A 72,089-nucleotide genomic window follows, 5' to 3' on the forward strand; every position below is an offset into this window, starting at 1 on the left:
ATATATTTTAGAAAGATATTTTAAAAATAAAAAATAAAAAATATTATGTCTAAATATATGTTATTTTTTTAATTTTTTTTTGAAAATACAAAAATCACTACCACAATCTTTACATTTACCGACAGATTTTTCTATCGGTATTTGAACTATCATTCTGTTAGTAATTAATTTACTAACGAGATCACCGACGAAAATGTTCCGTCTGTAAATCTTTCATTGGTAATTTTTTGTTTGTCTGTAAGTCTGTTGGTAATAAAAAAAATTTACCAATAAAAATATTCTCTCAATATTTTTATTTATATCTATCAATTTTATAGTAGTGAATTTATTATAAAATTATATAAGAAAACAAATTTATTTTTACTTGTCAACTAAATATATTTTTGGTTTTTTTGTTATTGTTTTTATTATCACGTGATAATAATTAAATAATATATAATAAAACGCTGATATACCATCTTTTTAAGAAACAACGAGGGAGGCTGCATGGAATATGAAATCTTTATATACAATAAGTCTCTTTGATGGTTTTGTGGATTCAAAGAATTATTGTCGGATACTTCCTCTCCAATTCCCAATGATATTTATTATTATTTTTTTGACCTACCAATCTTTCCATTGACTTAAGAATGATGGAGGAGTGATTGTATTTTAAATATTTTTTATTTATAAATGTATTAAAATAATATTTTTTTTTATTTTTTAGAAAAATAATTTTGATATTAGCATATTAAAATGATTTAAATATACTAAAAACATATTAATTTAAAAAAAAATTCAATTTTTTTAATAAGATATAAGAAAAAAAATGGAAAGGCACAAGTGGTCTAGGACAGACAATGGTATTCTTGAAGTGTGGGCTTATATATATATATACAAGGTAAGAAAGACCCCACATCATCCTGAAAGGTCAAATATAAAGATGCATAAAGCTCTCTCCAGGCAGCCTACTTATGCTTATGTTACTAATGTTTTGCATGGGAGCAATTAACTTGGAGGCCCAAGTTGGGAGCCTTGCTCCTGATGAAGGTAATATATATATTTTTAATTTGGTTCAGATGAGCAGATTCTTTAATGTTTAGAGGAAGACATACACTTGTAATGCCTTCTTCTAGCAGGAGTTTTTTTATCTGCAAAATCCTCACTGCGTCATACTCTTCGATAATGCAGTCATCAAATTTGATTGTATTGCCGGATTCTGTAACTAGTAATGGCATCATGCATTGATTTTTTTACAGAATTCTGTGTTTTTTGCAAACATTTCTTGGCAAGGCATTGTAGAAGCCACCTGCAACTAATCATCCCAGAATTAGAAGTTGAGATTTAATTTTGATTTATGCAGTGGAAGCTCTACTTGAAGTAGCAACACAACTGGGCAAAAAAGGCTGGAATCGCAATATGAAACTGTGCAATGATACAATTTTACCTCCAAAGCCAGATGCTGACAATAAAGTTGTTTGCAACTGCTCATTTCCTGGGGGTGTGTGCCGCGTTAGTGCCATGTATATCTCTTCACTTACCACTCCATGCTTTTATTTTCAATTTTAATTTGAGGTCTGAAGGATTCTGATGGGGCCAGTTCAGGGAATGGAGGACTAGTTGTGGTGTATAAAGTCTCTTCAGAAACCCCATTTCGATAGTTGAATTTTATATCAAGAAATTCGGATAAATTCATTAGCAGTAAAATTATCTAAAAACAAGTATGATAAGGATCTCAAGGAAAACTTAATCATGCTGAAAATGTCGTGAATAGCAAAGAAAGGATCTCCAGCAAAGAAAATTTAGCAATTGTCAGAAGTTTAGGCTTAAGAGTTTGAAGAAAAGCTGAGTTTGTCAGAAAATAATATAAATTTTATTTTGAAATTTTATTTAATAACTTAAATTTTTGAACTAAAATGATTATTTGATATAACAACATAGTTTTATTGACCAAGTAATGATGAGTTTGAGTCTTATCACTCTTATTATTTTATTCGATAAAAATTAAGTATAAAATTGTATGGATGTCAAATCTTGAGGATTTCACTTTAGATGTGTGTCAGAGAATAATATAAATTTTTTAGCACAAGTAAAAAATTTGGTTTTCTATTTCATTAAGTAATGATGAGTTATGTCTTGTATTTTCTTGACATATGATTGTTGATTTGCAATGGTTGAAAGTTTTGACTTCTTACCTTGTATTGAGGAATTGATGGGTCCATGTGTTCTTGCAATGCAGATATCTCAAAAGGCAAGATCTTGACGGTACTCTCCCAAAGGCTATCGAGAAACTTCCACACCTTAAACATCTGTAAGCAGTGCTTCAAATTACTACATTTCTACAGATTGAGCACCGTGAATTTGCATCGTATGATTCGATTTTATTAGAACTCTATCTGCTCTGCAGAGATCTCTGGGCCAACTACCTGAGTGGCAATATATATACCATCTGATGGGCTAATACCAAGCTGGAAATATTGTAAGAAAATACTGCTTTCATGTTTTCTAGCCAAGGAATTGCTTACTCATAATTAATAGATTGTATAAACAACAAGTCTATCGGCGTGAATAACTTGACAGGAAAAATTCCTAGCTCTCTGGGAAGGATTACCACACTTAGATCCTTGTATGCATTTTTCTACTAGTCAATTTCTTGTCTTTTTTATTTTATTTAAATCTGTTCAATTGTCTAGTCAGGAGTAATCCTGAGAGATGGCATTTATGCAGGAACGTTCAGAACAATATGTTTTCTGGAACTGTCCCCCCTGAGCTTGGAGGCTTGGTTAACCTGGAGAATCTGTCAGTTCATTCAAGCTTTTGTATTAGAAATTAAGTCCTAACTGATTATTGAATGCTAAGTGTTTTTCTCCTTTTGTGATTGCAGAACTCTCAGTGCCAATTATCTCACTGGAGAGTTACCCCAGGCTCTCACTAATCTTACCGGATTGAAGGAACTGTAGGTTCTCATTTCACATGGTTATTGTGTATCATACTCATTAGTTGCAGCATTTGATATTACAGATGCATCTCTTTACTCTTAAAGTTTCTTGATTCTGTGTTTTCCGTTCGGCGAAAGCAGAAGGCTTAGCAGCAATAACTTCACTGGAGGAATACCTGATTTTATTCAGAGCTGGAAACAACTTGATATATTGTACGTGCTAGTTTCTACCACAAGCTCCGAATCTCATCACTGAAGCAGAACCCTAATCCCCCTTTAATTTTGTATTAACAGAGAGATCCAAGCTGGTGGTTTCACTGGACCCATTCCTTCAAGCGTATCTCTCTTGACTAATCTAACTGATCTGTAAGATATTTGTTTTAAATTTATGGTCTCCGTTACAACTTTAATCCTGAACATCTCACATTTATATGTCGGCTAATATTGAGCAGAAAAATAAGTAACTTACTTGGAGATGGTTCAGAGTTTCCCAACCTAGAATCTATAGCAGGCATTAAGTATCTGTGAGTTATTCTTGCAGCTGATACTCTCAAATCAGGATCAATTTAATTTACAACACAGTATATATTTAGCTCATATGAAATTAATGTATATTGCAGGATGTTGAGCAACTGCAACTTGTCAGGAAATTTTCCTATATATTTGACCAGAATGACACAGCTGAAAATTTTGTAATTTACTCTGTCCCTTGTATATCATCCATTCTGTCATTCATCTACATGAAGATTGAAGTGTGAATCTCATGGATACTTAGAGCTGCTGTCTTTAGATTGCAGCTACATTATTATTTGTAAATAACTTTCAAAATGCATTATGAACCATGGTCTTTACCCTTTTTTTTCCTCTTCTTTTCGAAAACAGGGATCTCAGTTTCAACAGATTAAATGGTTCACTTCCAACAAATTATGATGGCCTAAAAAGCTTGGAGAAAATGTAAGTATACTATATTATATTACCTTCTGTAATTAATGTTTGCCATATGAAAGCATAATTATTAAACCTAAACCAGTCAGACAACTAGTCCAAGAAAATCCAGGACTCGGAGCATGACCAGGGCCAAGATTCTAGTTGAACCATACAAGACATTGAACTGTCAAACCTATTCAACCTGGCCAAACCCAGTCCAAACCTGATCGGGTCAATATCTTGTGGAAAGAATGGAACAAAATTAATTTTTTTTAATAAAAATGTTTACCAGAGCTGATCCGATAGCTCAATCTTTTTCAAGTTATTCTCATGGTAGAGTACAGCAATTATGATGATAAACTTGTCCTCTAGACAGTCTTTTACAATGATAGCCTTGGACAAATGTTCAACCAAATGACAATTTTTACTTTCTGCATAGGTATCTTACAAGGAACATGCTTACAGGGCCCATCCCAGATTGGATCGAGAAAAGAGATACTCGCTAGTATGTTAGTTTTTTCTTAATTTCTGTATATAAATTATGATTTTTGAGATTTTTGTTTGTAATATATTTTCTTTTTACTCAATTAGAATTATTGAATATTTTATCCATTAACTCTCCCCTGAAAGACAGAAATGATCAACTTCAGTTCGCCTTTATCGGAACAATTTCAACCCAAAAACTTAATCATCAACTTCAGGTTTCCCTTATCCTATAACAGATGCGTGTCTGTAGGTTTAATAATATGTCCTAGTCTTTGAAGAGCTATACTGATGAGAAGTTTCCAGATAGTTTTCAGTACAGCGTGCATGAATGATCAAACTATCTCTAAGGTTTCATTTAGTTATTGTCCTAGAAAAGAAAGGACAAATACAGTAGGGACAAAAATGTGTTTTGTTACAGTAACGAAGATGAAGATATAAAAATAAATTTGTATAGTTTTGGATTGAATTTTTATCTGTTAAAATCAGAAAAGACGTGAGGTGAGGACATGTTCTTTATATCCCAACTGTCTTCATCTCTTCTGTCTATTCATCTCTTCTGCATTGAGATAGAAACCAAAAGCTAACATGTGCATGCAATTTTCTAAAAAAATCAGAAATACTGGCTGAATGTTTAAGGAAGCTATCTTTGTGTGCAGCGAAATCGATCTTTCTTACAACAATTGTACTTCGGAAGCAAAATGTAGAGAAACACTGTAAGATTGATTTCATTTTCCTTGCCTTGCCTTTGATTTTGAAAGTCTGCTTCTTTTTACATCACCGTTCACTTCATAACCTACAAAACTTAACTCTTCCTGTCTTGCCAGAAATCTGTTCAAAAGTACTTGGGGAGGGAACTATTCGTAAGCTTCTACTTTGATAAATATCTAAAACATAGATCATTTTATTTTCTTCTTCTCTGTCATTTCTTTTAAATAAGCTGATGATTCTATCTGGCCAATCTTTCCAGGAAACCTGTTGAGTGCCTGAGTGCTTGTTCTGAAGGTACTCTTAAATTTGTAAAGCTATCCGCTTTTACGTTTCACCTGGAAGTAGACAGAAAAATGATGCAGGAACAACCTGTCAGCCTAGACTATATATTTATTTCTATATTCGTTGGATCATAGCATCTCAGTCATAAACTCAATGGTCCTTTTGCGTGTGGCTACCCCATCATGCATCCGACCACTAGATAATAAATATAAAGGTCCTATTATGTGGGCATTTACATCGTGGGTCCCACCACGATTTCCACTCTAGGAGGAAAAGGATGCTCCTGCATCACAAAATCTTAATAGTTTCTGTTCTGTTTGCTCCGATTTAGCGTACGGTCTGATCCTAACATTTCTTGTGTTATAATTTGTTTAATCATATCGGTGGCCATGACCATTTTTATTTCTATGAATAGAGCGATATTCAGTGCACATAAATTGTGGGGGACCAGAAGCCACCATTGGAAACACCATCTACGAAGCAGATAATGAGCCAGGAGGTGCAGCAAAATATGCGTCCAAAAGAGAGGATTGGCAAACAAGTACCACAGGACATATCTGGGATGTTCCTGCTTCCTTGGATAACTACATAGCACAAAACAAGTCCATGCTCAGAATGGACAACTCTGTATTGTACACAAATGCACGCCTCACTCCTTTGTCTCTCACATACCACGTTCCCTGTCTGGTAAATGGGAATTACAAAATCAAGCTGCACTTTGCAGAGATAGTAATCAGGGATAACAGATCCTACTACAGTCTAGGAAGACGGATATTTGATGTTTATATTCAGGTATCTATTAATTAAAAGATGATAGATTCATTCCTTATGCAATAGGTGACAGCTTAATTGAAGAATTGTTCTCGCAGGACATTGTTGTGCTGAAGGATTTTGATATAGTGAAGGAAGCGGGAGGGGTGGATAAGGTATACATTCATAATTATACAGCACCTGTAACCAATGGAGCTTTAGAGATCCGCCTTCATTGGGCTGGGAAAGGAACCACAACGTCTCCCAAAAAAGGAATATATGGTCCTCTAATATCAGCCATTGATGTGGAATCTGGTAGGTTGACATATAATAGAATGACATGGTAATGAAGGAATAATTAGTACTGTGATCTGACAATACTTGTTCTTGCTGCAATTCTATTTCTGCCTAGACTTCAAGCCACCTGATAAAGGCAGGAGGAAGAGATTCATTGTCGCTGGAGTTGTGGTTTTGCCATTATTCCTCATTCTCATATTTCTATCCACTCTTTGGTGGAAAGGTCATTTGGGAGGAAGGAAATCGAGGGATCGAGGTACAGCTGATACATTTATTTGATTTTGCAAATTCTAGTGAGGAATCCAGTCACTAAAATAACATGGCAATAAGCAATTTTCTGCATCTTATTTGCTGTATGTCGATCCATGAATGCGTACATTTGTCAAAGAATTATCTCAATTCAAAGGTTGAAGCTGCTTGGCGAAGCGAAAGGAATGGTTTTATATTACTCTCTAACAATGGTTTTTTCAATGGGAATTGGCAATCTCAATTGTGTTTACTTATTGGACTGCAAAAACTATCTGTGTTCTTCCTTTGAAGAATCATTCATGCAGAAGAACTAATATATAAATATCCTCTTTTTTCCTTGGGCAGAACTTGTTGGGTTAGATCTGCTAACTGGTATCTTCACCTTCAGACAAATCAAAGCGGCAACGAATGACTTTGATCCAGCAAACAAACTTGGAGAAGGTGGTTTTGGCTGCGTGTACAAGGTATAGTACAGATTTTTGTTTTCATCTAGCTACTTGTCTACTATATTATTTCTTTTTTCTTATCGAAGCATCAAGGAATGGCCTAAGTGAACTTATTTCTGTCTAAAATTATTCTCCTTACAGGGAGTACTATCAGATGGCACTCGGATTGCGGTTAAGCAGCTTTCAGCGAAATCAAAACAGGGGAATCGTGAGTTTGTGAACGAAATAGGCATGATTTCTGCTTTGCAACACCCAAATCTTGTTAGATTGTATGGATGTTGCATTGAGGGGAAGCAATTGTTGCTGGTATATGAATACATGGAAAACAATAGCCTTGCGCATGTTTTGTTCGGTAGGCCTCTGATCACTTCCCCATAGTATCTTATGTAAAGTAATGAGAAAGAAAACAAGTTCTTTGAATGGCATATAGATAGAATTAGTGAAGAAGAAACTGATGGGTTGGGTTATGCATGATGATTACAGGGACAAAGGAAATCAAGGCAACGAAGCTAGACTGGCGTACAAGGCAGAGGATATGTGTAAGTATAGCGAAAGGTCTGGTTTTCCTGCATGAGGAGTCGACACTCAAAATTGTTCATAGAGACATAAAAGGTACCAATATCCTTCTTGACAAGGACATGAACGCCAAGATATCTGATTTTGGAATGGCCAAGCTTGATGACGAGGACAACACCCACATCGACACCAGAGTTGCTGGAACAATGTGAGTTTCTGATATTAACACGGGGTTTATTGAACACATGAAAAATCCTGAAAAGAAGACAATAAGGAAAACACACAAGTACTTGTTGAAAAGTAAGCTGATTACTTGTTTTGATGGCAGAGAAGAAGACACAGCAGGCTGTAGCGAGAAGAATGAAGGAATGGAAGAAATTCAGTTAAAACAGTTATGGTAGTTATAGTCAGTTTTTTCTGTTAAATTCTGTTACAACCGTTTCTTACATATGTAAGAATCATAGCCCTCCATTAATGGATGGATGAGATGATTTTGATTCCTAAAATACTAGAATTAGTTACATGTAACGTGTATAAAAACAGAGTTGCTGTATTAATGAAATATATGAAATTCTTCTCAATCTTCTCTGCAAAACAAGAATACAATTCTCTTCTAAATACTGTCAAGAAAACAAACATGGTATCAGAGCTCACAAACTGATTCCTAAGAGGGGCGTAAGCTGTGAAAAACAGATTGATTAAACTGTTAATTACTCAAAAATGGTAGGATCAAGCTCTAATGGAGGAGATTTAAGAACTCCACAGTTCAATGGCACAAACTATGATTTTTGGGCTGTAAAGATGGAGATAATCCTCATAGCATTCGATCTATGGGACGTAATAGAAGCTGGAATACAATCTCATCAATCACCTGAGGTTGCAATTGGATCAGGCGATGAAGAGAGTGAAGCTGAGCAAACTACATTGCTAACATCCACTACATCCAGAGAAGATAAAATCAAGAATGCAAAGGCATTAAGACTAATACAAGGAGCATTAACAGATGACCTTTTCCCACGCATAAGAAATGAGAAGACTGCAAAGGGAGCTTGGGACATCTTGAGCAGAGAATTCAGAGGAGACAAAAAGGTTAGAGCTGTAAAACTTCAAGCTGTGAGAGCTGACTTTGAATACTTGAGAATGTCAGAAAATGAAAGCCTAGATGGATATCTAGCTAAATTCTTTGCAACGGTGAATAACCTGAAATCATTAGGAGAAGATGTACCAGAAAACAGAATTGTGCAGAAACTGCTAACGAGTCTAAGCAGAAGATATAAGTCTATTGTGTCAATCATTGAGGAGACACGAGATCTTGATGTTCTGAGAGCAGAAGAAGTCATTGCTTCTGTTAAAGTCTATGATAAGAGGGAGGACCTACATGATGATAGGGATAAGCTAACAGGAACAGAGAAAGCCTTTAGCAGCTTAAAGGTTGGAAACAATCAAGCCTACAACCCACACAAGGGTTTTCATGGTAGACCTTCTCAAAGATGGCAATCACAAGACAGGAAGGGATCAAATTCATTTCCAAACAGAAACTTAAACACCTACAACAATTCTAACTGGAACAACACTGCTTGGGGAAGTAGTCAAGCGAGTGTAAAGACACTGTGTCAACTCTGCCAAAAGCAACATTTTGGCTTGTGCAGACACAAAGGAAAACCAAGATGTGGAAGATGCAATCGGTTTGGTCACATTGCAAAAGACTGTGAAAGTCACAGTCACAAACAACTAGCAAATTATGCAAAAGAAGAGAGAGTATCCACTGGAACAATGTTCTATGCTTGCCACTCTGCAAGTCTGCAAGAGAGAAAGGTATGGTTTGTGGATAGTGCTTGCAGCAACTACATGACCTCTAAAGAATCTAAACTAATCAACATTGATAGATCAGTGACCTGCAAAGTAAAGATGGGCTCAAGAGATCTTGTGCAAGCAACTGGAAAAGGCACATTGGTTGTGGAAACTCAGCATGGAAAAAGATATATAAAAGAGGTACTGCTTGTTCCCGGATTGGATGAAAATCTATAGAGTGTAGGCCAGATGATGGAGCATGGTTATTATATCCTCTTTGGAGGTAACAAAGCAGTGATATTTGATAATTAAAGCCTCAACAATGTTATTGCAATAGTGACCATGGAAGGAAATCGATGCTTTCCACTTTCACTTGAATCCATCACACCTGCAGCTATATATCTACTTTTTAATGAGGAATTGATGGGTCCAATTGTTCTTGTGAAGCAGATTTCTCAAAGGGCAGGATCTTGCTGGCAGTCTCCCAAAATCTATTGTGAAACTACCTTACCTTACGAATCTGTAAGTAGTGTTTTTAAATTTTAGCAATTATGAATTTTGAACATATGATTCAATTCAATTAGAGATTCTATATACGTTGCAGCGATCTGTGGGCGAACTACCTGAGTGGTAACATACCACCGGAATGGGCTAATACAAAGCTGGAAATATTGTAAGAAAACACTTCATTTTCTTAATTTTCTAGCCAATGAATTGCTTACTCTTGCTGTATTAATTAATAGGTTGCATACGCTGCAGGTCTATTGCTGTTAACCGCTTAACTGGACCAATTCCTAGCTATCTGGGAAAGATAATCACACTTAGATACTTGTATGCGTTTCGTATTTGTCATTCTATCGTTCTTTTTTATCCTAGAGCTGTTCAAATGTTTAGACAATTCCAATACTGACGGTTCACATTCATGCAGGAACATTCAAAATAATATGTTTTCTGGAATAGTTCCCCCTGAGCTTGGAAACTTGGTTAACCTGGAGAATATGTCAGTTTGTTCAGTCTTTTATCTTGGAGATACATATCTGGTTATTGAATGCTAAATTTCATGTGGCGAATACCATTAAAGAAAGCTGACATTAAATTTTTCTCTCATTTGTTATTGCAGCAATCTTAGTGCCAACAATTTCACTGGAGAGCTACCCCTGGCTCTCTCTAATTTGATGAAATTAAAGGATCTGTAGGTTCTTATAACTTGTATAGTTATGTTATGTTATTGGATATAGAATTTGATACCAGAGAAGCATCTCTTGAGTCTCTAAATTCTTGACTGTCTTTGTGTTGGGTAAGTGCAGTAGGCTTAGCAGTAATAACTTCATTGGAAGAATACCGGATTTTATTCAAAGCTGGAAACAGCTTGATATATTGTATGTGCTTCTTTTCCACCACAAATATTCAATCTTATCACTGCAGCTCTAGAAGCAGAACCTTAATCGACGTTTTTATCTTACATTAACAGAGAGATCCAGGCCGGTGGTTTCTCAGGGCCTATTCCTTTAAGCATTTCTCTCTTGAACAGTCTAACTCAGTTGTAAGTTGTGTTCCTGGGTCATAGTTAATGAAAAATCATCAACTATAAAAACATGAAAGTCTCACATTTATTTGCGGTTGATGTTTTCCAGAAGAATCAGTAACTTACTTGGAGATGGTTCAGAGTTTCCAAACCTAGAATCTATGCAAAACATGACCTATTTGTGAGTTATTCTCTCTGTTGATGCTCTCATATCAGGATATTTAAAATGCAGTATTAGCTTACATGAATGAAATGTATGCTGCAGGATGTTAAGCAACTGCAACTTGTCAGGATCTTTTCCCAGATACTTGACTGAAATGAAACAACTGAAAGTTTTGTAATCTTCATTATCTCTTATGCTTAATTTTTCATTCATCTACATCAAGATTGAAATGTGAATTTCACGCATACTTAGAGCTGCCGACCTTAGATTGCTAATTTAGTTATTATTTGTACTTTTTTGTGAACTTCCATAACGTAGAATTAAGAACAATATGCACCTTTTGTTTTGGTTGCAGGGATCTCAGTTTCAACAGATTGAAAGGAGATCTTCCGACAGATTATGATGACCTAATAAGCTTGGAGAAAATGTAAGTATTCTAGATTCATGAGGATGGCTAGCTACTGTGTCTTATGGTGCATGAACAGCCTCCACTGTGCTGTAAACAGCATATAAGTAGTCATATGATAAGCTTATTGTCCCAAGCCATCATCTAAGCTTCAAAATTTTGTCTAGTGTCGGGACAGGATTTGGCTATAGTAATCATGGTTAGATGCTCAACCGAATGATAATTTTTTATTATTGCATAGTTATGTTACAAGGAACATGCTTTCTGGGCCCATCCCGCCCTGGATCCAGAGCAGAAATACTCGCTAGTAAGTTATTTTTCTTAATTTCTATATGAATTACGTTAGAAATTTCATAATGTATTTACCTTTATCAACATAATTTTAATGCATACATATTATATTGAGAATTATGCTTAGTCCATCTTCTCTCCCTTGTCATACGAATGACTGAAATGATCAACTTTTACTGGTACTTCCAGTTTTCCCTTGTCTGTGAGAGCATTAAAAAAAAGAGATTTAGGCCATTATTTATATAATTTTGTAGGATTAATCTGTCTGTTGCCATAAAAGTAATCCTAGCTTTTGAAGAACTATACTGATGGGCAACTGATAAACAGACAATCATTCCCATAATTTATTGATTTCAGTACAGATATGTATGGATAATCAAACTATTTCCAATTGCAATATCTTTCAAGTTACTATCAATAACTTTGTAATAAAATTTCTAAAAATCTGTGCAAAGTTGTCTCAATGTTGAAAGAAGCTATCTTTGCATGCAGTGAATTTGATCTTTCTTACAACAATTTCACTGAAATCCCTACGCCAACTAATTGTAAAGAAACACTGTAAGATTGACTTCCTTTTGCTTGTCTTTCCTTTAATTGAGTTTGTTGTTTATATGCTTTCACTTCATGACTTATAAATAACTTCTGAGCTGGTTCGCCAGAAATTTGTTCAAAAGTTCTTGGGGAGGGAACTACTTGTAAGCTTCTACTTCATTAAACTCTTAAGACAGATATCTTTCATTTTCTTCTCCTTTTCACTTCATTTTTAAGATAAGCTGATGGTTCTCTCTCACCAATCTGTCCAGGAAGCCTGTCGAGTGCCTCAGTGATTATTGTTCAAAAGGTACTCATGCTTCTGCATCAAATTTATGATACATGTGCTCCTCTTGTTTTGTATTTATGTTCACAGGAATTAGAGTTTGCAAGAGTTCTGATATTGTTAAAACTCTCCAATATTAAGACCAATAATTTTTGTATATCGTTAGTTGATTATTTTTCTTCATAATTAGATTAAGATACAAGTCTTAGATTGGATGTGCCAAATTAAGTTAAATTTGTTTCTTGTTTTCTAAATGCTCATATTGATGACAGTATAAACATTTTGACAATTCTATATAGATCAATACTGGGTGCACATAAATTGTGGCGGATCAGAAACCACCGTCGGAAATACCAAGTATGAAGCAGATGATGAGCCAGGAGGTGCAACAAAATATGTACCCAAAAGAGAGGTTTGGCAAATAAGTACCACAGGACATGTCTGGGATGTTAAACCTTCCGAAGACGACTACATAGCACAAAATATGTCCATACTAAGAATGAACAACTCTCAACTGTACACAAAAGCTCGCCTCACTCCTTTGTCTCTCACATACCACGTGCGTTGTCTTGTTAATGGGAATTACAATGTGAAGCTTCACTTTGCTGAAATAGTAATGAGGGACAACAGATCCTTCTATAGTCTTGGAAGACGGATATTTGATGTTTATATTCAGGTATTAAAGATCACATATTAATTCCTTATTTAACTGGAAATGAATTGACTGAAGAATTGTTCTTGCAGGACAGAATTGTGTTGAAGGATTTTGATATTGAAAAGGCAGCACAAGGGGTAGATAAGGTATACATTCATAATTCTACAGAGAAAGTTACAGATAGAGCTTTAGAGATCCGCCTTCGATTGGGCTGGGAAAGGGACAACAACGTCACCGAAAATTGGAATATACGGTCCACTAATATCGGCCATTGATATAGAACCTGGTAAGTCATACCTCTTATATTGTAAATTTTAATATAATATTCAATACTACATGGAGCATGTTGGCATATAATGAAGTGGCATGGTAGTGAATAACTCTACAATCTAACATTAATTGCTTTTACTGTTCCTATTTCTACATAGAATTCAAGCCTCCTACGAAAGGCAAGAGGAAGAAGCCCATTGTGGCTGGGTCTGTGGCTTCGCTGTTGTTCCTTATTTTCATACTTCTATCCGTGCTTTGGTGGAAAGGTTATCTGGGAGGAAGGAATTCAAGGGATCAAGGTACTGTTATGAACATTAGTTTGATTTGTGAATTCTAGTGTGCCTAATACCACATACTTTCAACAATGAGAATTCCCAACCTCAAGATTGTGTGTACTCAATGATTGTTAAAAAGCACATGTTTTCTTCCCTTCCACCGTGATGATTATGTGAAATTGTTTGTTCATGATATAATGGTTTTTTGTCACATGCTTGTCCTTTTCAACTTGGAATATGGCTCATGTTAAGCTGTTAGGGATGAGAAGTTGGCACATCTAAGATCTGAACTGTATCATTTTAGTCTCTCATCGTCATACAAATGACATGTTTTTTACAAGTTAGTTTTTTTCGTATGAATCGTTTGTGTGGCACAACTTATCCTCCTCGTTCCTTGGGCAGAACTTGTTGGGCTAGATCTGCTAACTGGTATCTTTACCTTCAAACAAATCAAAGCTGCAACAAATGACTTTGATCCAGCAAACAAACTTGGAGAAGGTGGTTTTGGCGTTGTCTACAAAGTAATGACAGCCTTGTCTTTCATGTAGCTACTTATTGATTACTTTCTTTTTCCTTCCATTCCATACCATGGAAGATTGAACTAAATGAATCGATTTCCTCATTTCTCTAAAATGATTCTCATTCCAGGGAGTACTATCAGATGGTACTATAATTGCAGTTAAGCAGCTATCAGCAAAATCAAAGCAAGGAAATCGTGAATTTGTGAACGAAATAGGCAATGATTTCTGCTTTGCAACACCCAAATCTTGTTAGATTGTATGGATGTTGCATCAATGGGAAGCAACTACTACTGGTTTATGAATACATGGAAAACAATAGCCTTGCGCATGTTTTGTACGGTAGGCTATGCTCATTTGCTTGAAGTAGTAGCTTTTATAAATTGATTTAAGAAACAAAAGGACATTGAATGGCATATAGAAAGAATTAAGGTAAAAAATTTGATTGGTTGGGCTGTGCATACTGATTACAGGCAAAAAGGAGGGCCAATTAAATCTAGACTGGCCTACAAGGCAGAAGATTTGTGTTGATATAGCAAAAGGTCTAGCTTTCCTGCATGAGGAGTCCACACTCAAAATTGTTCATAGAGACATAAAAACTACCAATGTTCTCCTTGACGGGAACATGAATGCCAAAATATCTGATTTTGGCATGGCAAAGCTTGACGAGGAGGACAACACCCATATCTCCACCAGAGTTGCTGGAACAATGTGAGTTTCTGGTATCTCATTTCCTATCCAGCTAGCGTTTTCACATAGTCTTAGAAGTGCTGCAGCTATTCTTTTTCAAGTCATTCGGTTAAACAAAACTGATATGTGACTGCTCCTGTGGACCAATTATTGTCACGACCCGAGTCCCGGATCCATGACCGGCACATAGGCAAGGTTCCCCTCCAAGGTTCCATACCTATGCGAACCCAAACTTACACACAAACTTATCCTAACTCAATCAGAGTTCAACGCAGCATTAATAACAAAATCAACTTTATAATATAATTGAATTGTCTTAATACAAAAGTTTATAAAAGTTCAGAGTTTTGGAGCACTAACTAGACATAAAGGAAGGTACAAATTACTACCAAAAGAGCAGGTTCTGAAGGTCCAACAAAATGACCTGCTATCAAGCTATAAGCCTGAAAATGATAAATAATGAGATGGTGAGTTCAACAACTCAGTGAGTAGATAACGTTCAATATACACACACGAGGTAATACAGCAATGAGAAATATATATACAAGTATGGATTTAGGTTCTTATGGAAGTGTTCTCAAATTGGCCATAACAAGATCATATGGTAAAACTCGTCAGAAAATCAAAATGCAATGAGCATGAGGCTCCGTACTGTGGGATGATCAGTCCACACAGGTTGGTGACTCCCCCGACCAACTAGGGTTCAGATACGATGTGCACAAAGACTAACACTACCCTGTTAGCATGGGTATTCTGACTGACATACCATAGGTTCATAATCATAATCAAACAGACATATTCATATCTCAAGGCTCAACTCATGACATCAATCAAATGATGAGCTATCAATTCAGAATTCAATTCAAAATATATACTGGTTCATATCAAGAATTCAGATTCAACAATTGATCATGCTTTATCAAAACAAGGATAATAATTAACATATATATTATCAAGAAGCATGATCCAATTCATATTAGCAAATCAAATATTTATAATATTTCTCATGCATATGGAAAATTATCCACTCACCTGACTCAAAAGCAACAAAACTCAAAGCTGATATCGAAGAAAATCCTACTGACGTCCCGCCGGTAGAATATCAGGATTATCTGAATATAAAGGAGACATATTTAAGAATGACTCAAAAGAATATATATAACCTATTTAATACACTTATCTAAGGGTGTATTCCATAACCCTATATATTTTTGAACTAACTAGTTATCTTTCCTAAAAACCCAACGTTTAACGGTTTTCCCGAAATCTAATCCATAATAAAACAATTAATAAAATTGGTAATAATTCACTAAATAACCCTCAATTATTCATCAAAATAATCTGAAAAAAGTAATATTACAGCTAGGGACTAATCTGTAATTTATCATATTCTTAAGGGTTAAATTGCAACTTTTGTCAAATTGGAGGACCAAACTAAAATTTATCATAAATCCATGAATATACTGAAATTATGTCCATAATTCATCCTCATTTCTGTCCAGATCATCTCATTATACTCCAGGGACCATTCTGGAATTTTACCAAATTTTTAGGATCAAATTGTAATTTTTGTCAAATTGGAGGACCAAATTGAAAGTGTTAAATTCTCTTATCTATACAGTAATTCTGTCCATAATTCATATGTTATTCTGTTCAGAATCTCGGAATAGGCTCCAGGGACCATTCTGCAAATTTTCCAAAGTTTGGGGACTAAACTGTAATTTTCCAAAATTGAGGGACCAAATTGAATTTTCGTCATCTTCAACCTCCAACTCAGAATTCTCACAGGTTACCCACTGTTCTTGCCAAATTTCTAACTCAACATTCACCATTTACACAATTCATAACTCAATCATCATTTTCATCTACAATCTCTCAAAATCATCCAAATAATCAAATACCCATAACAATTAACTCTATAACATTCAAATTAATTCATCAATTAACCCAAAACACAAATTTTCAAAACCCTAACATTTATCAAAACCAAAATTAAAAGCTCAATAATACAAATTTATACATTTAACAACTTAAATCTTACCTTTAAACTTATTTCCTCCAACTCCTTTTCTTTTTTTTTTCCCTTATTTTCCCCTCTTTTCTCTTCTTCTTCTTCTTCCTCTTTCTCCCTTCTCTCTCCCGTCAGTTTTTACTCTAAATTTTCTGATCTCTTGTTTTTTTTTTTTCTATTTATATATATTATGTATTTATACAATTACTACAATACCCTTCATTTAATTATACCCACTTCTAAACCACCAAGGGCTCTATAGCCTTTTCCTATCTCTTTATATTCAAAACATTACAATCTCCCCACCTTATAAAAGTTTCGTCCTCGAAACTTAATAAAAAAAGATTGAATACTTACCGAGATTATCGAAAAGATGAGGATACTCCTCACGCATCTTATCCTCGAGCTCTCAGGTCGCTTCCTCACGTGAATGACCTTTCCATTTCACTTTCACGGAAGCTATATCCTTCGACCTAAGCTTCCTCACTTGTCGGTCGACTATAGCTTCTGGTTGCTCCTCATAAACCATATCATCCCTCAATTCAATGGGATGAACCTCTAACACATGTGATGGATCTGACATATACTTCCTTAGCATTGAAACATGAAATACCGGATGAATAGCAGACAAGTTTGGTGGTAATGCTAACCTATAAGCAACCGCCCCAACTCTCTCCAGAATCTCATACGGTCCAATGAATCGAGGACTCAACTTGCCTTTCTTCCCAAACCTGAATACTCCTTTTGTCGGTGATACTTTTAAGAACACACAATCACCCACTGAAAACTCTAAGTCACGCCTTCTTCTATCCGCGTAACTTTTCTGTCTACTCTGAGCTGTTTGAAGCTTCTTTCTAATTACCTCTATCTTCTCTGAGGTAATCTGAATCAACTCCGGTCCCATTAGCCTCTTCTCACCAACCTCAAACCAACAAACCGGTGATCTACACTTTCGACCATACAAAGCCTCATAAGGTGCCATCTCTATGCTAGCCTGATAACTATTGTTGTAAGCAAATTCCACTAATGGTAGGAACTTACTCCAACCAACTCCAAAATCCATGACACAAGCCCTTAACATATCCTCCAAGATCTGAATAGTCCTCTCAGACTGACCATCGGTCTGAGGGTGAAAAGCTGTACTCAACTGAACTTTAGTACCCATAGCTTCTTGGAATTTCACCCAAAACCGCGATGTAAACTGTGGACCTCTATCAGACACTATTGAAATTGGCACTCCATGCAACCGTACAATCTCACTAATAAACAATTCCGCCAACTTTGCATATCCATAAGTAATCTTAACTGGCAGAAAATGGGCTGATTTTGTCAACCTGTCAACAATCACCCATATTGAATCATAACCCTCCTGACTCCTAGGCAATCCTGTCACAAAGTCCATTGTGATCCTTTCCCACTTCCATTCTGGAATCAACAATGGTTGCAACAATCCAGGAGGTTTCTGGTGTTCACCCTTTACCCTCTGACAGGTCAAACACCTAGAAACAAAATCTGCTACATCAGCCTTCATCCTATTCCACCAATAACACACCTTAAGGTCTTTATACATCTTGGTGGAACCTGGATGCATTGTGTAAACTGTCTGATGTGCCTCTACCATCAATTCTCTCCTCAGATCATCTACATCAGGTACACAAAGTCTATCCCTATATCTTAGCACATCATCATCACCTATCACAAAACCTGCAGCTTTACCCTGCTCAACTTCATTTCTAATCCTGAGTAGTGAATCATCTTTCTTCTGAGCTGCTTTTATCTTATCAAACAAATCTGACTTAACCTGAAAATGAGCAATCATTGCTCCAGCTTTACTAAGATCAAATCTGACTCCTTCATCCACCAACTCATGCAGCTCCCTAATCAGAGGTCTTCGTACCTCCTGAATATGAGCTAAGCTCCCTGATGATTTTCTACTCAAAGCATCGGTAACTACATTTGCCTTACCTGGGTGGTAATGTATGGTACAATCATAATCCTTCAGCAGTTCCATCCATCTCCTCTGCCTCAGGTTTAGATCTCTCTGCTGAAAGATATATTTCAAACTCTTGTGATCTGGGAAGATCTCACAAGTTTCACCATACAAGTAGTGCCTACAAATCTTCAAGGCAAAAATTACAGCCGCCATCTCTAAATCATGTGTAGGATAGTTCTGTTCATGCTTCTTCAGCTGCCGTGAAGCATAGGCAATAACCTTGCCATGCTGCATTAGAACACATCCTAACCCCACTCTCGAAGCATCACAATACACTGTGTAACCACCAGAACCTGATGGTACTGCCAGAATAGGCGCTGTAGTCAATCTCTCTTTCAACTCTAAGAAACTTTTCTCACAAGCTTCAGACCACTGAAACTTAACATTTTTCTACGTTAACTTAGTCAATGGTGCAGAAATCCGAGAAAAGTTCTCCACAAACCTCCGATAATAGCTGGCCAACCCTAAGAAACTTCTTATCTCTGTCGCCGAAGTAGGCCTAAGCCACTGCTTAACTGCCTCAATCTTTTGAGGATCAACCTCAATCCCATTCCTTGACACTACATGCCTAAGAAATGCTACACTCTCCAACCAAAACTCACTCTTTGAGAACTTGCCATACAACTGATGATCTCGCAAAGTTTGAAGCACCATTCTCAAGTGCTGCTCATGCTCCTCCCTAGACCTCGAATACACCAAAATATCATCAATAAAAACTATCACAAATCGATCAATAAACTGGTCAAACACTCTATTCATCAAATCCATAAAAGCTATTGGTGCATTCGTCAACCCAAAAGACATCACTAAGAACTCATAATGACCATACCGAGTTCTGAAAGCTGTTTTTGAAATGTCCTCATCTCTTATCCTCAACTGATGATACCCAGATCGAAGATCGATCTTAGAAAAGAATTGAGCTCCCTGCAATTGGTCAAACAAATCATCTATGCGAGGGAGTGGGTATCTATTTCGAACTGTCACCCGATTCAGTTGCCTATAATCTATACACAACCTCAATGACCCATCTTTCTTCTTCACAAACAACACTGGGCTCCCCAAGGGGACACACTTGGTCGGATAAACTTTTTATCCAACAAATCTTGCAGTTGCTCCTTTAGCTCCCTCAATTCTGCTGGCGCCATTCTATATGGTGCCATTGATATTGGTTCGGTACCCTGAACCAAATCAATACAAAACTCAATTTCCCTATACGGAGGCAATCCAGGTAAGTCATCGGGAAAGACATCAATAAACTCCCTAACTATAAGGACTTGGTCTAATTGAGGAACTTCTTTCTCTACATCCACTATATATGTTAGGTAGCACTGTACCCCTTTTCTGGCCATTTTCCTTGAGATAGCCGACAACATAATTGATGGAGACCCAATCTTATCTCCTTGAAATACCAACCCAACTTCTTCATCTAGATCAAATATTATTTTCTTACCTCAACAATTTACCGAAGCCCTATGCTTTGCCAACCAATCCATTCCCAAAATCACATCAAAATCAACCATATCTAAGACATTTAAGTCTCTCATAAAGATCTTATCTCCAATCTCTATTTCACAATCCAGATACATATACTTCACTAATATTAATTCATCAAGGGGAGTAGAAACTGAAATGGAGGATCTTAACATAATTGATTGCTTATCTAACCTCATGACAAAAATATAGGAACACAAACAAATAAGTTGCGCCCATATTAAATAATATTTTTGCTTCAAAAGAGCAAATAATAAGAATATGTTGAGGTGCAGATGTACTGCCCCACCTCCTATACCTTACATTTCTAAACTGTACAATAGGGACATCATCTTTATTGTCATCTACTCTAATAGTATCAGCTATTCGTCTATTCCTCGGCATATCCTCTAAGAAATTAGAGCACTCAAGTCATGCTAGAACAATAGCATGATCATTATCACAGAATTATAGGAAAGCATATATATCACAAGGAAGAAGACATGCTTGATGAGAATTCGGAATTTCAAAAACAACAAACAAGACGATACGGATCCTAATGCTCCACTTATTATGAAATTAATTATATTATTGTTTCTTTAACCTAAAGCTCTGATACCACGTTTGTCACGACCCGAGTCCCGGATCCATGACCGGCACATAGGCAAGGTTCCCCTCCAAGGTTCCATACCTATGCGAACCCAAACTTACACACAAACTTATCCTAACTCAATCAGAGTTCAACGCAGCATTAATAACAAAATCAACTTTATAATATAATTGAATTGTCTTAATACAAAAGTTTATAAAAGTTCAGAGTTTTGGAGCACTAACTAGACATAAAGGAAGGTACAAATTACTACCAAAAGAGCAGGTTCTGAAGGTCCAACAAAATGACCTGCTATCAAGCTATAAGCCTGAAAATGATAAATAATGAGATGGTGAGTTCAACAACTCAGTGAGTAGATAACGTTCAATATACACACACGAGGTAATACAGCAATGAGAAATATATATACAAGTATGGATTTAGGTTCTTATGGAAGTGTTCTCAAATTGGCCATAACAAGATCATATGGTAAAACTCGTCAGAAAATCAAAATGCAATGAGCATGAGGCTCCGTACTGTGGGATGATCAGTCCACACAGGTTGGTGACTCCCCCGACCAACTAGGGTTCAGATACGATGTGCACAAAGACTAACACTACCCTGTTAGCATGGGTATTCTGACTGACATACCATAGGTTCATAATCATAATCAAACAGACATATTCATATCTCAAGGCTCAACTCATGACATCAATCAAATGATGAGCTATCAATTCAGAATTCAATTCAAAATATATACTGGTTCATATCAAGAATTCAGATTCAACAATTGATCATGCTTTATCAAAACAAGGATAATAATTAACATATATATTATCAAGAAGCATGATCCAATTCATATTAGCAAATCAAATATTTATAATATTTCTCATGCATATGGAAAATTATCCACTCACCTGACTCAAAAGCAACAAAACTCAAAGCTGATATCGAAGAAAATCCTACTGACGTCCCGCCGGTAGAATATCAGGATTATCTGAATATAAAGGAGACATATTTAAGAATGACTCAAAAGAATATATATAACCTATTTAATACACTTATCTAAGGGTGTATTCCATAACCCTATATATTTTTGAACTAACTAGTTATCTTTCCTAAAAACCCAACGTTTAACGGTTTTCCCGAAATCTAATCCATAATAAAACAATTAATAAAATTGGTAATAATTCACTAAATAACCCTCAATTATTCATCAAAATAATCTGAAAAAAGTAATATTACAGCTAGGGACTAATCTGTAATTTATCATATTCTTAAGGGTTAAATTGCAACTTTTGTCAAATTGGAGGACCAAACTAAAATTTATCATAAATCCATGAATATACTGAAATTATGTCCATAATTCATCCTCATTTCTGTCCAGATCATCTCATTATACTCCAGGGACCATTCTGGAATTTTACCAAATTTTTAGGATCAAATTGTAATTTTTGTCAAATTGGAGGACCAAATTGAAAGTGTTAAATTCTCTTATCTATACAGTAATTCTGTCCATAATTCATATGTTATTCTGTTCAGAATCTCGGAATAGGCTCCAGGGACCATTCTGCAAATTTTCCAAAGTTTGGGGACTAAACTGTAATTTTCCAAAATTGAGGGACCAAATTGAATTTTCGTCATCTTCAACCTCCAACTCAGAATTCTCACAGGTTACCCACTGTTCTTGCCAAATTTCTAACTCAACATTCACCATTTACACAATTCATAACTCAATCATCATTTTCATCTACAATCTCTCAAAATCATCCAAATAATCAAATACCCATAACAATTAACTCTATAACATTCAAATTAATTCATCAATTAACCCAAAACACAAATTTTCAAAACCCTAACATTTATCAAAACCAAAATTAAAAGCTCAATAATACAAATTTATACATTTAACAACTTAAATCTTACCTTTAAACTTATTTCCTCCAACTCCTTTTCTTTTTTTTTTCCCTTATTTTCCCCTCTTTTCTCTTCTTCTTCTTCTTCCTCTTTCTCCCTTCTCTCTCCCGTCAGTTTTTACTCTAAATTTTCTGATCTCTTGTTTTTTTTTTTTTTCTATTTATATATATTATGTATTTATACAATTACTACAATACCCTTCATTTAATTATACCCACTTCTAAACCACCAAGGGCTCTATAGCCTTTTCCTATCTCTTTATATTCAAAACATTACAATTATAATACAATAATTATGATATAGATGGGTATAATTGCTGACAGAGTCAGTACTATTACAAGTGAGTTGCTCCAAATTTAGCATTGTTTACTGTTTTTGCTAAGGTTGTGGTGTTATTCTTTCTGTGCAGGGGATACATGGCACCAGAATATGCTTTATATGGTCGCTTGACCTACAAGGCACATGTTTACAGTTTTGGTATTGTCGCACTGGAAATTGTTGCTGGGATGAGCAACATGAGCTTCCAACATAATGAAAGTTTCGTATGCCTCCAAGATTGGGTAAGTTGTGTCATATCCATTTACTCCTTGCAGGCAACTTAAGCTCCAAAGCAGACTAGGTTAGGCTGCTTCAAGCCTGACATCTTCTCTAAATAAAGCCAAAATCGAGTGGTTATATTCTATCTTAGAAGACAGAATACTTCTGCGAACCACCTTAACATTAATTCACTGCTAAAAATTTCGCACAGTAAAGTTATATCTTTTAATCAAGAACGGACTTCTGGAACATTAGACAGTAAAACAGCTACATGTCTGTTTACTTTTGCCTTATGGTTTATTTCAGGCGCTGAGTTTACTGCAAAATGGAGACATAATGGAGCTTGTTGATCCAAGATTAGGGTCTGACTTCAAGAAGAAAGAAGCAGCTAGGATGATTAAAATAGCACTGCTATGCACAAACCAATCTCCCGCACTTAGACCTACAATGTCTGCCGTGGTAAGAATGCTTGAAGGAAAGGGTGATGTTCAGGAATTAGTCGTGGATCCAAGTACATTTGGCGATTCATTGAGGTTTAAGAGTTTCCAAGGCTACTCTGATCAATCTTCAGTCCTGAGTATCGACGAAACTCAGTCCCTCGTGCGTTCATCAGATAGAACATGGGATGGTCCTTCATCTTCATCAGCCCAGGATCTGTATCGTGATCATTAATAATGATCCTAACATGTACGGATGCCCATTAATAGTCTTCTTAGATTCACAACTGAAATGAGTTTCACTTTGTATAGAATTAAATAAGTATCTTCAGCTGTATATGACTTGACAGAAGTCATAGGATAATTAGTGATTTGTAGTTTTTTAAAGTGATTTTTATTTAAAAATATATTAAAATGTTTTTTTTAAAAAATTATTTTTGATATTATCACTGTTAAAACGATTTAAAAATATAAAAAAATTAAATTAAAATGTTTTTTCAAAAGTTTTTTAAAATATTGTTTAATTGCAAAAATAAACATTATTTTCATCAATTGGTGAATTGATGTTTAATTTCATGAAAAACATTAAATAAAAAATAAAATAAACCATGCGAAATCTGAAGGTTTTTATTTTAAAAAAATAAAAAATAGTGCAATCATAATATTTTTTACCCCCTACAAAATAATTATCAAAGCTGTCGTGATATTCCATTAATATAACTTATTGAATTTTAATTATTTTAATGGAAACAACGCAGTCTAAAATTCAATAGGTAGCATTGTTTTTACCAACGCATGCAATCTTAAAATTAAGGGTTGCACTATCCCTTTAAACGAGTAATTATAGTCGTTTTAACAAAATAAAAAAATTTAAAATTTCAGTTAATAATATAAATTATATTTTAAAATTTTATCTAATAATTAAAATTATTAAATTAAAATAATTTTTTTATACGTCGCAATTCTTTAAATTATTTATTTATATCTTTATAACCTGTTTTTCATTACTTTTGTGGAAAATTTATATTTTATTAATATTAAAAATAATTTTTTTAAAAATATTATTGTAATATATTTTTTAACAAAATTTATTTTAAAAAATAACTCATCAAATTTACAAACATCCTTGACAATACAAACATCCCTGAGAAAAAAAAAAAAAGGGTTAAACAGTGATATTAGGGTTTGATTGACGTCACCCTTGACAAAAAAAAAAAAAAGTTAGACAGTGATATTAGACGTTGAAGGTGGGTCTAGGACGGCAGGACCTGTACCAAAGTTCCTACTGTTAGCAAACAAAGCATTCATTTCACACGGTTTCCATTCATGGCTATCCCCTTCGGGCCATTCTATCCACAAGAATTGATTTTCCATAGGAATATGGCTGATCGGTTCTCGTCTGGACTGCAAATCCATTCCAGACAAAATCCTCCTTTTGCTCTTCGTAGTTTTGTATTTTGGGCAGGCAATTAAAATTGTTAGTTACTAATAAAACACTAGGTTATATGGTACCTGAATGGAATAAGATTAGCACTTGAAGAAGATGTTTATAGTTATGGAGTTGTGATCTTAAAGATCGGTCTTTAGCAGAAGAAATATGGAAATTAACGCATCAAAACCAGAGGAAGAAGTTCTACTTTCTAACTGGGCATACGAACTTTTGATTGAAAGAGAATTAGACAAGCTTGATCGTCGTGAATATGTAGACTGACAGAAATTGATGTATGTATGGTGGTTGATAAAATATCCAAGTGAGAAGTTGTAAATGTATAATATCTCACTTGCACATAAACTTTAAACATTAGATAAATTGCAATTATATTTTTGAAATTTATATTTGACTAATTTATCGCGTGTCTGATTTAATATTTAAAGTGTTATCAATTATTTAATTTTAAAATGTAGGGCTTAATTTTTACAAAAACAAAAACAAATTCAAATGTTAAAAAGATTAGGATAATTTTTTTAAAAATTATCTATATTTTATAACATTTGTATTTAAACCGAGCTTAATAATATTGGGTCCCGTAATTACATGTTGAAAAAATTAGGATAATAATATTTATATTTTAAAAAGTAAAAACAATTATACTTCCAAAACACGCTATTAGTCCTCAAATAAAAAGAATATATTGTCCTCAAATAAAAACAATTATACTTCCATTGTCTTTTCATGAACTTGGGGGATTTACTTTCACAATTAATCCAATGATAGCAGCAGCTCTTGCATTGCATGGTTTACCTGATCCAAAGACATTGATTGATATTCCATAAATGCAATGGTGAAATTTTGAAAGCAAAAAAATTGACAGAACAACGAATCTCATTACCGAAAAGCAAAATTGTTAGCATACAGATACAGTAGCAAGGCAAAATGCTGGTCCCAACAAAAATAATTCGCTGCCAATAATGTAGACATACTGACAGAAATTGATTGAAAGAGAATTAGACAAGCTTCACGTGGTGAATATGTAGACTGACAGAAATTGATGTATGTATGATGGTTGATAAAATATCCAAGTGAGAAGTTTTGAATTGTTAGCATACAGATACAGTAGCAAGGCAAAATGCTGGTCCCACCAAAAATAATTCGCTGCCACCAATTCACACCAAGCCAATAATTATGAAGTGAATTATTCTTGTATTTTTAAAATAAAAAAAAATACAAAGCTACATGTTTATTATATTCTCACTGTCTAATAACCAAATGCTATTTTAACAGACTAACACTACTCCTAGGGTGACAACAAATTACCAAACCCAGAAGAAGTTTGAATGAAATCCGCAACTCATGAAATTCTCAACCCATGCTTAATCAATAAGCTTAATTTCCAGTTAATTTAATGTTGAAGGATGAAATTGAAAAAAAATTAATTTAAAAAATTTATCACAGTAGATAAAATAACAATTAAAAGATATGAATCAAATCTTGTAGGAAAAAATAATGAAGGAGAATGAAATCCTAAAAAAATCAATTTTAAAAACTATCTCAAATAAAATAAATAGTAATAAAAAAAATGATGATCAAATTTAATACATAAAAAAAATTTAAAGGAGGATGAAATTGAGAAAAAAATCCAATTCTATAAAGATGGACCAAATTGGAAAGAAAATTAAATTAAATTGTTGCTTTAAAAATTTAAAGGGTTAGACATGAAAACCAAGAAGAAAATAAAAAAAAAATGAAAAATGTGAATCCAAAGACCTGTTGGCCATACACTTTGCCCAGGGATGCAGAGGCTATCGAGATGACTCGAATGCCTATCCAGAAGCCATTGTTTGACCGTCAAACACCATTATGTGCATTACATATCTGAATCACTTTGTTTTATTATATATTAATATTTGTTAAATGCCAAAATTACTTTTAAGTTAACTTGATTACAGAAAAAAAAAACAATGATAAAAATACAAAAAAAAAAAACCTATAAATATCAGTTAAATAATTTTTGCTTAGAATGATATATTTTTAATTAAGAATAGGAAAACATAGATTTTTTTTTTTAAAACAAAGGCACAAAAAACAAAAGAAAATATTAATTTTGTGAGATGATATAAAGTATGTAGTGCATTATATCTTTTTAAAAGTGATTTTTATTTGAAAACATATTAAAATAATATTTTTATATATTATTGTTTTGTTATTTTTAATATTAATATATTAAAATTATAAAAAATACTAAAAAATATTTTTTAAGACAAATATTTTTTTAAAAAGTATATAAAAAGATTACACTTCCAAACAGATCTTTTAATTTTTATTTATTTAATTTATTTTGTTTTGTTAATGGTTATCATGAATTTAGATCGAAGCAGGATATGTTGTCCTGGCATGAGCACTGAATTATTGATGAGAAATTTATAAGCACACAAAAAGAATCATTAGCTTCAACTTTTTTTTTTATTTTTTAACAAAATAATATAATTTTAACAACCGAATATTACCTATTTTTTAATTTTATTATCCTATTTTTTTCTTGATTAAATTAATAAAATTAAACACAAAATAGTAATATAAATTTCTAGTTTAATAGAGTTTTATTTGGGAAAATATATTAAAAAATAATATAAATTCATCAATTAGATTTTGCATAACACCTTAAGTAGTTTTCATGATTATTTGATAATTTACAATTATCATTGATGATTAATGCATCGAATTGGCACCTATTTCTCATTAAGTTTTTGCTACTAACTTTAACGTTGATTATGGCCAAAAGATTAATTAAGAGTTAATTATAATTTAGTTTTTGTAGTTTAATAAAAACAATTAGTTAATCCTGGTGGTTAATTAGAAATAATTATTTAATCCCAATAATTTATATTCATTTATAGTTTCATCCTTTAAGTCCATGACGTTTTCATTTTGTTTTGATTTTTTATTTTAAGAAATAAGTACTTAGAATAGAAAGTTTGATAATAAAAGGCATTTTCTGAAATAAAATACTATTAAATTAAACATGGTAAACACTAAAACAGTAATGATTTAATTATTTTTTAAATGAAAGCAATTAATTAATTAATTTTAATAAACAATAAACACTAAATTCTAATTAATCATTAATTAATGAAAAACATTTCCGATACCCTCTTCTATTTTGATGTAGGCATCGAGTTATTGCCTCATATTTTGCATGCCTCCTCGAATTGGAAATTAGATTGCATTTTAAGGCCAATGTTAATTTTTTTTTATATAATTGATTTGCTTATGATATAATTTATGTATCAAATAATTATTTTAATTAAAAAAATTTAAACTTAATAATTTCAAAAATTATTTTAAATTAACTCACTAACACATTCTCTTTTTAAACTTCAATTTATATATATATATATATATATATATATATATATATATATAACCATTGGTTTATATTAATTTCCTAACGCATCCGTTTGTAAAAACAAAATACTTTGTCAATGTCAATAATAATAATAATAATAAAAACAATATAAAAAATTGATTTAGTATTTTGGCCACATAGTGTGGAGGACTGGAAAACCAACACACGGAATCTCATAGAGCCACCCAAGAGAGACTGGTAGGAATCCAACTTTGAAATGATATTCTTTATGATATTTCATTTTGAGATATTATTCAATACAAATGGATTAATAAATATATTTTATAAAGATATTATAAAAATAAAATATAAAAAATATTATGTCTGAAAATATAGCATCTCTTCTCTGTATCTTTTATTTTAAAAACATAATATTCATTGTAAAATTATATTATATATATATATATATTAATTAAATATATATTTGGTTTTATTGTTTCTGTTTCCATTATCACGAGATAATAATCAAATCATGTTGAGAGACCATCTGTTTACGAAGCTACCTGTGTGAGGCTCTTTTCTCCGTTTCACACACAAATGAATATGTGAACGTGAAATTCTTCTTCCTTAGTTCGGATACTTCCTCTCCAATTTCCCATTGATATTTATTATTACTTTTGACCTCCTAATCTTCCCGTTGACTAGAAAAAAAATGGAAAGGCACAAGTCGTCTAGTACAGACAAACTTGTCCTTTTAAGTGTCTGCTTATATATATACATTTTATAATATTGACTTACAGCGACTTAATAATAATTTTTATTTTAAATGTAAAAACAATAAAGCATGATTTTAAGTGTATTGAGTTTAGCTATGAATCCGGCTCTGCATAGGTTTGGGTCTGATTACGGTTTTTAGATCTGTCATCATATTACAATAATATAAAAAAAATCACATTAATTTATTTGCTCTTTACAATATATAAAAAATCAATAAGAGAAAATAAAAAAAATTTAAAGAGAAAAAAAATAAAATTAAAAATATCTTAAAAGAATAAAAATTAAAGGGAAAACAATTAGTTGTCAGTGTATTGGGTGCTGCTCTGTTATGCATTATTTATGGTGTTATTGTAGAAAATACTTTAATTGGAGATGAAGATAGTACAAATACATTACGTGCTTTTAATCTAACTCAAATATTTTACATTTGAAAAAAAGTTATCCGAACTCAGTGGCTCTCCTCACACACTAGGACATGCATTGCTCGCACTAGACTATATTTTGGTCTAATTTGTTCAATTTAATTTCTGATTTTATAATAACTCTTCAATTAAGTTCCATATCTCATCCGATCCCAAACCCTCTTATTTGAATTTATCCCTTGAATCTCTGACAACTTTTCAATTTAATCTTAACTAGAAAGAGAATAAGGAATGAGAAAAGATATAGATAGTTGTGTAACTATGTTAGCATATTATGGTCATGTCAATATCTTTGGGTATGAATTTTTTAGTTAACTTGGGTTGATTAGTGTGATCCAATGTCACTTTTTTATATTAAAAAAATTATAAAATTATCATGATTTTTTTTTTAACATGATACTTATATATTCGGATAAGTCATTTAAGTTATTTTTAACCTCGTTAGTTAATCATGATAATTTTTATAAGCTTTAATTTGAAACTTAGGTTTGTAAAGCAATTAGGTTAGAAGATTTCAATACTAACCTACCGAGTCTACTTTTGTGAAATTATATAGTTTTTATTTTCATCAAAACAACATCTCTTATAATTTATTTTTTTAAAAGGAATTTAGACTGCATCATCTTGTTATATTTTCTTAGTTAGATGGGGCTTAAACCGGGTCAACTTCACATGTTACGAGTTTATGTGAGGTTTTTTTATTATTATTATTTAATGCATGCCATTGTTGTAAAGTTCCATAATTATGATAAATTAATAACAGACTAATAATAAATAATTCAACTACCAAAAAGAGATCTCTATCCATGAAATAATAAATAATTCAACCATAAAACTTTTTTATATTAAATTAACTTTGATTTGATATTTTTAATAAAAAATACTGAAACAAATAATATTTTAATGTGACATGGCTTGATACCGCTAATTAAACTCATGATAAGTTTAGTAAATTTATTTTTATTCAATTATATAATTACAAATATAATATTTTTTTAAAAAAAATTATCCTTTTTTAATTCTTAAATCATAGCTGATTTGAAATTTTTTTTAATAAAAATCAAACCGGGTTTGATCTATTCGATCAAGTCATTAATATAATACTAAATTTATTAGTTCATACTAAATCAACTCTCACTTGATTTAAAATGTGTTTGACAATGTAGTAGTGATTATGTTTTAAAGGGTTTTTTTATTTAAAAATATATCAAAATAATTTTATTTTTTAAAAAAATATTTTTAATATCAGTACATTAAAACAATCTGAAAATATAAAAAGTATTTTTGAAATTCAATTCGAAACAATGCCTTGTTTATTTTTGCATTTTAAAAGATTTTTTTAAAAAATTAAAATTAAAAAAATTAAAAATATTTTAAAAAAAAGCTTTCAGCTTTACTTTCAAAACTGGAGCAAACGGCAAGGTTAGCTAGCTGCCATGTTGACTCTCAGCGGGCCACAAACTAGTTATTACTCAAGTCATTGCCATTTTCTGAGTATGCAAATGTTTTTTTTTTCGTTTTAAAAGATTTTTTTAAAAAAATTAAATTTTTTTATTTTTTTATTTTAAATTAATATTTTTTTAATATTTTAAAATTATTTTGATGTAAGAAATAATTTTAAAATAAAAAAAATATATTATTTTAAAATAAAAAAATAAAAATATTTCAAGAAGACTCGGATAACATTGGCCAAAAATAACCACTACTCCCACACAACTCTTAAATGTCCTCTTAGCATAGTCTATGAAAGTTAAAGGTCATCAAGGAGAGAGTTCAAAGTTCATTACTAACAGAGAAAGAACAAAATTGAATAAAAAATAAAATAAATCATGCGAAATCTGAAGGTTTTTTTTTAAATAAAAAATAAAAAATAGTGCAATCATAATATTTTTTACCCCCTACAAAATAATTATCAAAGCTGTCGTGATATTCCATTAATATAACTTATTGAATTTTAATTATTTTAATGGAAACAACGCAGTCTAAAATTCAATAGGTAGCATTGTTTTTACCAACGCAATCTTAAAATTAAGGGTTGCACTATCCCTTTAAACGAGTAATTATAGTCGTTTTAACAAAATAAAAAAAATTTAAAGGTTGAGGTAATTATATAAATTATATTTTGAAATTTTATTTAATAATTTAAATTATTGAATTAAAATGATTTTTTATACATTGCAAATTTTTAAATTATTTATTTATATCTTTATAACCTGTTTTTCATTACTTTTGTGGAAAATTTATATTTTATTAATATTAAAAATAATTTTTTTAAAAATATTATTGTAATATATTTTTTAACAAAATTTATTTTAAAAAATAACTCATCAAATTTACAAACATCCTTGACAATACAAACATCCCTGAGAAAAAAAAAAAAAAAAAAGAGGGTTAAACAGTGATATTAGAGTTTGATTGACGTCACCCTTGACAAAAAAAAAAAAAAAGTTAGACAGTGATATTAGACGTCGAAGGTGGGTCTAGGACGGCAGGACCTGTACTCAAGTTCCTACTGTTAGCAAACAAAGCGTTCATTTCACACGGTTTGCATTCATGGCTATCTCCTTCGGGCCATTCTATCCACAAGAATTGATTTACCATATGAATATGGCTGATCGGTTAACCTGATAACACACTCGTCTGGACTGCAAATCCATTTCAGACAAAATCCTCCTTTAGCTCTTCGTAGTTTTGTATTTTGGGCAAGCAAAATTGCTAGTTACTAATAAAACAAGAACCTTGACGATAGCTAGAGGGGCACTAGGTTATATGGTACCTGAATGGAATAAGATTAGCACTTGAAGAAGATGTTTATAGTTATGGAGTTGTGATCTTAAAGATCGTCTTTTGCAGAAGAAATATGGAAATTAACGTATCAAAACCAGAGGAAGAAGTTCTACTTTCTAACTGGGCAGATGAACTTTTGATTGAAAGAGAATTAGACAAGCTTCATCGTGGTGAATATGTAGACTGACAGAAATTGATGTATGTATGATGGTTGATAAAATATCTAAGTGAGAAGTTGTAAATTGTTAGTATACAGATACAGTAGCAAGGCCAAATGCTGGTCCCAGCAAAAATAATTCGCTGCCACCAATTCACACCAAGCCAATAATTATGAAGTGAATTCTTGTATTTTTAAAATAAAAAATACAAAGCTACATGTTTATTATATTCTCACTGTCTATTTTATTCCAAGATAATAACCAAATGCTATTTTAACAGACTAACACTACTAGGGTTACAACAAATTACTAAACCCAAAAGAAGTTTGAATCAAATTCCAAAATTTAAACTTTATATCCAAGTATTTGTCTGCAAGGTGTGGTAGCGAAATATAAAAGAGAAAGGTAAGGCATGAAAGAATCTTGGGCAATAAATCATCATACTTCGTTGGAGATGCATCAGAAAAGTTCATAAATGGAGCACCTCATCAGAACCAACCTCTCTGCTGGGAAGCTTTAATTGTTTTCCAGGTCACTTTAAGTGGAACTTATCCTTTCCCTTTAATGTTTGAGAAGACTACATACGTCAACGTTATTTTTCCATGGTCAGAGTATATTTTACCCAATTTCGTTTATTAAAAGCAAATCTCTTTCAATTCGAATTAAATTAAAAGGGATCACAGACTTAATCAGATGCATTATCGATAAATTTGGAATGTTGATGTTAGCTTCAACTACCCTCCATGCGATACCTGAGTAATGCTGTACATTGTTTAGCCACTAATTGGAAACATGGCCAATTACCTAAAAATGCTAATAGCTCGTTCATTTGTAGAAAATTGAACGAGTCGGTTATTATTGCCCTATGACACTCCTACTTTTTACCCATCTATCTGCTACCACTTCATGCTTTCTTGGATAGTTGGATAGACTCACTCCTTGCATTTCTGATTTAATTTCTTGGTAGTGAGTCTTTCGTGGTAACAAATTGGCAATGGAAAGTGAAAGAACTCATTTCAAATGATTCTTAGACAAAAAGATAAAAACTTTGGTTTGTTTTTGCATTTTAAAATAAAAATATTTTTGAAAAAAATTAATTTTTTTTAAATTAATTTTTTTAAATTTTTTTAATATAGTTTGATATGCTGATATTAAAAATTATTTTTAAAAAATAAAAATAATATTATTTTAATATATTTTTAAATAAAAATTATTTTAAAAAACAATTATTACTAACAGCTTAATATTAAAATGAAATTAATGGCAGGTCCTGGCCTTATCAAAATTGGATGACGTGCTATGTGGATAGTCTAATCAAAGAAACAAAAAGGGATACACGATGTGCATGGATCGAATACACGACCCTCACATCTTCAGTCTGACGCTCTCACCTGAGGTTTAATGATTTACCATATTCATAAAAATGTAGATGATCATTTATTATTTAGCTCACAAGGATAATTTTTTTCATTAATTGTCTAATGCTAAACGTATGCTTTCTTTCATGACATGAAATATTGGCGGATATATCTATATGATTTGATATGATTCTTCTTTTCTTTTGTATCATGATTCTTCTTTCATTTATGAGTTGATTCCAACATTATTCTTAGGAGAAATATTAGGGATATAGCTAGAATTATTCTTGTAATCAATGCACTGTGTGTGTGTAAGTGATAGAATGTAATACAATTGATATGAAATAAACTACAATCCTTCTTTGTCATTCTATCTGATTCTCCTTTTCTTCATAGTATCAGAGCTAGTTCATACTTACCAGTCTCATATAGTAGTTGTTTAGATTGCTTCCCGTGGATTGGAGAATATGGAAAGTTCTATTGCTCCTTCTTCATTCTACAAACGTCTGTATTCTGATTTGAATCTTCCTAATATGAATTCAAATCAACGTTTGTGTTCTGTTCAATTGAATGAGTTCAATTATCTCCCTTGATAAAGGGCTGTGTTATTAGCGCTTGGTGGAAGATCAATAATTGAATTTATTGACAAAAGTAATGTTGCTCCTGATGTCAACTCTCCCTAGTACAAATCATGGTTTGCTAACGATCAGATGGTTCAGTCATGGCTACTCAACATTATGGAACCACACATTGCTGAAATCTTCAGCTATTCTGAATCTGCTGTAGATTTATGGGATGCAGTCAAAGAGATGTATGGAAATCAGAATAATGTTGCCCGTGTGTTTCAGCTCAAGAAAGATATTTCATGCTTGCACCAGGAAGGAAAATCATTTGTCCAATACCTTGGGAATATGAAAAACATGTGGAATGAATTGGCAATCTATAGACCTCACACCATAGATGCTGCAACCTTACTGAAACGAGCTGAAGAAGATAAAATCTTTCAACTTTTGGCTAATTTATCTCATGACTATGAAGATCTTCGTAGCCGTATACTCATGAACTCTGAATTACCATCCTTTGTAAATGTGTGTGCGACTATTCAACGGGAGGAAACTAGAAGAAAGGTTATGAACTTGAGCAACAAATCGGATTTATCTGAAGCCTGAGCTTTTGTATCCCATCAGAGACGTTATGAAGAAAGGGTACAAGAGTAGAAGACTTGATTTGAAATGTAACCATTACAATGATCTTGGACACTCAGTTGAACGATGTTGGTATCTTCATCCTGAACTAAAACCAAAGTTTTCGAGAGACAACAAGGGAGGACATAAGCTTTTTTAACCATCAAGGTATAAAGCCAATTTTGTGACCAACCAGTCTGCAAATGGATTATCAACATTTACTTCTAGCCCAGTCGACCTCATCAATGAATTTGCATCCTATCTTCACGCAAAGTAGAGTGCAAAACAGAGTGGAGGTGATTTAGAGGAGAACAAAGATTCATTAGCACTGATTGGTCAGTTTGCAGGATTTCTAGTTGCAAATAAAAATGTCTTAGCTCCGGATGTACCAGGTATTTTGAATGCCTTTTCTTCTGCTCTTATTGTAAGTAATGTGCATGATTTTTGGATCATAGATTCAGGTGCCTTTGATCACATAACCAACAAATGTAATCAATTGCTTGACTTTAATAATTTTTCTCCACCATCTCAAATATCTGTTGCCAATGGTAAATATGCACCAGTTTTTGGGGAAGGGAAGATTAAATTACTCTATAAAACAATTGCATCTCCAACCTTGTATGTTCCCTCTTTCATGTTTAAACTACTCTCTATTGGAAGAATTACAACATCACTAAATTGTCGTGTTGTTTTCTCTCCTGACAATGTTGTGTTTCAGGATATAGTCACCAGGAAGATGATTGGTGAATGATTCTTCTTTCAAGGTCTCTATTACTTTTCTAAAGATTTTTGCATACCCAAGAGTTTTCAAGTCACTGGTTGTCTAGCTTTAGAGCCACAGTTATGGCATCAGCGTTTAGCACATCCTTCAGAGCCTATTTTGGAAAAACTGTTTCCAAATTTGAACAGCAAATCAATAAACTTTGATGTTTGCCCTTTATCAAAATCTACTCGTTTACCATTTCCTTCTTCCATATCTTATTCAGTTAAACCTTTGATTTTGTTAATTCCGATGTTTGGGGACCAGTTGTTAAGTCTTTTGATGGTTATAAATACTTCGTTACATTTGTTGATGATTTCTCTCGTTTTACTTGGCTATATTTGTTAAAAGCAAAAAGTGAAGTTGCCACTGTATTTCAAGATTTCCATCATTTGATTCATACTCAATTCTTATCCAAAATCAAAATTCTACGATCAGATAATGGCTTTGAATATATGTCCAATATCATGATACAATACTTGAGCATGCATGACACTATTCACCAAACTAGTTGTGTCCATACTCCACAACAAAACAAAATAGTAGAGCGAAAGAACCAAGACTTACTAGAGAAAACAAGATCACTGATGTTTCAAATGCATGTTCCCAAAATATTTTGGTCTCAAGGGGTACTCACAGCTGCCTACCTTGTAAATCGATTGCCTAGTAAAAATCTAACGTTTATTTCTCCAGCTGAGTTATTTACAGGGAAGAAGCCATCTCTATCACATTTTAAAGTCTTTGGTTGTTCTTGTTATATGCACATTCCATCCTCTCAGCGTGACAAATTGGATCATAGAGCAGTCAAATGTATGTTCTTGGGCTATTATCCAACACAAAAGGGATATAAGTGTTATAATCACACCACTCATAAGCTTGTTGTTACCAAGGATGTTTGGTTTGATGAACACACATCTTATTATTCCTCTTCCAGTGAGATCATTAATCAGGAGGAGTCTTCATCAGCTTTATTTCCATTGCCAACTCCAGTAGTCGAGGCATATTGCCCAGAACAGTCTTACTGTAATGCAGGAATGGACATCCATACCGATCTTATTCCGGCCACAACAGAGGGGGCTGATCTGCAGATTGAACATCAGGAGCACCTTCATTCCTCCTCCAAGCATAATCCTATTCGTAACCGTAGACCATCATCCAGGCTTCATGATTATGTGACGTATACAGTGAAGCATCCTGTAACCAATGCTCTACCCTATCATAGATTGTCTTCATCTTATGGAGCTTATCTTAGCATTATCGCCAACGCAATATAACCATGTAGTTTTCATGAAGCTTGTCATCAAACTGTTTGGCAGAAGGCTATGCACGAGGAGCTTCAAGCTTTGGATGCCAATCACACTTGGAGTATTGTATCACTTCCAAAGAATAAAAAGGTTATTAGAAGTCGTTGGGTATACAAGATCAAATTCAAGACAGATGGTTCCATTGAAAGACATTAAGCAAGATTGGTCGCCCAAGGCTTCACTCAAACATATGGCATAGACTACAAGGAAAATTTTGCACCAGTTGCAAAAATGAACATCATTCAAACTTTGCTCTCAGCTGCTATAAATCATGGCTGGTTTTTACAAATGGACATCAAGAATGCCTTTTTACACGGTGACCTCTAAGAAGAAGTGTATATGAAGTTACCACCCGGCCATCCTCAGAGTTGCAAAAATGAACACCATTCAAACTCTGCTCTCAATTGCTATAAATCATGGCTGGTTTTTATCTCAAATGGACATCAAGAATGCCTTTTTACACGTCGACCTCCAAAAAGAAGTGTATATGAAGTTACCACCCGGCCATCCTCAGAGTAATGATCCAAAGTTGGTCTGCAAATTGCATAAATCTATCTATGGCTTGAAACAGTCTCCCCGTGCTTGGTATGCTAAGTTGAGCACTGTACTCACTGAACTTGGGTTCACCAAAAGCAATGTTGACCACTCGCTATTTGTTCGTATCAAGCCTGATGAAAGGTTGGTGGTTTTAATTTATGTTGATGATCTTATTATTACTGGTAATAATCATGCAGCTATTACCAATCTTAAGAGTATTCTTCATCAGTGATTTGCTATTAAGGACCTTGGTGTTCTTAAATATTTTCTTGGCATAGAGATGGCTACTTCTCACAAAGGATTGTTTTTGAATCAACACAAATATGTGCTGGATTTATTGCGTGAAGCTGATATGCTTGATTGCAAACCTACAAAGACACCTCTGGATAGCAAACTTCAGCTGACTTTGGATTGGGACTCTTTTGATCAACCTCAGCTTTTTAAAAAATTGGTGGGCAAGCTTATTTATCTTACAATCACACGGCCTGATCTGAGTCATTTGGTTAGTATTGTAAGCCAATTCATGCACTCCCCTACTACAGCCCATATGATGATCGTCAAACAGATTCTTTGATATCTCAAGGGCATTATTGGACGTGGAATTCTTATGCAAAACCATGGTCACACAAAGATACTCGGTTACACTGATGCAGATTGGGCAGAAAATACTCTTGATCGCAAATCTACTACGGGGTATTGTATCTTTGTTGGAGGAAATCTAGTTTCATGGAAAAGTAAAAACAATTAGTCGTTGCTCGTTCCAACGTTGAAGCTGAATATCGCGCCATGACCTCCACTACATCTGAAATTATATGGCTGAAAGCATTGTTAACTGATTTAGGTGTCTCTCACCCTCAACCTATGTCTCTTTGCTGCGATAATCAAGCCGCAATGCATATTGCTTCTAATCCAGTATTTCATGAACGAACCAAACACATCGAAGTTGATTGTCATTATGTTAGGGAGCAAGTTCAGTCGCAATTTCCCGTAAAATTCTTCTTCCTTAGTTCGGATACTTCCTCTCCAATTTCCCATTGATATTTATTATTACTTTTGACCTCCTACACTTCCCGTTGACTAGACAAAAAATGGAAAGGCACAAGATGTCTAGTACAGACAAAGTTGTACTTTTAAGTCAGTTCTTATATATACATTTTGTCATAACCCAATTTTGGCCCTTTGACTTTTAATTTAATTTTTACAGGGTTTAAAATGAAAAATTAAAAGATCAGAGATTTATTTCAATGAAAAGTGTGATTTGTCAACTTCCGTGAAAATTAAGGACTACAATGTGCTTTTATCATTTTATCTTTATCTTCAAGATAATCCCTATCTTCAAGATAATCTTTATCTTCGAGATAATCCTTGTCTTTAAGATAATGATAGTTATCCGCTTTCAAATTTGATTCTTAATCAAATTCAAACTTCAAAAAAGAGAATGAGTTTGATTGAAACTTGGTTTCTCACAAGCGAAGGGACTCTAGCACTATAAATACAGATCTCAGGGTATGAAAAAAGAGAGAAAGAAAGGGGGAAGAGGGGAGAACGATTAGAGAGAAAACCCTAAAAGACACACAAAAAAAAAACAGAACAGAGAGACACGCAGAAATAAAAACACAGAGAGCAAGGGAGAAAAAGGGCAGCACACACACACAGTGACAAGAATTATCTTTGAAACTGTTTTTGTCCCTGCAAACAAAGGAAAGACCAGTATTCATTCAAAGAACATCACAATAAGCCGGCTCTTCATTATTGTTTCCTTCGTCATCTCAGGAGCTGCGGGAAAACTAAAGTATACGGGCACAGAATCAAAAGGAAACAAAGGAAAGCCGAAGAAGGAGAAGAGTAGAGGATGTAGTCGGCCAGCCAAAGCTTCGCCACCGTCTCCATCGCCTCGCAGACCAGGTAAGCAAGCTCTCCTTTTCAATTCAGCGTCTTTTACACTGTGCAAGTGAATTTTAATTCACTTGCACAGTGCTGCTGAGCCCAGCCGGGCTGGCTGAGCTATAAAAAAATAAAAAATTTAAAAACAAAAAAAAGGTTAAAAAAATAAAAAATAAAAAGTATGTATGCATGAATAAAATAAAAAAACAATATAAATTTATTGGTTTATTCACTGACGCCAGAGTCAGGAATAAAAATACCGGTTTAAATTTATATTATTCTTTCATTGTATTTTATTTTATTTAACTAGAAAAATAAAAAAGGAATGTGCATGCGTAAAAATAAATTTATTTTATTTGTTTATTCACTGGCGCCAGAGTCAGGAATATTAAAAATATGGATTTAAATTTATTTTGTTTTATAACTGCGTAATATTTACCAACGCCAGAGTTGGAGGTATCCGTAGTTGAATATTCACTGGCGACAGAGTCAGGAATATTATGAGCAAAATCATCATAACATAAAATAATAAATGTTTAGCAATTTGAGACAAAACCAGCAATGCAGTCTGCCTCAGGCAGAACGTTTAAGGGGTGATAATATCTTCCCTTTTACGTAACCAGTCCCGAACCATAGAATCTCTGTTGACCAGTTAGGGTTCCTAGTGACCATAATACTAGGTGGCGACTCCTTAAACAAAGACCATTCACCATCAAAGAACAAGATGCCAGAAATCCGTTTTTTTCCATGAAATAATTATTTTTAAGGCCGCCACGATGTCGGGTGCGACAGAATGGCGACTCCACTGGGGACCTTAGGACTAAGCTTTGCTATTTGTCTTTTTTATTGCTAAACTATATTTGTTGTACTATTTTTTTTCTCTCCTTGTTGTGGCTATGTTGAGTTTATCAGGTTTTATTTATCTATCTATTTATTTTTGCTCTTTTTATTGTTTTAGCATGCATTTTTTTCATGTTTATCATGCATAGATATTGGATATGGATCTAAGGTCTTCACGCATCACTTATCTCATTTTTAAATACGTGTGGTATCAACTTTAAGATAAGTGGAAGAGTAACGGCACCCCAATGGCTTTAGCCTGGGTAAGGCTCGCGAAACTATCCAACTCTCACATGATTGTTGGCTCGACAGTGGTCGATATGCCAAACTGATATTACTCAGGGCCTCTATCTTCACGCTGCTTGTAAACCTCATATCAACCTTTCAAGGGCGATCACTGAGCATGCGAAAGACCGTTGAGACTAGATAGCAAAACTACCCTGATGCATTTAATGACTAGAACCTATCCTTTAGGTTAATCCCTGCGTAAATTCATTGAGATAAGCTTAAACGTGCTTTTGGGTGACATAATGACCGACATTCCTAAGATAACAACTGTTGAGTATGGATTCGAGTCTGAATCCTTGCAAATGACCGAGGAGACTGCCCTAGACTGGATGTCGGTGAGATACCGCTACTCAAAGACATTAGATGCTTAGTGAAAGACACCAAGAATATGGCTGAAAGCTCAGATGACAAAACGCTAAACAGATCTCCTCTCGGCATTGCAATGAATATCGGATTCGGATCTGACCACACATTTAAAGAATAACGATCGTTATGTCACCCCCCAAAAGGCAAATCCATACCCAAATGTTGTATTCATCTTCATGCATGTTGGAACATACAATTATGACCTGTCATAATACCGCACTCCAGGTGAAATATAAGTCCCCCATTGAAACCCATTTATAACACTCGTTCGAGAAAAAGAAAAATAGAAAACGAAGAAAGAGCCCAGTTGGAAGCACAACACCAAAAAGAGGTCGACAATCTTAGAGAAGAAGTCGCAAGGCTTACTAGTCTACTCGAACAGGCCTTGAAAGACAAATCTGGAAAAGCAACATATATAACTCAGCCTGAACCTATGCCCATAAATCCCTTCAATCCACAGAATCTGGGGGCAAACGGTTTGTCATCTGATTTTCAACAAGCCATGCATTTCCAACCAGCATACCCTACGAGAACGCCTTTAACCATTGATTCTATAGAGAAGGAATCTCAAAAGGGAAAGATGGTAAAAGAAGATGGTCTGGACAAATTGGTTGCCCTAGAGCAAAGGATGAGGGCATTTGAGGGACTTCACCTATATGATCCTATAAAGGCTGTTGAGATGTGTTTGGTGCCCAACGTTGTCATTCCCAAAAAGTTTAGAGTGCCAGAATTTGTCAAATATATGGGAACTCAATGCCCTATAACTCATCTCAAAGCATACTGCAACAAAATGGCTGAGGTGGTTGATGATGAAAAACTGCTGATTCATTTCTTTCTAGACAGCTTGAGTGACGCTGCCCTCATTTGGTATATGCGGTTGGATAATACCAAGGTAAAAAAATGGAAGGATTTAGTTGATGCCTTCATGAGGCAATATAAGTTCAATATAGACGTGGGTCCTGACCGGTTAAACTTGCAAGCTATGGAGAAGGACAACGAGGAGTTCATAAGGGAATACGCCCGAAGATGGAGTGAGGTAGCTGCACAAGTTAACCCTCCTATGTTGGAAAAAGAGATGATTAGTTTATTTTCCAACACCTTTAAAGCTCCGTACTTTGAATACTTGGTTAGAATCTCTACACAAAATTTCACTGACCTGGTTGTTATAGCTGAGAGGATTGAACAAGCCATTGGGTTAGGTAAGATTGCTAACCTGACTGAGAAGAACAGTTTCACTGAAGTTGGTTGCCAAGACACTTATCGTTCCTATAGCTAATTGCTTCACACCAATTCCTAGAAATCAACTATCTTGAAGATAAAGCTATGGTGATATTATTGACTGTTGAAGAGATGCCCCTGTCAAGGAGAATGAATGATTCCAGAAATTCCAATCAATGATTGTTAAATGTTTAGCCCTTTTATATGTTATCATGCCAGTATTCATAGCCTAAGATGTTGTCATAAGTTCTTTGTTGTTGAATTTATTTTCCAAAGTTTCAATGAAAATAATGAGTTTGTCATTCAATCGTGTTTACGATTAAGCTTTATTCATTTTTCTGAGAGAGCTTTCTTATAAAGACTCACAAACACATCTTTGAAGCCTTGCACAATCTCATAGACGCAATTCATCTCTTTTACCAAAATCAATTTCCCTGTTGGAGTTTTGAAAAATTGATCTGGCATTTTGATTTCAAAAATAATTTGATGTTTATTCAAAAACAATATTTTTGACATTCTACCTGTAGAATGACAAGTGAATCAAGCAACTCCTTCATAGAGATGACCAAACTCTAAAAAAGAAATGAATAAATACCTTTACCCCATGACTCTTGAATAATGTGTTTTTAAATGTATGAATAATGGTATGTAGTGAACTTGTTGCTCATAACTCATGAAATGCATCTTTGCAAAGACTAAACCATCATACTAGATGAGGTCAAAGTTTATTGATCATGGCTGCTTGCGCTTGAAATGAGGAAAGGCCATCTTTGTTATTCCTTTCACATTCTGAAATAAGTACATCCCTTGCGATCCCTTTTTGAGCTTGAATAATTTTTCTTTCATAAAAACATCCCGACTAAGATCACACCCTACACTAGGGCAAGTGAAATTTCAATGATCAAGAAAGATGATAAAGCCGTGAGAAAGCCAAAAGGCAAAAGAGCCCAAGAAACTCAAATGCTAGGGGGCATGCCCAAATCACAAGAAAAAGTGATAACCAAGATAAAGTGAGTATGCTCTAGCGAAGCAATGAAAGAGAAAAACAGAAAAAAGGGCAAATAAAATAAGAGCGGCAAAAGAAAATATGAATGACGTCAAGAGTCAAACTGTTGACTGTGATCTTCAGTCGTTGAAACCCTGAAACACTCTTTGAGCCTTATGAATCCTTTTCTTTCATAGCCAAAAACCACAGCCTATGTTACGTGCCTATAGAAGTCCTTTCTAATCAAGCAAGCAAGCAATCTAGAACAATAAACAATGCTCTCAAAATGCAAAGAATATTTTTTTTCATAAGATTCATGATATCAAGAATAAACTACTCATTATTATTCATGCTGATAAAAATAAATGTTCAAAAAAAAAAGGACAAGTTTTTTTTCTCATACAAAACCTCGAGCTTTTTCTCGACCCCTTCACTTCGAAACAAAAGGTCATCTCATGACATATTTTCACCAAAGACCTCATTGCCAAACATAAGAGCAAATAATCTCTTTCTCAAGAAAGAAAATAACCAAGGAGTTGCAAGATTCAAAAGCAAATTGTTTTAAATTCATATCAAAACAATTTTTGTTGTCAAAAGGCAAGATCAAGATTTCAAGATTCATTCTAGACCCATATTCCTTCACCAAATGAGAGAATGGCCTCTTAAAACCATTTTTCATCTAAGTCAGTGACATAGCACACTTGGGGGCAATGACCAGTACAAGCAACATTGTGTTTAAGGAAAATCTATCATCCCTTACAACAAGACAAGTTGACATGTTGGTTTACAAAAGAAAGTTTGATCCTTTCAGCTAGTGACACCGAATGTTTTTAGCAGTGAGACGAGGGGTAATGAATGATCCTCTCAAATTATTTGACGAGTCCGAAAATCTTTAGCAAGCATGTGGGTCACGATGGGTACCACAAAGGCTGAGTTATGCAAACAAATTTGGAAAAGTCTTATATAGGCTAACTCGAGTGGGCAAGAAAGCCAAACAACAAAGATGACTCAAATCAGATAACAAGAGCTCACCAACCAAGCAACGAGAAGACTAAGAAGAAATAGGGGGGCCTATATTTCAAATCAGGTAAAGATGCATGCATATCATTTAAACTTTGAGACATTAGACAATGAGTTTTGCAAACTTCATATAAAAAAAATTCCAACAAAATCCATCAAGTGAAAAGCCAACTTGAAATGGCCAAAGATCAAAATTGTTGTTGAAAATTTTTCATTTTTGAGAATTTTTCAACCTGGGCAGGCCGCCCATGAGAATTGGGCCACCAAAAAAAAAATCTTTGTATTTTTCCACCACCTTTCAGTTTCCACTCTTAAGGTAGTGCATTTCCTATCCTACCTCCTTTTGAGTTTTTTTCGAGTGCACCTTCGAGCTCTCAACCATCATAGGTAGTGCATTTCCTATCCTACCTCCATTCGAGTGCGCTTTCGAGCCCTCATCTTGTTTCTTTTCAAGCGTGCCTTCGAGCCCTCATCTTATCTCCATTCGAGCGCGCCTTCGAGCCCTCGTCTTGTTTCTTTTCGAGCGCGCCTTCGAGCCCTCGACCATCAAAGGTAGTGCATTTCCTATCCTACCTTCATTCGAGCGCACCTTCGAGCCCTCGTCTTATCTCCATTCGAGCGTGCCTTCGAGTCCTCGACCATCAAAGGTAGTGCATTTCCTATCCTACCTCCATTCGAGCGCGCCTTCGAGCCCTCGACCATCAAAGGTAGTGCATTTCCTATCCTACCTTCTTTTGAGTGCGCCTTCAAGCCCTCATTTCCTTCGAGCTTCCATCTACTAAATAATGCGCCTTCGAGCCCTCGACCATCAAAGGTAGTGCATTTCCTATCCTACCTCTATTCGAGCGCGCCTTCGAGCCCTCGACCATCAAAGGTAGTGCATTTCCTATCCTACCTTCTTTTTATTGCACCTTCAAGCCCTCATTTCCTTCGAGCTTCCATCTATTAAATAATGCGCCTTCGAGCCCTATCATGTCTTATTAAAAAAAAAATTTCATATTTTTCCACTAGGCAGGTAACCCATTACAATGTGACCATCTGGGCAGGTAACCCATTACAATATACCATCTGGGCAGGTAACCCATTACAATATACCATCTGGGTCGGTAACCCATTACAATATACCATCCTATACTGGGCAGGTAACCCATTACAATGTGACCATTTGGGTCGGTAACCCATTACAATATACCATCCTATACTGGGCAGGTAACCCATTACAATGTGACCATCCATCCTATACTGGGCAGGTAACCCATTACAATGTGACCATCCATCCTATACTGGGCAGGTAACCCATTACAATGTGACCATCTGGGCCGGTAACCCATTACAATATACCATCACAAAAAAAAAATCCTTGTATTTTTCAATCATCAGGCAGGTCGCCTGGAATAATTAGACCACTCGCGAAACCCTTTTCGTATTTTATTCTTTATCAGGCAGGTCGCCTGGAACAATTAGACCATTTTAAAAAAAAAAGCAAAAAAATCAATCAAAAAAAAAGAGAGAAAAAAAAAGGACGAAAAGAGGAAGGGCTTTCACAATTATTCTTCTTTACAAAACTTACTATACAAAGTCAAAAGAAAATAAATTTTCTAATGCATTTGCACCGTAAGCATTGTAAAGAGGGGGCAACTGTCATAACCCAATTTTGGCCCTTTGACTTTTAATTTAATTTTTACAGGGTTTAAAATGAAAAATTAAAAGATCAGAGATTTATTTCAATGAAAAGTGTGATTTGTCAACTTCCGTGAAAATTAAGGACTACAATGTGCTTTTATCATTTTATCTTTATCTTCAAGATAATCCCTATCTTCAAGATAATCTTTATCTTCGAGATAATCCTTGTCTTTAAGATAATGATAGTTATCCGCTTTCAAATTTGATTCTTAATCAAATTCAAACTTCAAAAAAGAGAATGAGTTTGATTGAAACTTGGTTTCTCACAAGCGAAGGGACTCTAGCACTATAAATACAGATCTCAGGGTATGAAAAAAGAGAGAAAGAAAGGGGGAAGAGGGGAGAACGATTAGAGAGAAAACCCTAAAAGACACACAAAAAAAAACAGAACAGAGAGACACGCAGAAATAAAAACGCAGAGAGCAAGGGAGAAAAAGGGCAGCACACACACACAGTGACAAGAATTATCTTTGAAACTGTTTTTGTCCCTGCAAACAAAGGAAAGACCAGTATTCATTCAAAGAACATCACAATAAGCCGGCTCTTCATTATTGTTTCCTTCGTCATCTCAGGAGCTGCGGGAAAACTAAAGTATACGGGCACAGAATCAAAAGGAAACAAAGGAAAGCCGAAGAAGGAGAAGAGTAGAGGATGTAGTCGGCCAGCCAAAGCTTCGCCACCGTCTCCATCGCCTCGCAGACCAGGTAAGCAAGCTCTCCTTTTCAATTCAGCGTCTTTTACACTGTGCAAGTGAATTTTAATTCACTTGCACAGTGCTGCTGAGCCCAGCCGGGCTGGCTGAGCTATAAAAAAATAAAAAATTTAAAAACAAAAAAAAGGTTAAAAAAATAAAAAATAAAAAGTATGTATGCATGAATAAAATAAAAAAACAATATAAATTTATTGGTTTATTCACTGACGCCAGAGTCAGGAATAAAAATACCGGTTTAAATTTATATTATTCTTTCATTGTATTTTATTTTATTTAACTAGAAAAATAAAAAAGGAATGTGCATGCGTAAAAATAAATTTATTTTATTTGTTTATTCACTGGCGCCAGAGTCAGGAATATTAAAAATATGGATTTAAATTTATTTTTTTTTATAACTGCGTAATATTTACCAACGCCAGAGTTGGAGGTATCCGTAGTTGAATATTCACTGGCGACAGAGTCAGGAATATTATGAGCAAAATCATCATAACATAAAATAATAAATGTTTAGCAATTTGAGACAAAACCAGCAATGCAGTCTGCCTCAGGCAGAACGTTTAAGGGGTGATAATATCTTCCCTTTTACGTAACCAGTCCCGAACCATAGAATCTCTGTTGACCAGTTAGGGTTCCTAGTGACCATAATACTAGGTGGCGACTCCTTAAACAAAGACCATTCACCATCAAAGAACAAGATGCCAGAAATCCGTTCTTTTCCATGAAATAATTATTTTTAAGGCCGCCGCGATGTCAGGTGCGACAGAATGGCAACTCCACTGGGGACCTTAGTCCTAAGGTCCCCAGTGGAGTTGCCATTCTGTCGCACCTGACATCGCGGCGGCCTTAAAAATAATTATTTCATGGAAAAGAACGGATTTCTGGCATCTTGTTCTTTGATGGTGAATGGTCTTTGTTTAAGGAGTCGCCACCTAGTATTATGGTCACTAGGAACCCTAACTGGTCAACAGAGATTCTATGGTTCGGGACTGGTTACGTAAAAGGGAAGATATTATCACCCCTTAAACGTTCTGCCTGAGGCAGACTGCATTGCTGGTTTTGTCTCAAATTGCTAAACATTTATTATTTTATGTTATGATGATTTTGCTCATAATATTCCTGACTCTGTCGCCAGTGAATATTCAACTACGGATACCTCCAACTCTGGCGTTGGTAAATATTACGCAGTTATAAAAAAAAATAAATTTAAATCCATATTTTTAATATTCCTGACTCTGGCGCCAGTGAATAAACAAATAAAATAAATTTATTTTTACGCATGCACATTCCTTTTTTATTTTTCTAGTTAAATAAAATAAAATACAATGAAAGAATAATATAAATTTAAACCGGTATTTTTATTCTTGACTCTGGCGTCAGTGAATAAACCAATAAATTTATATTGTTTTTTTATTTTATTCATGCATACATACTTTTTATTTTTTATTTTTTTAACCTTTTTTTTGTTTTTAAATTTTTTATTTTTTTATAGCTCAGCCAGCCCGGCTGGGCTCAGCAGCACTGTGCAAGTGAATTAAAATTCACTTGCACAGTGTAAAAGACGCTGAATTGATAAAGAAGAGCTTGCTTACCTGGTCTGCGAGGCGATGGAGACGGTGGCGAAGCTTTGGCTGGCCGACTACATCCTCTACTCTTCTCCTTCTTCGGCTTTCCTTTGTTTCCTTTTGATTCTGTGCCCGTATACTTTAGTTTTCCCGCAGCTCCTGAGATGACGAAGGAAACAATAATGAAGAGCCGGCTTATTGTGATGTTCTTTGAATGAATACTGGTCTTTCCTTTGTTTGCAGGGACAAAAACAGTTTCAAAGATAATTCTTGTCACTGTGTGTGTGTGCTGCCCTTTTTCTCCCTTGCTCTCTGCGTTTTTATTTCTGCGTGTCTCTCTGTTCTGTTTTTTTTTTGTGTGTCTTTTAGGGTTTTCTCTCTAATCGTTCTCCCCTCTTCCCCCTTTCTTTCTCTCTTTTTTCATACCCTGAGATCTGTATTTATAGTGCTAGAGTCCCTTCGCTTGTGAGAAACCAAGTTTCAATCAAACTCATTCTCTTTTTTGAAGTTTGAATTTGATTAAGAATCAAATTTGAAAGCGGATAACTATCATTATCTTAAAGACAAGGATTATCTCGAAGATAAAGATTATCTTGAAGATAGGGATTATCTTGAAGATAAAGATAAAATGATAAAAGCACATTGTAGTCCTTAATTTTCACGGAAGTTGACAAATCACACTTTTCATTGAAATAAATCTCTGATCTTTTAATTTTTCATTTTAAACCCTGTAAAAATTAAATTAAAAGTCAAAGGGTCAAAATTGGGTTATGACACATTTTATAATATTGACTCACGCTTTGGGGGTAATAAATTAGTTGTTAGTGTAGTGGGCACTGCTATGTTATATTCTATTCATAATAATATTATAGAAAATATTTTAGTTAGAGATAGTGATAATGAAAATATATTTTATGCTTTTAATTTAATTTAAATATTTTTATATTTAAAAAAAAATTAGTATTGACCCACTGTGGAGCATAAGTTAATATGCTAACCAGTATATTATTATGTAATGATTATTTTTAAAAAATATATTGAGATAATATTTTTTTATTTTTTAAAATTATTTTTTTATATCATCACATCAAAATAACACAAAAACATAAAAAAAATATTAACTTGAATTAAATTAAAAAATAAAAAATTTCAATTTTTTTAAAGTATTTTTAAAACGCAAAATCAAACATATTTTAATAAGAAAATTCAATCCAACTTTAAATAAAAAAAATTATCATTACCTAATTTTTATACAGAATAGGATACATTTATTTTCTCTTAAAAAAATTAAATAAAAAAATCTAAATAAAATTAAAAATATCTAACAGCCCAATCAAATTCAATAATATTAGGTCGGCTGCCCAACAACACGTTATAGTGTGCCTGGCTGAAAGCATATAAGACAAGGTAAGAAAGACCCCACATCATCCTGAAAGGTCAAATATAAAGATGCATAAAGCTCTCTCCAGGCAGCCTACTAACTCAAAGTGGATTGCAGACTAAGGAAGATGGCTACTGCACTCTCTGATATTTTCAGAATCCCATCTAGCTTACTTATGCTTATGTTACTAATGTTTTGCATGGGAGCAATTAACTTGGAGGCCCAAGTTGGGAGCCTTGCTCCTGATGAAGGTACATATATATATTTTTAATTTGGTTAAGATGAGCAGATTCTTTAATGTTTAGAGGAAGACATACACTTGTAATGCCTTCTTCTAGCAGGAGTTTTTTTACCTGCAAAATCCTCACTGCATCACATATACTCCTCGACAATGCAGTCATCAAATTTGATTGTATTGCCGGATTATGTAACCATGTTAGTAATGGCATCATGCAGTGATTTTGTTTTTACAGAATTAATTCTGTGTTTTTTGCCAACATTTCTTGGCAAGGCATTGTAGAAGCCACCAGCTAATCATCCCAGAATTAGAAGTTGAGATTTAATTTTGATTTATGCAGTGGAAGCTCTACTTGAAGTAGCAACACAACTGGGCAAAAAAGGCTGGAATAGCAATATGAAACTGTGCAGTGATACAATTTTACCTCGAAAGCTAGAAGCTGAAAATAAAGTTGTTTGCAATTGCTCACTTCCTGGGGAACCGTGCCACGTTATTGCCATGTATATCTCTTCACTTACCACTCCATGCTTTTATTTTCAATTTTAATTTGAGGTCTGAAGGATTCTGATGGGGCCAGTCCAGGGAATTAACAAATTACTAACTGTGTGGTTAAGCAGTCACACTCATAATGCTTCATAATTTTGCTCGATTCTTTTTATTAAGTTATATACCAATATCATGTATTTAATTTTTTTTCAAAAATTTCAACATTAAATATGTTAGGTAGTGGCATTTTATATATTTTTTATAAATTTATCTCAATTTTATGATTCTAGTTGAAGTTTAACAGATTAACTCGGATTTTTTTTTAATTTTTTTATCTTTTCTAAATTTAATATTTTTTTAATTGGGAATAGTCATTTTTTTATTTAATTTCTATGAGGTTATCTCGATCTTATTACCTAAATCATGGGTTTGATAGGTAAACTTGGGTTAATTCAGTTCATTTTTTAGTTATTTTTTTATTTAACCCTTCAACAACAATTATTTTTTCAATTTTATCCTCACTATTAGGTTTTTTGAGAATCGAGTTTTTTAGTTTTTTTCAATTTGATTTCTGTTGAGTTATTACGGTCTAAATGATTTGGTTTTTTTCTTTCTTGATTTCAACTTTCAACATTAGATGTATTAAAAATAGAGCTTTATAATTTTATTTTTTTTGCTTTTTATGAAGTTATTTTATCTTGTGTCCCATGTTACAAGTTTAATAGATTAGCCCGGGTCAACTTAAGTTGTTTTTTAATTGATTTTTTGTACAATTTCAACCTTTAACATCGGGTTGGTTAGAAATTAAGTTTCATATATTTTTTTAATTTTTTTCTTTTGAGTTATCCCGATCTCATAACTCGAGTTGTGGGTTTGGAGGTTGATCGTGGTTGACTTGAGTAGCTTTTTTTGTTTTTTGTTTTTTATTTTATCATTTAACATTAAATTGATTAGTAATTGACCTTTATAATTTATTTTAATTTTTTTCTATAAAGTTAACATAATCCTCAGTTACAAACTTGACATGTTAACTAAGATCGATTCAATATGTTATTGTCTTAATATTTGTAAAAAACAAAATCATCCAATATATCATAGTATAAATATTTAAAAAATATGTCATCTAATATGCATTATATTTCGAGTTAAAAAATAATTTTATTTTGAGAAATTCAGATGCAATTCATTAGCAGTAAAATTATATAAAAACAATAAGTAATAAAAGTTGTAGTTATGTCTTGTATTTTCCTGACATATGATTGCTGATTTGTAATGGTTGAAAGTTTTGAATTCTTACCTTGTATTGAGGAGTTGATGGGTCCCTGTGTTCTTGCAATGCAGATATCTCAAAAGGCAAGATCTAGACGGTACTCTCCCAAAGGCTATCGAGAAACTTCCACACCTTAAACATCTGTAAGCAGTGCTTCAAATTATTACGTTTCTACAGATTCAGCACCGTGAATTTGCATCGTATGATTCGATTTTATTAGAACTTTATCGGCTCTGCAGAGTTCTTTGGGCCAACTACCTGAGTGGCAATATACCATCTGAATGGGCTAATACCAAGCTGGAAACATTGTAAGAAAATTCTGCATTCATGTTTTCTAGCCAAGGAATTGCTTACTCATAATTAATAGATTGTATAAACAACAGGTCTGTCGGCGTGAATCGGTTGACGGGAAAAATTCCTAGCTATCTGGGAAGGATTACCACACTTAGTTACCTGTATGCATTTTTCTACTAGTCAATTTCTTGTCTTTCTTTTTCATATTTAAATCTGTTCAATTGTTTAGTCAGGAGCAATCCTGAGAGTTGGCATTTATGCAGGAACATTCAGGACAATATGTTTTCCGGAACTGTTCCCCCTGAGCTTGGAGGCTTGGTTAACCTGAAGAATCTGTCAGTTCATTCAAGCTTTTGTATTAGAAATTAAGTCCTAACTGATTATTGAATGCTAAGTGTTTTTCTCCTTTTGTGATTGCAGAACTCTCAGTGCCAATTATCTCACTGGAGAGTTGCCCCCGGCTCTCACTAATCTTACCGGATTGAAGGAACTGTAGGTTCTCATTTCTCATGGTTATTGTGTATCATACTCATTCGTTGCAGTATTTGATATTACAGATGCATCTCTTTACTCTCCAAGTTTCATGATTCTGTGTTTTCCGTTCGGCGAATGCAGAAGGCTTAGCAGCAATAACTTCACTGGAAGAATACCTGATTTTATTCAGAGCTGGAAACAACTTGATACATTGTATGTACTAGTTTCTACCACAAGCTCTGAATCTCATCACTGAAGCAGAACCCTAATCCCCCTTTAATTTTGTATTAACAGAGAGATCCAAGCTGGTGGTTTCACTGGACCCATTCCTTTAAGCATCTCTCTCCTGACTAATCTAACTGATCTGTAAGATATTTGTTTTAAATTTATGGTCTCAGTTACAACTTTAATCCTGAACATCTCACATTTTTTTGTTGCCTACTATTGAGCAGAAAAATAAGCAACTTACTTGGAGATGGTTCAGAGTTTCCCAACCTAGAATCTATAGCAGGCATTAAGTATCTGTGAGTTATTCTTGCAGCTGATACTCTCATACCAGGATCAATTTAATTTACAACACAGTATATATTTAGCTGACATGAAATTAATGTATATTGCAGGATGTTGAGCAACTGCAACTTGTCAGGAAATTTTCCCAAATATTTGCCCAGAATGGCACAGCTGAAAATTTTGTAATTTACTCTATCCCTTGTATATCATCCATTCTGTCATTCATCTACATGAAGATTGAAGTGTGAATCTCATGGATACTTAGAGATTGCAGCTACATTATTATTTGTAAATAACTTCCAAAATGCATTATGAACCATGGTCTTTACCCTTTTTTTCCCCTTCTTTTCGTAAACAGGGATCTCAGTTTCAACAGATTAAATGGTCCTCTTCCAACAAATTATGATGTCCTAAAAAGCTTGGAGAAAATGTAAGTATACTATATTATATTACCTTCTGAAATTAATGTTTGCCATATGAAAGCATAATTATTAAACCTAAACTAGTAAGATAACTGGTCCAAGAAAATCCAGGATTGAACCATACAAGACATTGAACTGTCAAACCTATTCAACCTGGCCAAACCATGTCCAAACCTGATCGGGTCAATATCTTGTGAAAAGAATGCAACAAAATTATTATTTTTTAATAAAAATGGTGACCAGAGCTGATCCGATAGCTCAATCCTTTTTTCAAGTTATTCTCATGGTAGAGTACAGCAATTATGATGATAAACTTGTCCTCCAGACAGTCTTTTACAATGATAGCCTTGGAAAAATGTTCAACCAGATGACAATTTTTACTTTCTGCATAGGTATCTTACAAGGAACATGCTTACAGGGCCCATCCCAGATTGGATCGAGAAAAGAGATACTCGCTAGTATGTTAGTTTTTTCTTAATTTCTGTATATAAATTATGATTTTTGAGATTTTTGTTTGTAATATATTTTCATTTTACTCAATTAGAATTATTGAATATTTTATTCATTAACTCTCCCCTGAAAGACAGAAATGATCAACTTCAGTTCGCCTTTATCTGAACATTCTCAACCCAAAAGCTTAAACTTCAGGTTTCCCTTATCCTATAACAGATGCGTGTCTGTAGGTTTAATAATATGTCCTAGTCTTTGAAGAGCTATACTGATGAGAAGCTGGAAATCAGATTATCCTTCCCAGTTGCCAGATAGTTTTCAGTACAGCTGTGCATGAATATTCAAACTGTATCTAAGGTTTCATTTAGTTATTGTAGGGACAAAAATGTGTTTGGTTACAGTGACGAAGATGAACATATAAAAATAAATTTGTATAGTTTTGGATTGAATTTTTATCTGTTAAAATCAGAAAAGACGTGAGGTGAGGACATGTTCTTTATATCCCAACTGTCTTCATCTCTTCTGTCTATTCATCTCTTCTGCATTGAGATAGCAACCAAAAGCTAACATGTGCATGCTGAATGTTTAAGGAAGCTATCTTTGTGTGCAGCGAAATCGATCTTTCTTACAACAATTTTACTTCGGAAGCAAAATGTAGAGAAACACTGTAAGATTGATTTCATTTTCCTTGCCTTGCCTTTGATTTTGAAAGTCTGCTTCTTTTGACATCACCGTTCACTTCATAACCTACAAAACTTAACACTTCTTGTCTTGCCAGAAATCTGTTCAAAAGTACTTGGGGAGGGAACTATTCGTAAGCTTCTACTTTGATAAATATCTAAAACATAGATCATTTTATTTTCTTTTTCTCTGTCATTTCTTTTAAATAAGCTGATGATTCTATCTGGCCAATCTTTCCAGGAAACCTGTTGAGTGCCTGAGTGCTTGTTCTGAAGGTACTCTTAAATTTGTAAAGCTATCCGCTTTTACATTTCACCAGGAAGTAGACAGAAAAATGATGCAGGAACAACCTGTCAGCCTAGACTATATATTTATTTCTATATTCGTTGGATCATAGCATCTCAGTCATAAACTCAATGGTCCTTTTGCGTGTGGCTACCCCATCATGCATCCGACCACTAGGATTTCCATCCCAAGAGGAAGATGATGCTCTGCATCATCCTCCTCTGGAAAGAAATCGAATCTAAGACCTTCAACTGGTGTAGGAATAAACAACCAGTTGATCACAAAAGCCTAGACAACTGTTAACGGACAAACTTATTTCCATATTCACTAGATAATAAATATAAAGGTCCTATTATGTGGGCATTTACATTGTGGGTCCCACCACGATTTCCACTCTAGGAGGAAAAGGATGCTCCTGCATCACAAAATCTTAATAGTTTCTGTTCTGTTTGCTCCGATTTAGCGTACGGTCTGATCCTAACATTTCTTGTGTTATAATTTGTTTAATCATATCGGTGGCCATGACCATTTTTATTTCTATGAATAGAGCGATATTCAGTGCACATAAATTGTGGGGGACCAGAAGCCCCCATTGGAAACACCATCTACGAAGCAGATAATGAGCCAGGAGGTGCAGCAAAATATGCGTCCAAAAGAGAGGATTGGCAAACAAGTACCACAGGACATATCTGGGATGTTCCTGCTTCCTTGGATAACTACATAGCACAAAACAAGTCCATGCTCAGAATGGACAACTCTGTATTGTACACAAATGCACGCCTCACTCCTTTGTCTCTCACATACCACGTTCCCTGTCTGGTAAATGGGAATTACAAAATCAAGCTGCACTTTGCAGAGATAGTAATCAGGGATAACAGATCCTACTACAGTCTAGGAAGGCGGATATTTGATGTTTATATTCAGGTATCTATTAATTAAAAGATCATAGATTCATTCCTTATGCAATAGGTGACAGCTTAATTGAAGAATTGTTCTCGCAGGACATTGTTGTGCTGAAGGATTTTGATATAGTGAAGGCAGCGGGAGGGGTGGATAATGTTGGGTATACAACCAAAGTCCCACATTGGCTAGAAATGAGGAGGATCATGGGTATATAAGGATGGACAAATATCTCCATTGGTATGAGGCCTTTTGGGTATAGCCCAAGAGCAAATCCATGAGGGCTTAGGCCCAAAGTGGACAATATCATACCAATGTGGAGATAAGTGGTGTCCATAGTCCTTACAAGTGGTATCAGAGCCAGGCCCCGGAGTTAGCCATGATGGATGAATCCTCGGAATGCCGAACAGAAGGTGGTGGGCCCCCAATCACGATGTAATCCATGGATCAGCTCTATTGGATAGGCGGTGTGCTCCCTTCATGGACGTGTCCTGATCCCAACACGGTGAAGAGGAGTTGACCTAGAAAGAGCAAACTCTTAAGTCAGGTAGTGCTCTCCGGATGCTTCATGGACGTGTCCTGACCCCAACACGGTGAAGTAGAGAATGAAGAATCCTGGTTGGTTGAGAGTGGACGGATGAATGATCAGTTTGAGGGGAGGCTCGGTGGTCCTTTGTTTGAGGGGAGGATTGTTGGGTATACAACCAAAGTCCCACATTGGCTAGAAATGGGGAGGATCATGGGTATATAAGGATGGACAAATATCTCCATTGGTATGAGGCCTTTTGGGTATAGCCCAAGAGCAAATCCATGAGGGCTTAGGCCCAAAGTGGACAATATCATACCAATGTGGAGATAAGTGGTGTCCATAGTCCTTACAGATAAGGTATACATTTATAATTATACAGCACCTGTAACCAATGGAGCTTTAGAGATCCGCCTTCATTGGGCTGGGAAAGGAACCACAAGGTCTCCCACAAAAGGAATATATGGTCCTCTAATATCAGCCATTGATGTGGAATCTGGTAGGTTGACATATAATGGAATGACATGGTAATGAAGGAATAATTAGTACTGTGATCTGACAATACTTGCTCTTGCTGCAATTCTATTTCTGCCTAGACTTCAAGCCACCTGATAAAGGCAGGAGGAAGAGATTCATTGTCGCTGGAGCTGTGGTTTTGCCATTATTCCTCATTCTCATATTTCTATCCACTCTTTGGTGGAAAGGTCATTTGGGAGGAAGGAAATCGAGGGATCGAGGTACAGCTGATACATTTATTTGATTTTGCAAATTCTAGTGAGGAATCCAGTCACTAAAATAAGACGGCAATAAGCAATTTTCTGCATCTTATTTGCTGTATGTCTATCCATGAATGCATACATTTGTCATAGAACTATCTCAATCCAAAGGTTTAAGCTGCATGGCGAAGCTAAAGGAATGGTTTTATATTACTCTCTAACAATGGTTTTTTCAATGGGAATTGGCAATCTCAATTGTGTTTCCTTGTAGGACTGCAAAAACTTTCTGTGTTCTTCCTTTGATGAATCATTCATGCAGAAGAACTAATATATACATATCCTCTTTGTTCCTTGGGCAGAACTTGTTGGGTTAGATCTGCTAACTTACATATCCTCTTTGTTCCTTGGGCAGAACTTGTTGGGTTAGATCTGCTAACTGGTATCTTCACCTTCAGACAAATCAAAGCGGCAACAAATGACTTTGATCCAGCAAACAAACTTGGAGAAGGTGGTTTTGGCTGCGTCTACAAGGTATATTACAGATTTTTGTTTTCATCTAGCTACTTGTCTACTATATTATTTCTTTTTTCTTATCGAAGCATCAAGGAATGGCCTAAGTGAACTTATTTTCTGTCTAAAATTATTCTCATATTGCAGGGAGTACTATCAGATGGCACTCAGATTGCGGTTAAGCAGCTTTCAGCGAAATCGAAACAGGGGAATCGTGAGTTTGTGAACGAAATTGGCATGATTTCTGCTTTGCAACACCCAAATCTTGTTAGATTGTATGGATGTTGCATTGAGGGGAAGCAATTGTTGCTGGTATATGAATACATGGAAAACAATAGCCTTGCGCATGTTTTGTTCGGTAGGCCTCTGATCACTTCCCCACCCATAGTATCTGATGTAAAGTAATGGGAAAGAAAACAAGTTCTTTTAATGGCTTATAAATAGAATTAGTGAAGAAGAAATTGATGGGTTGGGTTATGCATGATGATTACAGGGACAAAGGAAATCAAGGCAACGAAGCTAGACTGGCGTACAAGGCAGAGGATATGTGTAAGTATAGCGAAAGGTCTGGTTTTCCTGCATGAGGAGTCGACACTCAAAATTGTTCATAGAGACATAAAAGGTACCAATATCCTTCTTGACAAGGACATGAACGCCAAGATATCTGATTTTGGAATGGCCAAGCTTGATGACGAGGACAACACCCACATCGACACCAGAGTTGCTGGAACAATGTGAGTTTCTGATATTAACACAGGGGGTTTATTGAACACATGAAAAATCCTGAAAAGAAGACAGTAAGGAAAACACACAAGTATTGTCATTTATCTAAGATAGCTTTTAGTCTTAAACAGTATGATGCTGTAACTAGGCTGAAGTGCCGATGGAAGGGGCTAGCTTCAAAATATGTGGTAGGCAGGCATCTAGGGTTCAAATCACACACTGCAGGGTTCTCATGGATCAGGGTCTCCCCGTCTATGGCTGTGTTCCTCTAAATGAATACACTATTCACATTATCATCCAGGGTTCGAAATCCTGTTTAGGCTGCAAGAAATATAATTTTGCCTATCGAAAACAAAAACAAACAACAGACATTTAGAATTTTTTTACATGTTTTAGTGAAGCAAATTAGTAAAATGTCTCTGAGTAACTGAGTTATTCTTTCTGTGCAGGGGATACATGGCACCGGAATATGCATTATATGGTTACTTAACTTACAAGGCAGATGTATACAGCTTTGGTGTTGTAGCGTTGGAAATTGTTTCTGGGATGAACAACGTCAAATTTAGGAGGGATGAAAATTTTGTATGCCTTCTAGATTGGGTAAGTTATGCCCATTTAGTCTCTGAATTGTATGTTCATGTTTACTCTTAGTCAGCTATATATCTATTTTTTTTTTTTGGTTATTTCAGGTTCTATATTTACAAAAAAATGGGGACATAATGGCGATGGTTGATCCAAGATTGGGGTCTGAATTCAACAAGAAAGAAGTGGTTAGAATGATCAATGTAGCCCTGCTATGCACAAATCAGTCTCCAGCACTTAGACCTACAATGTCTACAGTAGTGAGCATGCTTGAAGGAAAAACTGATGTCGAGGAACTCGTCATGGTTCCAAGCACATTGGGTGATCCATCAGGGTTTTCTACGGCCTTACAAAACAAGTTTGCTCAATCTTCTGTCAATGAAAGTTTAAGTGAAACTCAGTCCCTCGTGAAGTCATCAGAGGGACCATGGACTGCTTCTTCCTCTTCATCAGCCCAGGATCTTTATCCAATTAGTAAAAGCTGATGCCACGAACCACAAATTTTTTATCATGAAAAATCATGAATAAGAAACAGATTAAAACTAAACAGTCACAAAAGTACTTTTTATAGTTAGTGTATATATCCTGTAGTGAACGGAGTGATTATATATAATATTGACTTTATTTATGTAAAAATATATATTTTTATTTATAATAATAATTATTCAAGTTTGATTAATGAATTTAGAGTAAATATAAAATTTTAAAACATAAATACTTTGTAAATAAAATTATAAAGTAGTTATAATTATGAGTATTCATATCTATTGTATTAAAATATTTGTTTCTAAATATTTATTGTCAGAATTGTGAAGATTAATATATATTATGTTATTTTTTTTATAAAATAAATGTTTTTCAGTAAAGAAATTGAAAACTATTTCTTTCAAGAAAGAAATAAGATTGGAATATGCTAACAAAATAACAAAAGTATTGGCAGACACTATAATAATCTTCAAATAAATTCCGTAAAAGAACTAATAAATACTTCGATTAAAATATTATCTCAAGAAGTTAGTTTTATATAAATTTAAAAGATTGAAATATATATGCCATGAAGCTGGATCCTTTACTAAAATGTACGTACAATATTTAAAAATAAATAAATCTTATGCATTACACCGATCTAATTGATTGCTTGTCTTGTGTCAAATATAATTCATTCTCATTGGAATATTAGAGGGAACTTAAAAAACATGGTGGTTTTAAGATGTGCTTATTTGAAAGTGTAGTTGTGGTTGCTTTTTAAAGTGTTTTTTGTATCGAAATGCATCAAAATAATATATTTTTTTATTTTTTAAAATCAACGCATTAAAACGATCCAAAACATATAAAAAAAATTAATTTTTAGCAAAAAAAATTAAATTTTTATGAAACATGATTTGCACCGCTTTCCTAAACGGTGTCTATAGCTCAGAACCTATGCAATCTCTCATATTTTATAATTATATACACTGGAGCGGTGTATTTTTTTATCTCATCAAATTATTTTTTATTCGATTTGATTATTTTAGGTCAAATTAAAAGCAAATTACTTCTATTCTATTAAAAGAGGACAAGATTTAAAGATAAAGGACCAAAATAAAAAACAAGATTTCAACATTGATGCTATAAGTTAACTCTTGCCCCCCAACTTTTCAACTGGTATATTTTCAGTTATTATAATTTTTAAAATTGCATTTTTTATCTAGAATATTATTTGTTTTTTTTATTTTTCAGTTTTTAATTTGAGATAGAAAAGAGAGTAGCTGATTCTATAAAAGAGGGAGAAAATCATCTTGGTTCCATCACTTGGATTCCATAAATCTAGTGCTATAGTTTTGTTTTTTGTTTTTTCTCTTCTTTTACTAATAGTGATTAGTTTTATACAGCCTTGTTTTCTGCAACGTTCCTGCACAGTGACCATGATACCCTGCTACAAATCCAAACTCTGCGGTAGCGACATCAAGTTGGCTTTCAATACTCGTTAACGAGGTTGTCTTTTATATTGTAATCGTGGATTCGTTTTAAAATATATTAAAATAATATTATTTTTATTTTTTAAAATTTATTTTTAATATTATAACATCAAAAAAATTATAAAAATTAAATTAAAAAATAAATAAATTTTGTAAAAATCATGGTTAGACCGCGAAGACAAACGTACTTTAAAAAATTATGTTTTGAAATTGTTTGTAGTTGGAATGCTTTTCAAGATGCTTTTCTATAACTTTTTCTAGCCATGTTTTTAAAAAAATTATATTTTGAGATTGTTTATAGTTGGAATGCTTTTCAAGATTTTTTTCTATAACTTTTTCTAGCCTATACCCATCAAATGTTTCCTAACCTTTTTTCATTAGATAACTATATTTATAGCTTACAGCTCTATGAATTGTTTTATAGTGAAATGTTTTTAATTTTTTCATGTAAGATAACTATATATATCCATATAAAACATGGAATAATTCTTCAACTTTTTCACGTGGAATATATATATATATATTCTCTACTCACATGTACGTAAATAGACTACATACACATGTAGTTTCTTAACTTTCCCATCAGAGATAGCTATATATAGCCAACATCCAAAAAAAATGTTTCTTCACTATTCTATATAAGATATTAAAACCTCAAATATATATATATATTTTTTTCTGAGTTGACTCGAGTCAACTCGTGTGATCCAAGACTCAACCCCTTAGCCAGATTAACCCTGAGCCAAGTTTCGTAACTATGGTTTTACCATGACAACCAAGGATTGTTGCCAAAAATATTTTCCCTCCAACTTGGCATTTCAAAGCTTGGGATATGAGTAAATCCAAAATTTATTATGAAAATATATTGATAAAGACCGGATCAATGAAAATTAAATACAATACACAAAAAGAAATTAAACCCAATTTCTTAACCATTCAACAGCCCAAATACTCAGCATTGTTCGTCCCTAGAATGGTCTAAAGGACCAAATTCCTTCCCAAAATTATAGTATAAACTAAAAAAAAGAGGTTTTACTGTAGTGTTTTTATTGTTAATTACTGTTCATCCTCTCACATATCAACGTGGATTTCAATAGTGATTTTTTGAAAATTTTCAATTTGATATGTTGTTACCTATTTTTAAATCCCCACACCCAAAAAAAAAAGAAAAAAAATCAAAAACATTGTCGGAAGAAAACCAAAAAATATATAACAGTGAGAAGAGGACATAAAGGCGCCCAAAAAATAGCTAAAGATTGATTGAGGAAGTTTAAAAATACAAAGATTAAAATTTAACAATATATTTTTAACTGATGAAGGCCCTATTGACAAAGAAAATTCAATTTGAGAAAGAAAAATTTAAAATTGGATGTTTAAGAAACCAATTAGATTTTGTTTAAGGTCTAATTGAATTTATGGAGGGTTTAATTACAAAATAAAATGATTTTTTAAAGTTAATTTAGGCTTTAATTAGAAGAAATTAAAGTTTAGGGGTCGAATCACAACTTTTAAGATTTAATTTGGTCAAATCAAGGGCTTAATTGCATAAATATTGAAGATTGATGGACAATTAGGGACTTGATTGAAGAAATCCAAAACCAAGAACCCAACTGGAAAAAAAGCTAATAAAGCGGCTGAAATTGATCGAATTAGGGGATAAATTGAAGAAATTGAAAGTTTGTTGAACAATTAAGGGTCAAAATGTACAAATTCAAAACCAAGAACTAAAGTGAAAAAGGCAGCCAACTTCAGAGCTGGCATTTGAATTTGGCAAGGATGCAATTAAATTGATTCTTAAAACCAAAATCTCAATTAAGGACTAGATTGAACAAATAAAAAATTAAGGACTGATTTGGAAATAAAGACTTTTTGGCACCATTTTCTTTTAAATAAAACAACACGTTTTGTACAAAATGATATCGTTTAATTCACTGTTATAAAACACGAAACGTTGCCGTTTTGAAGGCATTGTTTGCCATCTTTTTCCTCTGGATGCGCTACAGGCAAGGGAAGAAGGTTTTTTCCCCTCCTTTACAACGCCTCTCTCTCTCTCTCTCTCTCCCATTTGCCTAAAAAACCCGACACAATGCACACCCCCTCGTGGCCTACCACCATGATGAAAGGGGCAAAGGAGATAAGCCTTGCGGGTGGCTACTTAGTGGCCACCCAACCACCTTACTCGTTCGACTTGACTGGACAAGGGTAGGGTGGCTCTCTCCTCCTTTCCCCCTTATAAATACCCCCTCACCAAGAGGTGAGAAGGGGGACGAAAAAGAAATATGAAAAAACAGAAGAAAAATCAAAGGATGAAAAGGGACAAAAAAAAAGAAAGGGAAGAAAACAGGGGATGAAAAGTGGAGAGAAACATAAATGAAGAAGAGGACGAGGACAGATGAATAGGAAAAAAAGAGAAAACACAGTAGAGAAGAGAAGAAAGAGAAAAAGAAAACACATAGAGAAGAAGACGAAGAACCACCAGCCAGCGAAGCAGCTCCCCAATGCACAATCACCTCGTTTGGAAGAAGAACTACCAGCGCCACTGTCAACACCATCATGAGCCCCACCACTAGGTCAGCTTCTCCCCTCCCATCCTCATCCTTCTTCTCCTTCTGTTGCTCCACTGTTTGCTTGAACAGTGGAGAGTTTCTCCACCGTTTACTAGGCCGGACCAGTTCCGGCCTAGACTAAAATAGCTAGACCGGGTCCAGCCCAATCCAATAAAAAAAGAAGATATGTTGGGCTGACATTGGCTCACCCCCTGTTTTGGGCTGTTATTAGCCCAACTCTTTTGGGCCAACCTCAACCTAGTTTCTTTTTGGGCTAACCTCGACCCAATTGATTTTGGGCTAAAACTCGACCCAACCAGGATGGGCTCAGCCCACATAATTAGGCTGGGCCCATCCCAATATATTTTATTATATAATTATAATAATATATAATATAATATTATTTATTAAATAAAAAAACAAACAAAAAAATTTCAAAAAATTCTTTCCAAAAATTTGTGATTTTCTCATGGATTTTTCTACCATTTTCGATTAATATTGGTTTATATATTTATACTTGTCGCACCCGACATCGCGGCGGCTGTAAAAATATTCTGAAAAAAAAAACAGATTTGTGACATCTTGTTCTTTTGTATGGAAAGGTCTTGTTTAAGGAGTCACAACTTAATATTATGGTCACAAGGAATCCTAACTGGTCAGCAGAGATTCTATAGTACGAGTCTGGTTACGTAAAAAAAAGGATATTATCACCCCTTAAACGTCTTGTCTGAGGCAAGTTGCATTGCTAGTTCTGTTTTAAATTGCTAAAAGTTTGTTGGTTTATGCTACGATGGTTTGCTTGTAATATTCTTGACTCTAGTGTTAGTGAATATTTGACTACGGGTAATTCCAACTCTAGTGTTGATAAATATTACGTAATAAAAAATAACAATGAATGGTGTTCCTGCCTCTGACGTTAATGAATAAACCAATAAAATGAATTTAAATTTATGCATGCATATTTTTTTATTTTTAGAAAAATATATTATACATCGGATTTGTATTTCACAGTAAAAATCTACAAATTAATTATACAGTGAAGTACTTTAAATAAAAAAATACAGAGACTTATAAATAAATTCAAAAGGGTCCACGAATATTTTTGGATTTTTATTTATTTTTATTTTTTATTTTTTTATTTTAGCTGTGCTGAATTATTCACGTATGCTTGTAACAGTAACAAGCTAATTATATTACCTTTGCACAGTTACAAATGAAACTGAATTTGCAAAGCGGGGAGAAGGAAGGACTTACCTGGTTTTGCAGAGACTTCGCGCGAATCGGCAGACGCTGGGCGAAGCTCCTGTCTTCAAGCTTCCTTCCTGCTCCTTGCTCTTTTTTTTCTCCTGTTGTTCTGTTTCTCCCTCTCTTCCTCCTGCTCGTCGTCTCCTCCCCTGTTTTCCTTTGCGTCTGTCTATTCGGGTGGAGGGGGGAAGTTGGTGCAACCGGAGTCGCGGCTAGCACTGGTCTGGAAGAAGATGATGATGAAGGTGTAGTGTCTGGCCAAAATTTCCTCTCCACTTCTGTTTCGTTCCTCCTGTGTTATTCGTTTTTTCCCCCCTGTTTTTCTCTCGGTCTTCTTCCTTTTTCTCTGTCTCTCCTCCCGATCGTCGTCTTCTCTCCTCTCTGTTCTCTTGACTCTCTCTATTCTTTCTCCGTCCCTTCCTTTCTTTTGTTTTTCCTCCCTCTGTTCGTGACCTTTTCTGGCTTTTATAAAGCCAGAGGATGGCCTCTGTTGACGTTCATGTGTTCGTGCCTCACGATCGTGAGGCACGAACGCCTTAAAGAAACAGGGGACTGTTCAACGTGGCCTCTTAAAAAAGATAATGGGCAGCTGAGGAGACGTTCATGGGAGACGTGGTTCAGAACGGTTTTGGTTTCCTGTTGAATCGGTCCCTGGTCTGGAGAAGGTGATGAACAGTGGTTCAAAACGGCGCCGTTTGTATCTTGGAAATGGCTATTTTTCACTTTGGTCCCTAAACGTTTTAAACTTAACAATTGGGATCTTAATCAGTAACAATCAATTTGTTATTGTGCCCTTGGATTAAATTCAATTGAATCCTTGAGTTATAGTGCCATTTACACAACAATCCTGGGTTTCTGGACTATTCAATTTGATCCTTGGACTATAATTTCCTGCCATTTTGCCTTAAATCAGCTTCAAACTTTGTTGTTTCTTCAATTAAACTTCTGATTTCTTTAATTAATCAAATCAAATTTTAATTAAGTCAGTAAACTTATTAATTCCACAATTAAACTCCTGATTTCATTAATTAAATTAATCCAAATTTTAATTAAATTCTCAAACTTATTAATTCTTTAATTTCTAACCAATTGACTCTCAAATTTGATAATTTCATCCCTGAACTTCGAATTTGTGTTGTCTTAACCCCATTTTCAACTATATTTTTTTTTATTCAAAAATTAGGTTATGACAATACTATAAAGATACAAATTCAGTATTAAAATAGCCATTTTTTTCCAAAATGTTACAAGAAAATATATATAAAAACAAAAAATAAAATAACTTGTTTTCATGCATACAAACAATTCTCTTAAAAAATAAAAAATTCATGTTGTACTTTCATATAAAAAATTAAAAAAAAAGTATGTATTAACATTCATTTTGAACTTTAATAACCAATTTATTAAAACCATGAGAATTAGGCCTATATCTCAAAAATACAAAAAAATATTTTGTTTTCCTATAATATCAGGGATTACAAACTTATATGTAAGACATATTCCCAATATTAAATAAAACATAGTTCTTTTTTGTTGACGTTAGAATAGTTAGGTTTTTACCTAATAAGATAAGGATCTCCTTATTGAGGAGGATTTTGTTTAAACCGTAGACAAACCAACAATTAGAAAACATGACAATAACTTAGTTTATCTATATCAGATAATTAAATGATGCATCTTACCTTAGGTAAGACGTATTAGGGGTGTTAATACCTTCCCTTTACACAACCAGTTCCTGTGCCCGATCTCTAAGATCAGTTAGGGTTCCTAGTAACCAAAATATTAGGTGGCGACTCTCATTCCCATTTTCCACTGATAAAAGACAAGAATGCCCTTTCCATTTCACCACAAGACACCATGAATTCCAAGAGGACGATCGTTGTAACACCGCACACGTGCAACATGATCTTTAAAATTTTATTTTACACAATTGAACCCTTTTAAGTGCAAATTAGAACCCAATCACACATTTTTTTTTAGGGAGGGTTGAATTGGAAGACAAAGGACTAAAGTGAAAAAAAAAAGAGTAAAATAGGTGGCATCTTTTAAATTGGTTTTCATAGTTCATTTTAATCCCCCATATTTTTTTAGCTCTTAGGTAATTGGTTCCTCTAATCATCAAAAATTTAATTTTAGTACCAAATTTCATTTCTCTTCTTTTTTTTCGCTTCTTTTGGTGGAGGAGAGAGGGGGTCGCCGGATTCCAATGTAGGGAAAGAGAGATGTTGTTGGAGATGATTTCAATCACCAAAATTGTAAACCCCGAGGAAAAATAAAGGTTGCTTAGATTGCAAACTAACTACATGAGAAATAAAGTGAAGAAATTCATGTATATGGTTAAATAAAAATGGGAATTCATAAATTTTTGGATATAAGTTTCTAGACGAAATATTTCAAGATATTATAAATCAACCCGAAAATGTTGAGGGTTGGATTAAATTAAAGAAAATAAACTAAACTAAAAGTTATGAGGTGAAATTATAAGAAATGAAAAGAGGTATAACTTAATTATAAGAAGAAAAAAAAAGATGTGGGGGCCTAAACACAAATAAGAAAAATCATAGACCATAAATACTCCTATTCTCATGAAAAATCTGCAGCAATCGTAAGGGAAAAAAAGAGGGAGTTTTGTATCCATGCTTGCAAAATCAAGATATAAACACCAAAATTTAAAGAACCCATCCAAGATTAAAGGTTTATAGATGGAATAAACACTTGTAGGCAAGGGATTAACAAGGAAATTGAACAAAAAGAGAAGATGGAGGGCTGTCTGTCATTAGATAAGAAAGGAGGGAGTTGAAAATCTTCAACTGGTTGAAGATCAAAACCTTAATTCGTACCGAGTAAAGTGTTCTTAACATGATCTTATAAGTCATTTCAAATTCGATAATGAATTGATGTCTTGATGTGAATTATAGATTATGGTTCTTAGACTGGAATTGGGGGAAAAGTATTTGTTGTTAAAATTAAGTTAATTCATGTGTGGTTGTGATTGGGGACGTGAAACCATGATAATTTACCTAGAAAATGTAGTTTGTGAAAGTTATGTGTGAAGGGAAGGGGGGGTGACGAATCTGGACAGACTCGTCTCTTGACTTTCAGTAAGATTTCAGATAGGAGGAGGAGGGAATTAGAACTAGGTTCCCCATAAAAATTGTAGTTTTGAATGTTATCTAACTAAGAAAATTGGTCTTGCTCAATTTGGAGCTGTAGAACTCCAGTTATGGGTTATCAACAAAGACTGGGTCAGGACAGACCCTGTAGAGCAGTAAGTCTGATTTTTTGATGAGCAATTATGATTGTCTTAGGTGCAGAACTAGGTTCTCCTTCCTTTAGAGGACTTGTAGCCTTATGTCTTAGCTTTCCAAAGAGACCATCTCGTTTGAAACGAAGTTCTACAACTCTAGATATAGTTAAAAATCTGAGGAGAGGTCAGATAGCAACGATTCAAAAACAAGACAATAACAGTCTAAATGTTTATTGATAAGTGATTTTGACTATCTTAGAGGCAGAAGTGGGTTCTCCTTCCTTCAGAGAACTTGTAGCCTCGTGTCTTAGCTTTTCAACGTGACCAATCTTGCTTGAAACAGAGTTCTATAACTCTAGATATAGTTAAAAATCTAAGGAGAGGTCGGACAGTAACAGTTCGAGGTTTAAACAGTAACAATTTAAATATAAAGAAAAGAATGATAACCATGGTTGGACAAAGAATGATGATTTAAATAGATGAAATGAGAGAACATACAATATAAAGAAAGGAATAATTGAAAGAAATACTTGTATTGGTTGTTAATATGGTTATTATGAAATATATCCTTGAATAAGGATCACTTAGGAGATTATGCATGTGATTACCAAGAGGGACCACAGGTGTTGTGCAACGGCAGCAGCAGGGGAGCACGAGTAGAGCACGAGTAGAGCTTCTACTGCAGGTAGGTGATCTGCACCTATACTTTGTAGTTAAATTCTATGATTTAATATGTTATTGATGTGAGATGTGAATTATCGGACGTTGGATATTAGGAGAAAGGAGGAAAGTTTGCGTAATGATGCCGATATTTTAGATAATATTCTGAATGTATGTGTATTCAAGGTGAACGGTTGTTGTGTGAATTGTCAAGTGATAAAATTATCGTTGACAAAGAAAATATGAGAAGTGTGATTGGGGCATGAACTAGCATACATTTAGTGTATGTTAGAATCCCGGGTAAGGGGATCAAGATGTATTGACTAGCATACATTTAATGTATGTTAGGATCCCGGATAAGGGGATCAATCATGTATCGGCTAGCATACATTTAATGTATGTTAGGATCCCGGGTAAGGCGATCAAGATGTATCGACTAGCATACATTTAGTGTATGTTAGGATCCCGGATAAGGGGATCAAGATGTATTGACTAACATACATTTAGTGTATGTTAGGATCCCGGGTAAGAGGATAACCTTGCATCGACTCCTACGGGGTGATGATGATAACAGTGAAATTGGTATTGATAATGTGTTAAGCGGAAATAATCATGGGTGGTCTTATGAGATATTGAATGAAGGTTGATAATGGAAGAGGAAATGATTTTTAGTAGTTGAAGGAGAAAGAGTTTCTAATGAAAACCAAAAAGGAGAAGTGAATAAAATATGAATGCATGTTAGCCTTTTTAAATTGCTGGATATTTGTATTGCTATATTATTGTGATATTCATATTTCAATAATATGTATTTTATTTTCAGGACCATCGCATGCATGACAAGTGTAGATTCTAGCTTAGGTTCACTTTTTGTAATTTAGGTTCTAGGGAGTATACCCTTGTATTTGGTAATATTACAACTTTTATTTAACTCAATTTGTATAATTGTTGTTTAAACTTGAATAGATGAATTAAATTATGTAGTTTTTATAACCATGTTCCATGTATGCATGTTTATATCTTTATCCATCCATAATGATAATTGTTGTACAATGTATATCATAAACATTATGGTTGATATTGTCGATACACGACGTCGGGCGACGGCTCCCGCTTTTTTTTTTTTTTTTAACAAAAATGGTTTTTTTCTCAATTGGGGGAAAACAAAGATTTTATTGAAGTCGCCATCTAGTAATTTGAGGGAACTAGAAATCCTAAATTAGACACTGGTCCTAGAGATTCGGGTACGGGGTTAGTTATGATTAAGGGAAGGTAGACACCACCCTTAAAACATCCTTTCAAAAGAAAGGTTACCCTTACTTGTGTGTTTTTTATTTGATTCAAATGCTATTATATTTTGGGCTTATTGGTAATTATTTTAAAATGATTAACGTCGGTCCCTAAAAATAGGAGACACGTTAAAATGACATCAGTCCCTAAAAATTAGGAGACTTGTCTAAAATACTGACGTTTGTCCCTAAAAAGGAGAGTTACGTTTGGGTTTCCAAAAGAAATAATGGATATAATCCATTATATTTTGGGTTTATTGGTAATTTGCCTTTTTTTTAAAATGATTAACGTCGGTCCCTAAAAATAGGAGACGTGTTAAAAATGACATCAGTTTCTAAAAATTAGGAGACTTGTCTAAAATATGACGTTTCAACCCTAAAAAGGAGAATTACGTCTGGATTACCAAAAGAAATAATGGAAATAATCCATATTTGATATTTACATTTTTGACATCGGTCCTTTTTTAAAAAAAGAGACGTGTCGACAAATAATATTCGTTTATAAAAACAAATTTTATTTTGATATTATTGAGAAATGGATATAACCATATTCGAGAATTGGGCTTTGGATCCACGAACAATAATATGATAAAATGCGTGTGGGAACCACGTTGTTTTTTATATTTTTTGTTTTATTGTTTTTTACATGCAAGAAAATTTATATACAAAATAAAAAAATGTTAGAAATCTCAAAAAATTTACCTGAGTATCACTGTATAGGTAAAAGACTGAAATACCCTCGAAATTCTCCTAAAATTACGAAAATGCCACTGGCGGCGCGTGTGACTCACGACGGTCGATCCTGGTAGATCTGAGGACGAGGATTCTGATGGCGGTGGTATCGTCGGTCGTTGATGGCTGACGAAGGAGAATCAACGACTTGAAGCTTCGGTGGCCGCCGACAATCGCGGCCCTTTTCCGGCCAAATGAGGCGGCGAAATCAATGAAAACCACCGGGGTTTTTCTTTACATCAGAGGAGAAACCTTTCTGTGGTGGTGCGGAGGCTGGAGACGGCCGGAGATGGGAGATCGGGGGAGAGAGAGAGAGTCGCCGGCGAGAGGAGAGAGAGACTCTGAGCTGTCCTATGGTGTGAACGCGCGCATGGTTCTCCGGTGCATCTGAAGGCTACGAACCGTTGGATCGTTGTTGAACTGATCCTGCGGCTGCGATTGGATGGATCTACAAGTTGATCGGACGGTCCGGATGAGAGGAGCCTTGATCTGGTGTGGCGCGGTGCACCGAAAGCTCGGTACACCGTGTGACGTGGCGCCACCGGATCTAAAGGAGAATTGTTTTAAGGGCTGAGATTGATTTGAGTTTTAATTTGGTGTGGTAAGCTCTATTGTACCCTATTAAATCAACGGTTCAGATCTAAACACTCTAGATCTAACGGTTAGGATATATTTGGTATTTTTCAAATTGTTTTTTTTGAAAATCAATATCCTACTCGCATGAAGAAATAGTGAAAAAAACGTGAATAGTAAAGATTTTTTCTTTGTTCTTTTTCTCCTTTTCTTTTTTTTTCTCCTCCTCCATCTTCTCGATCTATCACTGGCTATTTATAGCCAATGACAGTAGACAAGAAACATCTTCTTTAAATAAAAATTGTATTTCATCCAACTGCTCCGCCTACAATAAATATAACTGCCCCGCCTAATATGACAATTCTGAATTATTAATTTTGTTTTATTATATATAATAATATATATATTTATATATAAAAAACACAAATCAGTATTAGAAAAACCTCGTTTCAACCGCTAAAAATTAATTTTAATGACCGAAAATAATAGTTTTGACCCAAAATGACCCGAAACTCATTTTTTACCCCGGTCGACATAGTTTGACCCGTATTGACCCGGTGAACTCGGTTTTGGTCAAAAATGACGGTTTTGACCCGAAACGACCCGAAACTCATTTTTGACCGTGGTCGACATGGTTTGACCCGTATTGACCCGGTGGACTCGGTTTTGGTAAAAAATGACGGTTTTGACCCGAAACGGCCCGAAACTCATTTTTTACCCTGGTCGACATGGTTTGACCCGTATTGACCCGGTGGACTTGGTTTTGACCAAAAATGACGGTTTTGACCCGAAACAGTCCGAAACTCATTTTTTACCCTGGTCGACATGGTTT

General features: G+C 34.2%; 2 protein-coding genes across 2 annotated transcripts; both read left to right on the forward strand.

The window, feature by feature from the left end:
• Positions 1-2,437: 2,437 nt before the first annotated feature.
• On the forward strand, positions 2,438-59,557 carry LOC133668487 (probable LRR receptor-like serine/threonine-protein kinase At1g07650). The gene is made up of 22 exons (XM_062088365.1): positions 2,438-2,458; positions 2,534-2,605; positions 52,495-52,566; positions 52,652-52,723; positions 52,847-52,918; positions 53,000-53,071; positions 53,158-53,229; positions 53,326-53,397; positions 53,574-53,645; positions 54,030-54,095; positions 54,698-54,754; positions 54,866-54,901; positions 55,009-55,043; positions 55,601-55,977; positions 56,055-56,111; positions 56,840-56,978; positions 57,076-57,219; positions 57,605-57,726; positions 57,853-58,063; positions 58,199-58,439; positions 58,878-59,028; positions 59,118-59,557. The coding sequence occupies exons 3-22, from the start codon at positions 52,511-52,513 to the stop codon at positions 59,493-59,495; spliced, it is 2,502 nt and encodes an 833-aa protein (XP_061944349.1). The 5' UTR covers positions 2,438-2,458; positions 2,534-2,605; positions 52,495-52,510; the 3' UTR covers positions 59,496-59,557.
• Positions 2,713-24,196, forward strand: LOC133668488 (probable LRR receptor-like serine/threonine-protein kinase At1g07650). The gene is made up of 16 exons (XM_062088366.1): positions 2,713-2,778; positions 2,864-2,935; positions 3,059-3,130; positions 3,212-3,283; positions 3,370-3,441; positions 3,800-3,871; positions 4,987-5,043; positions 5,298-5,332; positions 5,736-6,112; positions 6,190-6,385; positions 6,483-6,626; positions 6,959-7,080; positions 7,204-7,414; positions 14,763-15,000; positions 23,369-23,519; positions 23,803-24,196. The coding sequence occupies exons 1-16, from the start codon at positions 2,723-2,725 to the stop codon at positions 24,166-24,168; spliced, it is 2,313 nt and encodes a 770-aa protein (XP_061944350.1). The 5' UTR covers positions 2,713-2,722; the 3' UTR covers positions 24,169-24,196.
• Positions 59,558-72,089: the final 12,532 nt, after the last annotated feature.

The sequence above is a fragment of the Populus nigra genome, chromosome 11 (genome assembly GCF_951802175.1).
Source record: "Populus nigra chromosome 11, ddPopNigr1.1, whole genome shotgun sequence".
Taxonomy (NCBI): domain Eukaryota; kingdom Viridiplantae; phylum Streptophyta; class Magnoliopsida; order Malpighiales; family Salicaceae; genus Populus; species Populus nigra.

What these genes read in the sequence shown, in the direction of transcription:
- LOC133668488 (XM_062088366.1), top strand. Translation starts at nt 2,723, where the DNA reads ATGTTTTCTGGAACTGTCCCCCCTGAGCTTGGAGGCTTGGTTAACCTG. An exon ending in GCAAAATGTAGAGAAACACT is followed by an intron (nt 5,044 to 5,297) that starts GTAAGATTGATT and finishes CAATCTTTCCAG; the next exon opens with GAAACCTGTTGAGTGCCTGA. An exon ending in CCTTGCGCATGTTTTGTTCG is followed by an intron (nt 7,415 to 14,762) that starts GTAGGCCTCTGA and finishes TACTGATTACAG; the next exon opens with GCAAAAAGGAGGGCCAATTA.
- LOC133668487 (XM_062088365.1), top strand. Translation starts at nt 52,511, where the DNA reads ATGTTTTCCGGAACTGTTCCCCCTGAGCTTGGAGGCTTGGTTAACCTG. An exon ending in TTGGTTAACCTGAAGAATCT is followed by an intron (nt 52,567 to 52,651) that starts GTCAGTTCATTC and finishes TTGTGATTGCAG; the next exon opens with AACTCTCAGTGCCAATTATC. An exon ending in TGGAAACAACTTGATACATT is followed by an intron (nt 52,919 to 52,999) that starts GTATGTACTAGT and finishes TTGTATTAACAG; the next exon opens with AGAGATCCAAGCTGGTGGTT.